The sequence below is a fragment of the Hemiscyllium ocellatum genome, chromosome 7, assembly GCF_020745735.1.
Source record: "Hemiscyllium ocellatum isolate sHemOce1 chromosome 7, sHemOce1.pat.X.cur, whole genome shotgun sequence".
NCBI classification, from domain to species: Eukaryota; Metazoa; Chordata; class Chondrichthyes; order Orectolobiformes; family Hemiscylliidae; genus Hemiscyllium; species Hemiscyllium ocellatum.
The window spans coordinates 4217378-4272207 of record NC_083407.1 but is presented as its reverse complement, the minus strand read 5'-3'; the positions used below and the strand labels follow the sequence as shown (position 1 = coordinate 4272207).

Below are 54830 nucleotides of genomic sequence, written 5' to 3'. Positions count from 1 at the left end.
CAACATGGAAACAGTCTCTTTGATCCAACCAATCTATGCCAACCATAATCTGGATTAGAGTAGTGCTGGAAAAGCACAGCAGTTCAGGCAGCATCCAAGGAGCAGGAAAATCGACGTTTCCTCTGATGAAGGGCTTTTGCCCGAAACGTCGATTTTCCTGCTCCTCGGATGCTGCCTGACCTGCTGTGCTTTTCCAGCAGCATTCTAATCCAGATTATGGTTTCCAGCATCTGCATCATTGTTTTTACCATGCCAACCATAATCCTAAACTAAACTGGTCCCACCTGCCCACACTTGGCCCCTATCCCTCTGAACGTTTCTGATTCATATATGTTAAATGCTATAAAAATATGCCCTCTAATCTTGAAAAGGCACCTCTGTTCATCTTATCAATATCACTCATGACTTTATAAACCGCTCTTAGGTCACCCCTCAACCTCCTACACTCCTGTGAAAAACATCCCAGTCTATCTAGCTCATCTTTATAACTCAAACCTTCCATTCCTGGCAACATCCTGTTCAATCTCCTATGAACACCCTCCACTTAATGATATCCTCTCTATAACAGGGTGACCAGAACGGGACACAGTACTCTGGAAGAGACCTCACCAATGTCATATACAATCTCAACATAATGTCCTAACTTCTTTACTCTAAGGCCTGAGCAATGAAGGCAAGTGTGCTAATGCCTGCTTAACCACCCGATCTATATTTGATGCAAACTTCAAAGCATTATGTACCTGAACTCCATGGTCTCTCTGTTCTACAACATTGTCCAAGGCTCTGCATGTAATTGTATAACGCCTACCTTTGTTTGTTTAACCAAAATGCAATACCTCAGGTTTATCGAAATTAAACTCCATTTGCCACTCTTCAGCCTATTGACTCAATTACCAAGATTTCTTTGCAATTTTAGATAACCTTCTTCACTGTCCAAGATACCTCCAATTTTGATGTCATCCACATGCCTTCTATATGTCATGTAAATCATTTATATAAATGACAAACGAAAGTAGACCCAGCACTGATCCCTATGAAACACAACTGGTCACAGGCCTTCAGTGTGAATAACAACCTTTCACCATCACTTTCTGCCTCCTGCCATTAAGCCAATTTTATATCCAATTGGCAAGCCCAGTCTGAATCCCATGTGATCTGACTTTACTAGTTAGTCTACCATGTAGAACCTTGTCAAAGGCTTTACTATAATTCAAGTAAACAAAATCTACCACTCTGCCGTCACCCATCTTCTTGTTTACTTTTTCAAAAAACTCAAACAAGCTTGTGAGACACAATTTTCCTCACACAAAACCATGCTGACTATCCCTAGTCATTCCTTGCCTCTCCAAATGCATATAAATCAATATCTTTCAAAATCACTTCCAACAACTTACCCACCACCAAAGTCAGACTCGTGGGTCTATAGTTCCCAAACCCCTCCTTTCATCCTTTTTTAAACAAAAGCATAACATTAGCCACTCTCCAGTCATTTGGTACCTCACCTGTATTTACAGATGATACGAATATTTCTGAAAGGGCCTACCAATTTTCTGCCTAACTTCCCACAATGCCTTGGGATGCACTAGATTAGGTCCTGGAGACTTATCCACCTATATCCACGGGATATAGATAGGTTGCAGAGCTGGGCAGAAAGGTGGCAGATGGAATTCAATGTAGCTAAGTGTGAAGTCATTCACTTTGGTAGGAGTAACAAGAGATGGATTACTGGGCTAATGGTAGGCTACTTGGTAGTGTGGATGAGCAGAGGGATCTTGGTGTCCATGTACACAGATCTCTGAAAGTTGCCACCCAGGTAAATAGTGCTGTGAGGAAGGCATATGGTGTACTGGGCTTTATTGGTAGAGGAATTGAGTTCCAGAGTCCTGAGGTCATGTTGCAGTTGTATAAGACTCTGGTGCGGCCTCATCTGGAGTATTGTGTGCAGTTTTGGTCGCCATACTATAGGAAGGATGTGGAGGCATTAGAACGAGTGCAGAGGAGGTTTACCAGGATGTTGCCTGGCATGGTAGGAAGATCGTATGAGGAAAGGCTGAGGCACTTGGGCCTGTTCTCATTGGAGAAAAGAAGGTTTAGGGGAGATTTGATAGAGGTGTATAAGATGATTAGGGGTTTAGATAGGGTAGACACTGAGAACCTTTTACCGCTAATGGAGTCAGGTGTTACTAGGGGACACAGCTTTAAATTAAGGGGTGGTAGGTATAGGACAGATGTTAGGGGTAGATTCTTTACGCAGCGGGTTGTGAGTTCATGGAATGCCCTGCCAGTAGCAGTGGTGAACTCTCCCTCTTTATGGTCATTTAAGCGGGCATTGGATAAGCATATGGAAGTTATTGGGCTAGTGTAGGTTAGGTAGGATTTGGTCGGCGCAACATCGAGGGCCGAAGGGCCTGTACTGCGCTGTATTTTTCTATGTTTCTATGTTTATATATTTTCATAAGACCTCCAGCACTTCCTCTTCTGAAATGCAAACTGTTATCAAAATATCAATATTTATTTCCTGGAGTTCTTGCGCCTCCATTTCTTTCTCCACAGTAAAAATTGACGTGAGATATGCATTCAATATCTCTCCTATCTCCTGAGGTTTAACACAAAGATGACTACTTTGATCTTTAAAGGGCCCTGCTCTCTCTCAATTTGGAGATGCCGGTGTTGGACTGGGGTGTACAAAGTTAAAAATCACACAACACCAGGTTATAGTCCAACAGGTTTAATTGGAAGCACACTAGCTTTCGGAGCGTCGCTCTTTCATCAGGTGAAAGAGCGACGCTCCGAAAGCTAGTGTACTTCCAGTTAAACCTGTTGGACTATAACCTGGTGTTGTGTGATTTTTAACTCTCTCAATTTGGTCTCTTGAGCTTAATGTACTTGTAGAATTTCTTTGGATTATTCTTAACCTTATTTGCCAAGGCTATCTCATATCCTCTCTTTGACTTCCTGATCTTCCTTTTAAGAATTACCCCACACTTTCTACACTGTTCAAGAGATTCATTTGAACCCAGTAGTCTATATCTAATAGACAATTCTTTCTTTATTCTTGACGAGAACCTCAATATTCATTCATTGTTCCTTAATCCTACCAACAACCTAAATGCATCAATTTTAAATTTACATGTCAATAAAGGTAATGGCCTAGTGGTATTATTGCTGCACTGTTAATCCAAAGACCGGGATAATGTTCTGGGGATCCAGGTTTACTGCTTTTGTTTAGATTTTTTTCATTGCCTTATCAATATACATCTTTTGTTTTCTCTTTTGTGCAATAAACTTGTGTTTTGTTGTTAAAGAATATCTGTAGTCTCATGCAGAAATGTTTCATTAACTAACCAACATGGTATAAATGTCTATACAACTCTACCAGGTAAAACTCAAAGTCACTAACACTCCCTCTTTACAAATAGAGGCTGATAGCCAAGTTCGGTACCCATGAGGATGGCCTCAACAGGGACCTTGGATTCATGTCACAGGACAGGTGACCCCATTGCACTATACACACACCCAGACACTCCTACACACACACACACACACACACACACACACACACACACACACACACACACACACACTCAGGCAGTCACTCTCTCATACATTCACACATACACTCCCACACTCACACATGCACCCTCTCACAGATTTATACCCCTTTACACTCATACTCTCTTACAGACACCCATAATCCCCGCTTCTCCCCCCCAAACACACACCCACATGTACACATACACATATAAGTTTGTGGGGTAAATCTGTATTTGCAGAAATTTTACTTTGCTCAAAAACTGCACGAATCCATGTAAGATTCTGTAAATCCATTTTTTAGATTAGAATCAGTCTGACCGTTGTGGCACAGGCAGCCTCACACAGGGAAGCTCACACCTTCAATACATTATCTGGGCCAACATTACACCAATTGTTAAAGTTCACTTGAGAATGTAACTTTTAAAATGTTTTGCGATTTACATATGAAAGAACTGAAACCAACATGGTCATTCTGAAAGACGAGAGACTTAACAAACAATCCAGGTCTTTTTCAATATATAATTTCAAATACATTACACCGCAAGGTTTTGCTGTAAATTCTGTGTCTTACAATCTTATACTTGACAACCACCTGATAAAGGAGCAGTGCCCTGAAAGCTAGTGCTTCCAAATAATGCTGTTGGACTATAACCTGGTTTTGTGTGATTTTTAACTTTACAGACACAAAAAAAAAATGGATGTTATAGGTGGAGTAAAAGGCAGCGAAGACACTGTCCACAGGATTTGCTGGGCTTATCTCTCTGTGGGGAGCAATGTGATAGCGGGCTGAGCCCCAGAAAGAGTTCTGTCTGGAAGGAGAGCAAAGTGAGCCCAGGCCAGCTGGGGGGACAGAGACCAGCCCTGTGGAAGCAGCAAGGCTGCATGTTCTGAAGCCCATCTGGACTTTTTAAACTCTGTATTCCATGCTTGTCTATTTTTCCACTATTTCAATTCTTTAACAACACTTTAAGCATCATTACCTAGGTACAGTGTACCCGAGATATCACCACAAGGCGACATTACAATTTTTCACTGCACTCATTTGGGTCCAGAATGCAATAAAGGCTGTTCGATTCGATTGAATTAACATTTCACAAGATGCCGTGGTGGGATTTCAGCTTCTGACAACAGAACATTAGTGTGGGACTCTGGATTACGGGCAGGTGATTTGTTATATTACTCTTCCACCACACTTACAAAACTGGCATCTACCTGACAATGTGGAAAATTGGGAGAAAATGGTTCCTGATGAAGGGCTTATGCCCAAAACGTCAATTCTCCTGCTCCTCGGATGCTGCCTGACCTGCTGTGCTTTTCCAGCACCACACTCTCGAATGTGGAACATTGCCCAGGAATGTCCCATAGAGAAAAAGCAGGACAGATCCCACCCAGCCAATTCCTGCCCCATCAGTCTCCTCTCGATCATCAGTAAAGTGATGGAAGGGGTCAGTAACAGAGTTATCAAGCAGCACCTGCTCAGCAATAACCTGCTCAGTGACGCCCAGTTTGGGTTCCCCCAGGGTCACTCAGCTCCTGACCCCATTACAGCCTTGGGTCAAACATGGACAATAGAGCTGAATTCCAGAGGGGAAGGGACAATGACAGTCCTTGACTTCAAAGATGTATTCGACCGAGTGTGGCATCACGGAGCCCTGGTTAAACTGAAATCAATGGGTATCAGGGGGCAAACTCCCTGCTGGTTGGAGTCATACCTGGCACATAGGAAGATGGTTGTGGTTGTTGGAGGTCAGTCGTCTCAACTCCAGGTCATCTCTGCAGGAGTTCCTCAGGTGAGTGTCCTAGGCCCAACCATCTTCAGCTGCTTCATCAATGACCTTCCCTCCATCAGAAGGTCAGAAGGGGAATGTTCGCCAATGATTGGAAAATGTTCAGCACCATTCACCATTTCTCAGGTACTGAAACAGCCCATGTCCAAATGCAATAAGATCTGAACAATATCCAGGCTTGGGCTGACAAGTGGCAAATAACATTCGCACCACACAAATGCTAGGCAATGACATCTCCAAAAAGTGATAATCTAATCATTGTCCCTTGACATTCAATGGTGTTCCCATCAATGAAATGCCCAGTTTCAACATCCATGGGGTTATGATTGACTAGAAACACAACTGACCTCATTACATAAACACTGTGGCTACGAATGCAGGTCAGAGACTCGGAATACTACAAGGGGTAACTCATCTCCTGACTATCCACTTTCTCCACTCCTGCACAAGTCAGGAGTGTAACGGGATACTCCCCACTTGCCTGGATGAGTGCAGCTCCAATAACACTCAAGAAGTATGTCATAATCCCGGATAAAGCAGCCCACTTGATAGGCATCACATCTTGAGTATCTATTCCCTTCACCACTGACGCCTGGTAGCAGCAGCATCTTACGCACTGCAGAAATTCACCAAAGTTCCTCAGAAAGTGCATTCCAAACTCACAACCATTTACATCTGGAAGGATATGGGAGCAGGTACATGGGAACACCATCACCTGCAAGCTCGCCTCCAAGCCCACTCACCATCCTGACTTAAACATATATTGCTATTCCTTCATTGTTGCTGGGTCAAAATCCTGGAATTCCCTCCCTTAAGGGCATTGTGGGTCTCGCTACAGTACATGGACTGCAGCGGGTCAAGGTAGCTCACCACTACCTTATCAAGGGTAACTAAGGATGGGCAATAAAAATGCTGTCCCAGCCACTGATGCCCATGTCTCTTGGCTGAATGTATTTTAAAAAAAACACATTCATACAGCACATCCTTGACCCACTTATAATTTTTGTTTTAAAAAATCATTCTGCCAATCAATCTTTATTGCCCATTCCGAATTTCCCCAGTATCAGTCAATCACACTTCTGCAGGAGTGGAGCCATGTGTAGGCCAGTACAAGTAGAATCATAGATTCCCTACAGTGTGGAAACAGGCCCTTCAGCCCGACAAGTCCACACTGACCCTCCGAAGAGTACCTCACCCAGACTCATTCCCATTCCCCTACTACTCTGCATTTATCCTAGACTAATGCACCTAACCTCCACAGTCCTAAACACTATGAGTAATTTAGCATGGCCAGTTCATCTGGTTGTTATGGGGGACTTTAACTTCCCAGATATTGACTGGGAAAGCTATAGCTTGAGTTTGTTAGATGGGTCGGTGTTTGTCCAATGTCTGCAGGAGGGTTTCCTGACACAATATGTAGACAGGCCAACAAGAGGTGAGGCCATACTGGATTTGGTTCTGGGTAACGAACCAGGCCAGGTGTTAGAATTGGAGGTAGGTCAGCACTTTGGGGACAGTGACCACAATTCGGTGACTTTTACTCTAGTGATGGAGAGGGATAAGTGTGCTCTGCAGTGCAGGAGTTATATAGCTGGGGGCAGGGAAATTATGATGACTTAGGATGTGTGGATTGGGAAAATAGGCTTCAAGGGAAGGACACAAATGATATGTGGAGCTTGTTCAAGGAGCAGCTATTGGGTGTCCTTGATAAGTATGTACCTGTCAGGCAGGGAGGAAAGGGTCTTATGAGGGAGCCGTGGTTTAATAAGGAATTGGAATCCCTTGTTAAAGGGAAGAGGGTGGCCTATGTAAAGATGAGGCGTGAAGGTTCAGTTGGGGCGATTGAGAGTTATAAGGAAGGATCTAAAGAGAGAGCTAAGAGCAGCGAGAAGGGGACATGAAAAGTCCTTGGTTGGTAGGATTAGGGAAAACCCTAAGGCTTTCTATAGGTATGTCAGGAATAAAAGGATGACGAGGGTAGATATCGGTCCAGTCAAGGATAGTAGTGGGAAGTTGTGCGTGGAGGCGGAGGAGATTGGAGAGACACTAAATCAATACTTTTCGTCAGTATTCACTCAGGAACAGGACATTGTTGCTGATGTGAATATTGAGTCACAAGTGATTAGAATGGATGGCTTTGAGGTATGTAGGGAAGAGGTCCAGGGAATACTGGAAAGGGTGAAAATAGATAAGTCCCCGGGGCCTGATGGCATTTATCCTAGGATCCTCTGGGAAGCTAGGGAGGAGATAGCAGAGCCATTGGCCCTGATTTTTATGTCGTCATTGTCTATAGGCATAGTGCCAGAAGACTGGAGGATAGCGAATGTGGTCCCCTTGTTCAAGAAGGGGAGTAGGGACAGCCCTAGTAACTATAGGCCAGTGAGTCTCACTTCTGTTGTGGGCAAAGTCTTAGAGAGAATTGTAAGGGATAAGATTTATGAACATCTGGATAGGAATAATGTGATCAAGGATAGTCAGCATGGTTTTGTGAAGGGCAGGTCATGCCTCACAAACCTTATTGAATTCTTTGAGAAGGTGACCAAGGAAGTGGACGAGGGTAAAGCAGTAGATGTGGTATATATGGATTTTAGTAAGGCGTTCGATCAGGTACCCCATGGTAGGCTAATGCAAAAACTACGGAGGTATGGCATTGAGGGGGGGTTGGAGGTTTGGATTAGGAATTGGCTGGCTGGAAGGAGACAGAGGGTAGTAGTTGATGGTAATGGTTCATCTTGGAGTGCAGTTACTAGCGGTGCTCCGCAAGGATCTGTTTTGGTACCATTGCTGTTTGTCATTTTTATAAATGACCTGGAGGAGGTGCTTGAAGGCTGGGTGAGCAAGTTTGCGGATGATACGAAAGTTGGTGGAGTGGTGGACAGCGAAGAAGGATGTGGCAGGTTACAGCGGGATATAGATAAGTTGCAGAGCTGGGCAGAAAGGTGGCAAATGGAGTTCAATGTAGCTAAGTGTGAAGTGATTCACTTTGGTAGGAGTAACAAGAAGATGGATTACTGGGCTAATGGTAGGCTATTTGGTAGTGTGGATGAGCAGAGGAATCTTGGTGTCCATGTACACAGATCTCTGAAAGTTGCCACCCAGGTAAATAGAGCTGTGAGGAAGGCATATGGTGTACTGGTATTGATAGAGGAATTGAGTTCCGGAGTCCTGAGGTCATGTTGCAGTTGTATAAGACTCTGGTGCGGCCGCATCTGGAGTATTGTGTGCAATTGTGGTCGCCATACTATAGGAAGGATGTGGAGGCACTGGAATGGGTGCAGAGGAGGTTTACCAGGATGTTGCCTGGCATGGTAGGAAGATTGTATGAGGAAAGGCTGAGGCACTTGGGGCTGTTCTCATTGGAGAAAAGAAGGTTTAGGGGAGATTTGATAGAGGTGTACAAGATGATTAGGGGTTTAGATAGGGTTGACAGTGAGAGCCTTTTTCCGCGTATGGAGTCAGTTGTTACTAGGGGACACAGCTTTAAATTAAGGGGGGGTTGGTATAGGACAGATGTTAGGGGTAGATTCTTTACTCAGAAGGGTTGTGAGTTCATGGAATGCCCTGCCAGTATCAGTGGTGGACTCTCCCTCTTTATGGTCATTCGAGCGGGCATTGGATAAGCATATAGAGGTTATTGGGCTAGTGTAGGTTAGGTAGGCTTCGGTCGGTGCAACATCGAGGGCCGAAGGGCCTGTACTGCGCTGTATTTTTCTATGTTCTACGTTCTATGTTCTCAGCGTGGACCTGCTCTCCCGACCTCAGTATGGATTCGATCTACCTGAATCAGTGTGAACTCGAGCTCCTGGCCTCAGTGTGGACTTGAACTTCCGGCCTCAACGTGGTCTCAAACTCCAAGCCTCAATGTGGACTCGGTCTTCCGGTCTCAGTGTGGACTCAGACCCCTGGCCTCAGTGTGGACTCAATCTCCTGGCCTCAGTGTGGATTCGATCTCCAGGCCTCAGTGTGGACTTGATCTACCGACCTAGCATGGGCTCGATCTGCTGGCCTCAATGTGGACACGGTCTCCCGGTCTCAGTGTGGACTCGGACGCCTGGCCTCAGTGTGGACTCGAACTCACGGTCTCGGCTTAGATTCGAACCCCCGGCATCAGTGTGCATTCACACTCCTGGCCTCAGTGTGGTCTCAAAATCCCAGCTTCACTGTGGACTCGGACTCCTGTCCTCAGCATGGACTCGGTCCCGCAGCCTCAATGTGGACTCAACTCCTGGCCTCAATGGGGACTTGGGCTCCTGGTCTCATTGTGGACCCAAACTCCTGGCCTCAGAGTGGACTCGGACGCCTGGCCTCAGTGTGGATTTGATCTCCTGGCCTCAGCGTGGACTCAGACTCTCGGACTCAATGTGGACTCAAATCCCCAGCTTCAGTATGGACTTGAGCTACCGGCGTCAGTGTGGACTCAGACTCCCGGCCTCAGCATGGACTCAAACTCCCGGCCTCGGTATGGACTCGGGCTCCCTGGCTCAGCAAGCACTCGAATACCCGGTGTCAACATGAACAAGATCTCCTGGCCTCAGTGTGTACTCGGATGCCTGGCCTCAGCATGGACTTGATCTCCCGGCCTCAGTGTGGACTCGAACTCCCAGCCTCAGTGTGGACTCGGACTCCTGGCCTCAGTGTGGACTCGAACTCCCAGCCTCAGCGTGGACTAGGACTCCCGGCCTCAGTATGCACTCGAGCTCCTGGACTCAGTGTGGACTCGAACTCCCAGCCTCAGTGTGGACTCGGACTCCTGGCCTCAGTGTGGACTCGGACTCCTGGCCTCAGTGTGGACTCGAACTCACGGCCTTGGCTTGGATTCAAAACCTCGGCATCAGTGTGGATTCACACTCCTGGCCTCAGTGTGGACTCAAACTCCCAGCTTCACCGTGGACTTGAACTCCCGGCCTTAATGTGGACTTGGGCTCCTGGTTTCAATGTGGACCCAAACTCCTAGCCTCAGTGTGGACCCGAACACCTGGCCTCAGTATGGACTCAAACACCTGGCCTCAGCGTGGACTCAGACTCCTGGCCTCAGTATGGACTCAAACTCCAGGCCTTAGTGTGGACGGACACAAACATCTTGGATCAGCGTGGACCTGAACTCTCGGCCTCAGTGTGGACTCGAACTTCTGGCCTCGATGTGGGGTCAGACTCCTGGCCTCAGCATGGACTCAGATCCCCGACCTTAGCATGGACTCAAACACCCGGCCTCAGCGTGGACCCGACCTCCTGGCCTCAGCATGGACTTGAACTCCCGGCCTCGGTGTTGACTTGATCTCCCGGCCTTAGTGTGGACACAAAGTCCTGGGCTCAGTGTGGACTAGGACTCCCGACCTCAGTGTGGACTAGAACTCCTGGCCTCAGTACTGACATGAGCTCCTGGCCTCAGCATGGACTCAAACACCCGGCCTCAGCGTAGACCCGACCTCCTGACCTCAGCGTGGACTCGGACTCCCGGCCTCAGTATGGACTCAAACTCCAGGCCTTAGTGTGGACACAAACACCTTGGCTCAGCGTGGACCTGGACTCCCGGCCTCAGTGTGGACTCGAATTTCTGGCCCTCTTGTGGGGTCAGACTCCCGGCCTCAGCGTGGACCCGACCTCCTGGCCTCAGCGTGGACTCGAACTCCCGGCCTCAGTGTTGACTTGATCTCCCGGCCTTAGTGTGGGACTTGAACTCCTGGCCTCAGTGTGGACTCAAAATCCTGGCCTCAGTGTGGACTAAGATTCTCGTCCTCAGTGTTTGAGTCCACACTGACACCAACAGTCTGAGTTCACGCTGAGGCCAGGTGATCGGGTCCACACTGAGGCCGGGAGTTCAAGTCCACGCTGAGACCGGGTGTTCGAGTCCTTGCTGAGGCCGAAAGTCAGAGTCCACGCTGAGGCCAGGAGGTCGGGTCCACGCTGAGGCTGGGTGTTTTTGGATCCATGCTGAGGCCGGGGAGCTGAGTCCACACTGAAGCCGGGAGTCTGACCCCACAACAAGGCCAGAAGTTCGAGTCCACACTGAGGCTGGGAGTTCAGGTCCACGCTGAGCCAAGGTGTTTGTGTCCACACTAAGGCCTGGAGTTTGAGTCCATACTGAGGCCGGTAGTCCGAGTCGACAGTCAAGTTGAGAGTTTGAGACCACACTGATGACGGGAGTCTAGTCCACACTGAGGCCGTAAGATCGAGTCCACACTGAGGCTGGGAATCCTATCCACACTGAGGCCAGGATTTTGAGTCCACACTGAGGCCAGGAGTTCAAGTCCCACACTAAGGCCGGGAGATCAAGTCAAAACTGAGGCCGGGAGTTTGAGACTACGCTGAGTCCAGAAGGTCGGGTCCACGCTAAGGCCAGAAGTTTCAGTCCATGCTGAGGCCAGGAGCTCATGTTTATACTGAGGCTGGGAGTTTGAGTCCAGGCTGAGGCCAGGTGATGGGGTCCACGCTGAGGCCAGGTGTTCAAGTCCACACTGAGACCGAGAGTCCGAGTCCCCGCTGAGGCCAGGACGTCGGGTCCACGCTGAGGCCGGGAGATTGAGTCCATGCTGTGTCCAGGATTCCTTGTCCACACTGAGGCCAGGATTTTGAGTCCACACTGAGGCCAGGAGTTCAAGTCCCACATTAAGGCCGGGAGTCTGACCCCACATCGAGGCCAGAAGTTCGAGTCCACACTGAGGCCGGGAGTTCAGGTCCACGCTGAGCCAAGGTGTTTGTGTCTGCACTAAGGCCTGGAGTTTGAGTCGATACTATGGCCAGGAGTCCGAATCCACAGTCAAGCTGGGAGTCGGAGACCACACTGATGCCGGGAGTCCTAATCCACACTGAGACCGGAAGATCAAGTGGACTCGAGCACCCGGCCTCAGCTTGGACTCAAACTCCTGGCCTTAGTGTGGACTCGGACTCCCGGCCTTAGTGTGGACTCGGAATCCTGGCCTCAGCAAGGACTCGAACACCCAGCCTCAGCGTGAACCCGATCTACTGGCCTTAGTGTGGACTCGGTCTCCTGGCCTCAGTGCAGACTCGAACCCCTGGCCTTAGCTTGGACTCAAACTCCCGGCCTCAGTGTGGACTCGATCTCCCGGCCTCAACGTGGACTCAAACTCCCAGCCTCAATGTCGACTCGGTCTCCTGGCCTCAGTGTGGACTCGGACTCTTGGCCTCAGCAAGGACTCGAACACCCAGCCTCAGTGTGGACCCGATCTCCTGGCCTCAGCGTGAACTCAGACTCCCAGCCTCAGTGTGGACTCGAACTTACGGCCTCAGTGTGGACTACGACTCCCGGCATCAGTGTGGACTCGAACCCCCGGCCTCAGCATGAACTCAGACTCTTGGCCTCAGCGTGGACTCAACCGTACAGCCTCAGTGTGGACGAGGACTCCCGGCCTCAGTGTGGACTCGATCTCCCGGCCTTAGTGTGGCACTCGAAGCCCTGGCCTCAGCATGAACTCAGACTCTCTGCCTCAGTGTGGACTCGATATACTGGCCTCAGTGTGGACTTGATCTCCTGGCCTCAGTGTGGACTCGATCTCCCGGCCTTAGTGTGGCACTCGAAGCCCTGGCCTCAGCATGAACTCAGACTCTCTGCCTCAGTGTGGACTCTATATACTGGCCTCAGCGTGGACTTGATCTCCCGGCCTTAGTGTGGGACTCGAACTCCCGGCCTCAGTGTGGACTTGATCTCCTGGCCCTAGTGTGGGACTCGAACTCCCGGCCTCAGCATGGACTCAAACTGCCCTCAGTGGGGACTAGGACTTCCGGCTTCAGCGTGGACTCGAACCCCCGGCCTCAGCGTGAACTCACACTCCCAGCCTCAGTGTGGACTTGAACTTACGGCCTCAGTGTGGACTCGGACTCCCGACATCAGTGTGGTCTCAAACTCCCAGCTTGACTATGGACTCAGACTCCTGGCCTCAGTATGGACTCAAACTCCAGGCCTTAGTGTGGACACAAACATCTTGACTCAGCGAGGACCTGAACACCCGTTCTCAGTGTGGTCTCGAACTTCTAGCCTCGATGTGGGGTCAGACTCCTGGCCTCAGTGTGGACTCGAACTTCTGGCCTCGATGTGGGGTCAGACTCCCGGCCTTAGTGTGGACTAGGACGCCTGGCCTCAGCGTGGACTCAGACTCCCGGCCTCAATGTGGACTCGAACCCCCGTCCTCAGTGTGGACTCGATCTCCCAGTCTCAGCTTGGACTCGGACTCCCGGCCCCAGTATGGACTTGAGTGCCCGGCCACAGCATGGACTCAAACTCCTGGCCTCAGCATGGACCCGGACTCTCGGCCTCAGTGTGGACTCGAACAACTGGCCTCAGCGTGGACTCGAACTCCCGGCCTCAGTGTTGACTTGATCTCCTGGACTTAGTGTGGGACTCGAACTCCTGGCCTCATTGTGGACTCAAAATCCTGTCCTCAGTGTGGACTCGAACCCCCGGCCTCAGTGTGGACTAGGACTCCTGGCATCAGTGTGGTCTCAAACTCCAGGCCTTAGTGTGGATACAAACCCCTTGGCTCAGCGAGGACCTGAATTCCTGGCCTCAGTGTGGACTCACACTTCTGGCCTCGATGTGGGGTCAGACTTCCGGCCTCAGTGTGGACTCAGACCCCCGGCCACAGCATGGACCCACACACCCAGCGTTAGCTTGGACTAAGACTCCTGGTCTCAGCATGGACTCAAACCCGGCCTCAGCGTGGACCTGACCTCCTGGCCTCAGCGTGGACTTGAACTCTTGGCCTCAGTTTTGACTTGATCTCCCGGCCTTAGTGTGGGACTCGAACTCCTGGCCTCAGTGTGGACTAGGATTCCCGGCCACAGCGTGGACTCGAACCCCCGGCCTCAGTGTGGACCCGATCATCACCCGGCCTCAGTGTTGTCTTGATCTCCCGGCCTCAGTGTGGACTCAAACTCCCAGCCTCAGCGTGGACTCAAACTCCCGATCTCAGTGTGGACTTGATCTCCCGGCCTTAGTGTGGGACCCGAACTCGCAGCCTCGGTGTGGACTCAAACGCCCAGCCTCAATATGGACATGAGCTCCTGGCCTCAGCATAGACTCAAACCCCCGGCCTCAGCGTGGACTCGAACTCCCAGGCTCAGTGTTGACTTGATCTCCCGGCCTTAGTGTGGGACTCGAACCCGCGGCCTCAGCGTGAACTCAGATTCCCAGTCTCAGCGTTGACTCAAACTTACGGCCTCAATGTGGACTCAAAATCCAGGCCTTAGTGTGGACACAAACACCTTGGCTCAGCGTGGACTTGAACTCCCGGCCTCAGTGTGGACTCAAACACCCGGCCTCAGTGTGGACTCAGACTCCTGGCCTCAGCATGGATTGAAACACCCGGCCTCAGCATTGACTCGATCTCCCGGCCTCGGTGTGTACCCGATCTCCCAGACTCAGTGTGGACTCGGACTCCTGGCCTCAGCAAGGACTCGAACTCCCGACCTCAGCGTGGACTCGATCTCCTGGCCTCAATTTGGACGCAAACTCCTGGCTTCAATGTGGACTCGGACGCCTGGCCTTGGTGTGGACTCGAACTCATGGCCTCAGCTTGGATTCGAACCCCCAGCATCAGTGTGGATTCACACTCCTGGCCTCTGTGTGGTCTCAAACTCCCAGCTTGACTGTGGACTCAGACTCCCGGTCTCAGCATGGACTCGGTCCCGCAGCCTCAATGTGGACTCGAAACCTAGGCCTCAATGGGGACTTGGGCTCCTGGTCTCAATGTGGACCCAAACTCCTGACTTCAGTGTGGACTCCAACACCCGGCCTCAGTGTGGACCCCAACACCCGGCCTCAGTGTGGACTCAAAGCCCCAGCCTCAGTGTGGTCTCAAACTCCCGGCCTCAGTGTGGACTCAAAATCCCGGCCTCAGTGTGGACTCAAAGTCCCGGCCTCAGTGTGGATTTGAACTTCCGGCTTCAGCGTGGACTCAAATTCCCAGCCTCAGTGTGGACTCGATCTCCTGGTCTCAGTTTGGACTCGGTCTCTCGGCCTCAGTGTGGACTGGAACTCCCGGCCTCAGCTTGGATTTGAACCCCCAGCATCAGTGTGGATTCACACTCCTGGCCTCAGTGTGGATTCAAACTCCCAGCTTCACCGTGGACTCGGACTTCCGGCCTGAGCATGGACTCGGACCTGCAGCCTCAACGTGGGCTCGAAACCTGGACTCAATGGGGACTTGGGCTCCTGGTCTCAATGTGGACCCGAACACCTGGCCTCAGTATGGACTCAAACTCCAGGCCTTGGTGTGGACACAAACAGATAAAAACAATGACGCAGATGCTGGAAACCAGATTCCAGATTAGTGGTGCTGGAAGAGCACAGCAGTTCAGGCAGCATCCAACGAGCAGCGAAATCAACGTTTTGGGCAAAAGCCCTTCATCAGGAATAAATGCAGAGAGCCTGAAGCGTGGAGAGATAAGCTAGAGGAGGGTGGGGGTGGGGAGAGAGTAGCATAGAGTACAATGGGTGAGTGGGGGAGGAGATGAAGGTGATAGGTCAGGGAGGAGAGGGTGGAGTGGATAGGTGGAAAAGGAGATAGGCAGGTAGAACAAATCCGGACAAGTCATGGGGACAGTGCTGAGCTGGAAGTTTGGAACTAGGGTGAGGTGGGGGAAGGGGAAATGAGGAAACTGTTAAAGTCCACATTGATGCCCTGGGGTTGAAGTGTTCCGAAGCAGAAGATGAGGCGGTTCTTCCTCCAGGCGTCTGGTGGTGAGGGAGCAGCGGTGAAGGAGGCCCAGGACCTCCATGTCCTCGGCAGAGTGGGAGGGGGAGTTGAAATGTTGGGCCACGGGGCGGTGTGGTTGATTGGTGCGGGTGTCCCAGAGATGTTCCCTAAAGCGATCTGCTAGGAGGCGCCCAGTCTCCCCAATGTAGAGGAGACCGCATCGGGAGCAACGGATACGATAAATGATATTAGTGGATGTGCAGGTAAAACTTTGGTGGATATGGAAGGCTCCTTTAGGGCCTTGGATGGAGGTGAGAGAGGAGGTGTGAGCACAGGTTTTACAGTTCCTGCGGTGGCAGGGGAAAGTGCCAGGAGGGGAGGGTGGGTCATAGGGGGGCGTGGACCTGACCAGGTAGTCACGGAGGGAACGGTCTTTGCGGAAGGTGGAAAGGGGTGGGGAGGGGAATATAACCCTGGTGGTGGGGTCTGTTTGGAGGTGGCGGAAATGTCGGCGGATGATTTGGTTTATGCGAAGGTTGTTAGGGTGGAAGGTGAGCACCAGGGGTGTTCTGTCCTTGTTACGGTTGGAGGGGTGTGGTCTGAGGGCGGAGGTGCGGGATGTGGACGAGATGTGTTGGAGGGCATCTTTAACCATGTGGGAAGGGAAATTGCGGTCTCTAAAGAAGGAGGCCATCTGATGTGTTCTATGGTGGAACTGGTCCTCCTGGGAGCAGATACAGCGGAGGCGGAGGAATTGGGAATACGGGATGGCATTTTTGCAAGAAAGTCTGGTTGAAGATTTGTAGCTCGGGTGTCCATTGTTGTGGTTCTGTTCGCCGAGCTGGAAGTTTTTGCTGCAAACGTTTCGTTCCCTGGCTAGGGAACATCATCAGTGCTATTGGAGCCTCCTGTGAAGCGCTGCTTTGATGTTTCTTCCGGTATTTATAGTGGTTTGTTCTTGCCGCTTCCAGGTGTCAGTTTCAGCTGTAGTAGTTTGTATGTGGGGTCCAGGTTGATGTGTCTCATACACTCAGACAACCAGGAACATGAATTTGACTGGGAAAACACTACCATCATAGGACAAGCCAGACAGAGAACAGCCAGGGAATTCCTAGAGGCATGGCATTCATCCACAAACTCCATTAACAGACACATAGACTTGGACCCCATATACAAACCACTACAGCTGAAACTGACACCCGGAAACGGCAAGAAGATCCATCAACAGACACATCAACCTGGACCCCACATACAAACTACTACAGCTGAAACTGACACCCGGAAGCGGCAAGAACAAACCACTATAAATACCGGAAGAAACATCAAAGCAGCGCTTCACAGGAGGCTCCAATAGCACTGATGATGTTCCCTAGCCAGGGAACGAAACGTTTGCAGCAAAAACTTCCAGCTCGGCGAACAGAACCACAACAATTTTTGCAAGAGATAGGGTGGGAAGAGGTGTAATCCAGGTAGCTGTGGGAGTCGGTGGGTTTGTAAAAAATGTCAGTGTCAAGTCAGTCATCATTAATGGAGATGGAGAGGTCCAGGAAGGGGAGGGAGGCGTCAGAGATGGTCCAGGTAAATTTAAGGTCAGGGTGGAATGTGTTGGTGAAGTTGATGAATTGCTCAACCTCCTCGCGGGAGCACGACACAAACCCCTTGGCTCAGCTTGGACCTGAACTCCTGGCCTCAGTGTGGACTCGAACTTCTGGCCTCGATGTGGGGTCAGACTCCCGGCCTCAGTGTGGACTCGGAAGTACGGCCTCAGTGCGGACTCAATCTCCCTGCCTCAGTGTGGACTTGAACTTCCGGCCTCAGCCTGGACCCGATCTACCGACCTCCGTGTGGACTCGATCTCCCTGCCTCAGTGTGGACTCGATCTCTCGGCCTCAATTTGGACGCAAACTCCTGGCCTCAATGAGGACTCGGTCTCCCGATCTCACTGTGGACTTGGACACCTGGCCTCGGTGTGGACTCGAACTCATGGCCTCGGCTTGGATTTGAACCCCCGGCATCAGTATGGATTCATAATCCTGGCCTCAGTGTGGTCTCAAACTCCCAGCTTGACTGTGGACTCAGACTCCCGGTCTCAGCATGGACTCGGACCTGCAGCCTCAATGTGGACTCGAAACCCCGGCCTCAATGGGGACTTGGGCTCCTGGTCTCAATGTGGACCCAAACTCCTGACTTCAGTGTGGACCCCAACACCCGGCCTCAGTGTGGACTCAAAGCCCCAGCCTCAGCATGGTCTCAAAGCCCCGGCCTCAGTGTGGACTCGATCTCCTGGCCTCAGTGTGGACTCAAAATCCCGGCCTCAGTATGGACTCAAAATCCCGGCCTTAGTGGGACTTGATCTCCCAGCCTCAGTATGGACTCAAACATCCAGCCTCACTGTGGACCCGATCTCCCGGCCTCAGTGTGGACTCAAACTCCAGGCCTTAGCATGGACACAAACACCTTGGCTCAGCGTGGACTTGAACTCCCGGCCTCAGTGTGGACTCAAACAACTGGCCTCAGTGTGGACTCAGACTCCTGGCCTCAATGTGGACTCAGTCTCCCGGTCTCAGTGTGGACTCAGACTCCTGGCCTCAGTGTGGACTCGTGTTCCTGGCCTCAGCAAGGATTCGATCATCTGGCCTCAACGTGGACCCGATCTCCCGGCCTTAGAGTGGGACTCGAACTTCTGGCCTCGATGTGGGGTCAGACTCCCGGCCTCAGTGTGGAGTCGGAAGTACAGCCTCAGTGCGGACTCGATCTCCCAGTCTCAGTGTGGACTCGAGCTCCCGGCCCCAGTGTGGACCCGATCTCCCGGCCTCAACGTGGACTCAGACTCTCGGCTTCAGTATGGACTTGAGCTCCCAGCCTCAGTGTGGACTCGGACTCCCGGCCTCAGTGTGGACTCAGACTCCCGGCCTCAGTGTGGACTCAGACTCCCAGCCTCAGTGTGGACTTGAACTCCCGGTCTCAGCGTGGACTTGACTCCTGGCTTCAGTGTGGACCTGAACTCCTGGTCCCAGCATGGATTCAAACTCCTGGTTTTGAGGTGAAGCCTGACGAGATTGAGGTTGAAAGGAATGCTATTCGGATCTCTTATTTCTCTATTTTTCTAATTTATTGCTGGACTTTTTATTTGTTTATTTCTCTCATTTTTCCTCTGAGAATTTGCACTTAAGAATCTGTACCGAGGCAACTTGGGGCCTCAGATGGAACCATAAGTAGCAACTTGTAAACCTTTCATTGTACTCACATGAGAATGTGACAATAATGCTAATTCTAATTCTGATTGATGCTTTCCAATAAATTGGCCTTCTTCCATGATTCTTTCTATATCGCTCTGCAAGACAGTTGTTATTTTCTTAAAAGTGTCATGGTATGTGGGTCTCATTGCCAGCATTTGGTGCCCATCCCAAATTGTCCTTAAACTGAGTGGCCTCCTATGCCATTCCAGTGCTGTGGGTTTGGAGTTACATGTAGGCCAAACCAGGTAAGGAATTTAGATTTCCCCATTCCTAAAGGGCATTCATGAACCCGGTCTTTGTCAGAGGCGAAGGAGATTCTGGGGCTCCTGAGTCAGAGGTCATCCTCTCTGGCAGTTTTTCTTTTTTTTTTCTCATTTCTTTTCTCTCTTCTATTTTCCTCACTTACCTTTTGAGCTCAGTGTCATCGGTAGCAGACCTCCCTGACCTCAAGAAAGCCCAGCGCAGACCTGGAGTAGGCTCTGCTCGGGCAAGAGTAGGCCCAGCCTGGACTTCAAGCATGTGGAAAACTGGAGCTGTGCAGGCAATGGCGGTTAAGGAGTGTGGCAGCAGCTGGGCCCAGCGTGAGCCCAGTTGGTGTCAGTGGCTGATGGTGATGGTGATGGTGAAAGATTATGGCAGCAGTGGTCAGAGGCAGTCAGTGACAGTTGGGGCTGAAGCCCTGCAAGCAGCGGTGATGCCTGGCATGCTTGGGTGGGTCTTAGCCCAATGCGGGTGAAAGAATGCCCAGTGTGGGGAGAGCAATGGCAAAGAACAGTCTTGAGTTCTGTGTGCAGCAGTACAATCAATCTTTATTCGAGCTCTTTATCACACATAAGGGTGAGGCCACAGATTGCTCCGAATCTGTCCTTCACATGGGGCCCCATCGCCCTATTAATCTCAGGTCGGAAGAGAAGACAATGCTGCATGGATATCCCCTGTCACTTCAACATTTTTATACTTTTCATGTTACAGTTATTACATGCAACACTGTCATTTTGCTTCCCCCTTAATCTATGCATCCAATCCTGTGAGACACCTGATCAATGATGGGCACACTTATCAATAGCCCTAGGTTCCCCATGACCTCGAGATGTTTACTGGACATCGTATCATCAGGCTTTTGGTTCTTACAGTGTACCCGATGAATTATATTCTCAGACTTGCATGTCTCTAAGGACTGCTTGAATTCTGTTATTCACTGTTATTCCAGTTAAATTCTATTATTCATCTTATATTTCCCACTCTCCTAATCACAGGAGAGACAAAAAGAGGTTAGTTCTTACTAATTGCTATAAGATTCATAATAATAGCTCTAATCTCATGTTAGTTATATATAAAGTTTTATTGTTACACCTACTGTTAGCATTCTTTAGCTAATGAGTTGTGAACAGTTTCTTTCTCTTATACTTATCTTTCATGTAAGGGCCTTTTAAAATCAGTGTTTACTACCTTCATTTCTAGAAATATTAAAGGATATTAATTTTTATTAAATGTTGTAAAAGTTGTACCATCAGTTCCAATAAAGCTATAAGGTTAGACCTAATCAATCATAGAACAGTACATCAAAGTACAGGCCCTACAGCCCTCAATGTTGGCCTTTTACCCTACTCTAAGATCAAGCTAACCTATACACCCTTCAATTTATTATCATCCATGTTCCTATCCAAGAGTCACTTAAATGTTCCTAATATATCTGACTTTACTCCCACTGCTGGCAGTGCATTCCACATACCCACCGCTCTCTGTGTAAAGAACCCACCTCTGACATCTCCCCTAAACCTTCCTCCAATTACCTTAAAATTATGCCCCCGCGTGATAGACATTTCAGATCTGGGAAAAATTCTCTCTATACTCTCATCATCTTGTCCACCTCTAACAAGTCACCTCTCACCCTCTTCGCTCTAATGAGAAAAGTCCAAGCTCCCTCGACCTTTATTCATAAGACAAGACCTTCAGTCCAGGCAGCATCCTGGTAAATCTCCTCTGCACCCTCTCTAAAGCTTCCACATCCTTACTAATATAAGATGGTCAGAACTGAACACAACATTCCAAGTGTGGTCTAACCGGGGCTTTATAGAGCTGCCGCAGAACCTCGTGGTTCTGAAGCTCAATAGCTCTGCTGATGGAAGCTAACACACCAAACATATTCTTTACGACCCAATCAACTTAGTTGGCAACTTTGAGGGATCTATAGATATGGATGCCAAGATCCCTCTGTTCCTCCACACTGTCAAGAATCCTGCCTTTATCCCTGTAATCTGCATCCCGATTCACCTTCCAAAATGAATCACTTCACACTTTTCCAGGTTGAACTCCATCTGCCACTTCTCTGCCCAGCTCTGCATCTTGTCAATGTCCTGTTGCAACCTACAACAGCCCTCCTCACTACTCACTAACGTACCAACCTTCATGTCATCAACAAACTTACTAACCCACCCTTCCAATTCCTCATCCAAGTCATTTATAAAAACCACAGACAGCAGAGGTCCCAGAACAGATCCCTGCGGAACACCACTGATCACCAAGCTCCTGGATGAATACTTTTCGCCTACTACCACCCTCTGTCTTCTATGGGCCAGCCAGTTCTGCATTTAGACAGCCAAATTTCCTGCCTCCTTACTTTCTGAATGAGCCTATCATGGGGAACCTCATCAAACACCTTGCTAAAATCCATGTACACCACATCCACCGCACTCCCTTCATCAATATATTTTGTCACATCCTCAACGAATTCAATAAGGCTTGTGAGGCATGACCTGCCGCTCTCACAGCCATGCTAATGATCTCTAATCAAACAATGCTTTTTCAAGTAATCACAAATCCTGCCTCTCAGAATTTTTCCAATAATTTGCCCAACACTACAGAAGACTGACTAGTCTATAATTCCTAGGGTTATCCTGATTGTCTTTCTTGAGCAAGAGAATAACATTTGCCATCCTCCAATCATCTGGCCGTACTCCAGTGGACGGTGAGGAGGCAAAGATTATTGCCAAGGGCACAGCAATCTCTTCTCTTATCTATCCTTACGTGTTTCACAATTTCCAACCCATCCTCCTTCTTAACACAACCTGCTCGAGCGTATCAGTTTGTTTCGCGCTGTCCTCACAAATGTCGAGGTCCCTCTGTCTAGTGAATACTGAAGCAAAGTATGCATTAAGGACCTCCCCATCTCCTCCAACTCCAGGCACAAGTCTCCTCCACTATCCCTGATCAGCCCTACCCTCACTCTGGCTATCCCCTTGTTCCTCACATAACTGTGGAACTCCTTGAGGTTTTCCTTAATCCTACATGCTTAGGCTTTTTTATGCCCTCTTCTAGCTCTCCTGAATCCATTCTTCAGTTCCTTCCTGGCTACCTTGTAACTCTCTAGATCCCTGAATGATCCTTTTTCCCTCAACCTTAAGTTTTTCCCTTATTCCTCTTAACTAAATGTTCCACATCTCTTGTTATCCAAGGTTCCTTCATCCTACCATCCCTTCCTTGCCTCATTGGGACAAACCCATCCAGCATTCGCAGCAAGTGCTCCCTAAACAGCCTCCACATTTCTGGCATGCATTTCCCTGTGACTTTCTGGTCCCAATTTATGATCCACAGTTCCTGCCTAATAGCATTGTAATTCCCCCTCCACAAGTTAAATACTTTTCCATATGATCTGCTCTTATCCCTCTCCATGACTCCATGACTGTGGACGGCATAGGAGCTCAGTGGTAAGCACTGCTGCTTCACAGCGCCAGGGACCCAAGCTCAATTCCTGCCTCGGGTGACTGTGTGGAGTTTACACATTCTCCCCGTGTCTGCGTGGGTTTCCTCCAGTTGCTCCAGTTTCCTCCCACAATCCAAAGATGTACAGGTTAGGTGAATTGGCCATGCTAAATTGCCCATAGTGTTAGGTGCATTAGTCTGGGGAAAATGTAGGGTGGAGGAAAAGATCTGGTTGGGTTACTCTTCGGAGGGCTGGTGTGCTGAAGAGCCTATTTCCACACAGTAGGGAGTCTAATCTAATAGCCTATATTACTCTCACCGAAATGTTCTGGCACCGAGACATCTGACCTGATTTGTTGCCAACACCAAATCCAATATGGCCTCCCCTCTAGTCAGCCTATCTACATATTGAGTCAGGAACCCTTTCTGGACACACCTGACAAAATCTGCTCCATCCAAACTATTTGCACTAAGGTGGTTCCAATCAATATTAGGGAAGTTGAAGCCATTCATGACAACAACCCTGGTACTTCTACACCTTTCCAAAATATACCTCTCAATCTGCTCCCCCATATCTCTGTTGCTATTGTGGGGTCAACAGGAAACTCCCAACTGTTCCTTTCCTGTTTCTGACGTCTACCCATACTAACTCAGTAGACAAGCTCTGCTCGCTGACCTCCCTAAGGTTAGAATACTGTTACTCATAAGTCTTCTCATTTGTCTCTGTCGTGGGACCATACTTTTTTAAAAAATTAATGCTTGCTGCAAACCTCAGGCTGCCTGTCCTCACAGATCTCTTATCAAACTGTCTCCTACCACAACTGCGGCTTTTCTTTTACAGAATGTTCTGCATATTAACTTATATGATTCTTTGTTCAAAGTAGACCCTGTTACCTTGGGATAACTGCTTTGCAAAATTCCTTTTGTGCTACCTTATGACCTCATTTTAAGACTCAATCAGGCAAGCTAATTCTGTGACTTCAGCCATATTATGCCACCTCTGACCAGGGGCTCTTCAACAGAGAAGCCCAGTTTGGAGCATCTGCAAGTCCATGGCTTGAGAAAGGATGACTATGTTTGACATTTTAACTTTATTTCCTTATTTTTCTACTTTTAGACTAGATTCCCTACTTGATGGAAACAAGCCCTTCAACCCAACAAGTTCACACCATCCCTCCTGAGCTGAAAAATATGCTGCTGGAAAAGCGCAGCAGGTCAGGCAGCATCCAAGGAGCAGGAGAATCGATGTTTAGGGCATAAGCCCTTCTTCAGGAATCAGAATGGCTTATGCCCGAAACGTCAATTCTCCTGCTCCTTGGATGCTGCCTGACCTGCTGCGATTTTCAGCTCTGATCTCCAGCATCTGCAGTCCTCACTTTCTCCACATCATCCCTCCAAAGAGCAACCAACCAGGCCCATTCACCGACCCTATATTTACCCCTGACTAATGCATCTCACACGATAGTTAAGTTAGCACGGCCAATTCACCTGACCTGACCTGCACATCTTTGGATTGTGGGAGGAAGCCCACGCACACAAGGGGAGAATGTGCAAACTCCACACAGACAGTTGCCCTCAGCTGGAATCAAACCCAGGTCCCTGTTACTGTGAGGCAGCAGTGCTAACCACTGAGCCACTGTACTGCCCTTACTTTATGGTAAGAAGACTGGAGTGCTGAACTTTTTAACTTATTTCTTTATTTCTCTCTTCCTGTAACTAAGATTTTGTACCTGGGTATTTTGTACCACGTGTAGTGACATTGTCCACTTTTACATGAGTACATGTGACAATAAAATGTAAATCTAAATTCGGTGTGTTCACAAAGACTCTTGCCAATTTTTACAGATGCACCATAGAAACCATCCTATCTGGATGCATCACAGCTTGGTACGGCAACTGCTCTGCCCAAGATGACAAAATATTACAGAGTTGTGAACGCAGCCCGGTTCATCTTGCAAACCAATCTTCCTTTCATTGACTCAGCAGCATAAGCACAATACTGTTATTTCTCCACAGAGGCTGTGGTGGGGAAACATGTGTTGAGTTGCAGACTGAGAATTTGATGTGTTACTGTTATTCTGAGGGGAACCAGACAGCCATCGTGTCATTTGGCTGAGTTAGAATCGCCTTTATTTAGTGTTGCTCAGAAGCTATGTGCTTTTTGAATTAATAATGAGCACACTACTGACATTTAGAGTTCATGTTATCTGTGACTAACACCAGTCTGTGATAATACAACAGCAGTTAAAGATAAACATTTAGAGCTTCAGGAACATTTCAGTAATGGGTGTGAAAGCAGTAACAAAGCTTATCAAGAACATATGGAATTAAGTAATTTAAAAGATAAAATATATTTAATGTGATATGAGGAGAAACATTGGAGAAGCTGAGTTGTAAAGTGTGTAAATTCTGCAGCAAAGGAACTTTTGGAGATCCTTTGGAGAGCAAAGGAACTTTTGGATATTGGCTACAGGTACGTAACATTTAGCTTATAATAAGCTGTAAGTGTTTAACTCAGTCTGTGAGAACTAGTTTTTTGTCTATAGGAAGTACAGCATTACAAAAACATATTTTGCTGTTGAAGTGTCTTTAAAAAAGGGAATGAGTGAGGCAAAAACTATCGGTCAATTAGCCCAATGTTCACTGTCAGAAAAGAATTGGAATCAATTATGAAGAAAGTCAGAGCAGCACACTTGGAAAACCATAATCTGGTCAAACAGAGTCAGCACGGCCTCATGAAAGGGAATCGTGTCTGACAAATTTATCTGGAATTTTCGAGGAAGTCTCAACCAAAGTGGATAGAGAGGAGCCAATAGATGTGCTGCAGTTGGACTTCCAGAAGGCATTCAACAAGGTACCTTGCAAAAAGTTAAATCATATGATAAGAGCCCATGGTTTTGCAGGCAGTATATTGGCACGACAGAGAATTGGCTAATAAGCAAGAAACAGTGAGCGGGGATTAGGAGTACCTTTTCAGTTGGTGATCCATAACCAATGATGTTACATATAAGTGTTTACAAAAAATATTAATGACTAAGAATCATAGAATTCCTACAGTGTGGAAACAGGCCATTTGGCCTAACAAGTCCACACCGACCCTCCGAAGTGTACCCCACCCAGTCCTACTCCCCTACCCTACTATTCTATATTTTCCCAACTAATGCCCTTAACCTATACATCCCGGAACACTCTGGGCAATTTAGCCTGGCCAATTCACCTAAGGGGCAGCACAGTGGCTTGGTGCTTCGCACTCCTGCCTCACAGTGCCAGGGACCTGCGTTCGATTCCAGCCTCAGGCAACTGTCTGTGTTGACTTTGCATGTTTTCCTTGTATCGACGTGGGTTACCTCCGGGTGCTCCAGTTTCCTCCCACAGTCCAAGATGCGCAGGTTAGGTGAATTGGCCATGCTAAATTGCCGATACTGTTCAGGGATACATAGATTAGGTGCATTAATCAGGGGTAAATATAGAGTAATAGGCTAGGGGAATAAGTTTGAGTGGGATACTCTTCAGAGGGTCAGTGTGGAGTTGTTGGGCCGAAGGGCCTGTTTCTACACTGTAGGGATTCAATGGATTCTAACCTGCACATCTTTGGACTGTGGGAGGAAACCAGAGCAGCCACGGGGAGAATGTACAAACTCCACACTGACAGTCACTCGAGGCTGGAATCAAACTTGGGTCCTTGGTGCTATGAGGCAGCAGTGCTAACCACTGAGCCACTGAGCTGGAGGGAGGAAGTGAATGTACTGTGGCTAAATTTGAGACGCCACTTAAATTGGTGGAAAGGTAGATTTTGAGAGAGATACAAATAGTTTATAGAGGACAGGTTAAATAAGTGGGCAAAAAGTTGGCATATGGAGTATATTGCGGGAAAATGCAAAGTTGTTCATTTTGGAAGGGAGAACAAATGAACAGAATATTATTTAAATGGAGAAAAACTGCAGAAAGCTGCAAAGCAAAGTACTTGAGCATGAAACACAGAAAGCTAGCACATAGATGCAGCAGGTAATCAGGAAGGCTAATTGAATACTGGAGGAGAAAGTAGGGCTCATGCCCGAAACGTCGATTCTCCTGCTCCTTGGATACTGCCTGACCTGCTGCGCTTTTCCAGCAACACATTTTCAGCTCTGATTGAATACTGGCCCTTATATCAAGGGGGTTGGAGTATAAGAATGAGAAAGACTTACTGCAACTATACAAGATACTGGTGAGACATCATCTGGGGACCACAACTGAGAAAGTTTGGCCCCCTTCCCTAGAGTTATAGAGTACAGGAAAAACTCTTCGGCCCATCGAGTCTGCACCAACATAACTACTACAAAAGCCATGCTAATCCCAATTTCCTGCACTTGTCCTGTGTTCTACGTTCTATATTGTCCTATATCGTTGAACGTTATGATATTTCAAGTGCTCATCCAAATATTTTTAAAAGTTTTTAGGGTTTCTGGCGTCCACTACTTTCCCAGGTAGTGCATTTCAGATTCCTGCCACCTGCTGTGTGAAAATCACGCAGGTCCAAAATGTAGTCCAAAATTGCCTTTGAATCTCTTGTCCCTTACCCTAAAACTATGCCCTCTCATGATTGACCCCTCGGCCAAGGGGAACAGTTGCTCTCTCTGTTCACCCTGTCCGTATCCCTCATAATCTTATACATCTCAATCACGTTGTCCCCTCAGTTTTCCTTGCTCTGAAGAAAATAATCCAAGCCTATTTAGTCTCTCCCGATAGCTCAATTTCTCCATCCCAGGCAACATTCTCATGAACGTCCTCTGTATCCCATCTAGGGTTATCAAGTTCTTCCTGGTTTGAGGTGACCAGACCTGCACACAATACTCCAGCTGTGGTCTGAGCAATATTTTGTAAAATCCAACATTACCTCCTTGCTCTTATACTCGATGCCATGACTGATGAAAGCATATTCTTTCTTAACTGCCTTATTCACATGCTCTGCCCAACTTCAGGGATCTGTGAATAATTACCTCAAGATCCTTATGTTCCTATAAGCATTACCCAGTGCCCTGCTATTCATTTAATACTCCCTCAACATGTTTCTTCTTCCAAAGTGCACCACATCACACTTATCAGGGTTAAATACCATTTGCCATAGTATGTGTATAACTAACAATGAGGGTTCAAGTCCTGATCCTTATGGCACCACTGCTGGACACCCGCTTCCAGTCACTCAAATAGTCTTCTACCACTATCCCTTGTGTCCTATTATTAAGCCAGTTTCTGATCCATCTCGCCAAGTTTCCCTCAATTCTATGTTCGTTAACCTTCTCAATCAGTCTCCCCTGGGCGCCCTTGCCAAACGTTTTGCTAAAATCCATATAAACTACATCAACTCAACTTCCCTCATCCACACACTTGGTCACATTTTCAAAACATTCTCACAAATTTGTACGGCATGACCTCCCTCTGACAAAGCCATGCTGACTATCCCTAATTGACCCAGCCCTTTCCAACAGGGTATTAATTGGCTCCTTCAGAATTTTCTCAAGTAGTTTCCCAATCACTGACAAGCGACTCACTGGTCTATAATTTCCTGTTTCATCTCAACACCTTTCGTCACGAGTGTCGAATCAGCCGTGATCCTATTTAATGGCCGAGCAGGCCTGAGGAGCCAAACGGCCTACTCCTGTTCCTATTTCTTATGGTTTTAATATGGTGAACAATGTGAAAGCTTTCTCTGTGGACAAAGCTGAAAGGATTAGTGTAAAAAATGAGGTCTGCAGATGCTGGAGATCACAGCTGAAAATGTGTTGCTGGTTAAAGCACAGCAGGTTAGGCAGCATCTCAGGAATAGGGAATTCGACGTTTCGAGCATAAGCTCGATTCCTGATGAAGGGCTTATGCTCGAAACGTCGAATTCCCTATTCCTGAGATGCTGCCTAACCTGCTGTGCTTTAACCAGCAACACATTTTCAGCTGAAAGGATTAGTGTGCTACTTTGCCATCTTTGACAAATGTTTGACCAGATCATGGTGGCAGAGGAGAAATCTCGTTCTTTAGAAGGGTTTGAAATTCTTAAGCTGGATGTATGACATAAACTGCTGGTACTTAAATTTGGTGTAGCATCAGGAGTAGATGAGATCCAGGGATATTCAAGGCAGTAAGCTGGAAATTGCAAGGGCACTGGTAATTATCTTTCAGTTTTCCCTTGATCAGAGTTGCTACTGAGAGACTAGAGATGGCAAACATTATGTGTCTGTTTAAAAAAAAAGTTTTAAAGATTGGCCCAGGAACCAAAAGCCAGTGGTGGGATAATTACTCGGGATAATATTAATCAACATCCAGAAAAAATGTTGATTGATTTGGAAGATGGCATGGAATTGTTATGGGGCAATCGTGTCCAACTGACTTGTTGGATTTTTTGAAGGGGTAAAAAGAAGTACTGATGAATGGAAAGTCATTGATGGGGTGTACGTACCTCCCACAAAGTGTTTGAGACAGTTCCATACAACAGACTTGTGAGAAAGCTGGAATAAAAGGGATTATAGGAATGTGGATCCAAAATTGGCTGAGGGATAGCCAATAAAGAATATTAGTTAATGGGTATTTTTTGGAGGAAAATTTGTACTGAACTTTGCATCTCTGTTCTGGTTATGAAAGTGGATAACCTCATATTTTAAAATATTATATCCCATCTGCCACATCCTTGCCCAATCACTAAGCCTATCTAAATCTTTCTGAAAATGTTTTAGGTTTACACACAACATACATTATTGCTGAGTTTTGTATCATCTGCACATTTGGAAATATTACAACAGATCCCCAACTGCAAATCAATGATGCATGTTGTGAACAGGTACTGATCTTTGTGGTACCCCATTAATCACAGTCTAGTAATGCAGGAATGACCTATTTATTCCAAAGTTTTGTTTTCTGACCATTTGTACATCCTTAATGCATGACAGTACATCATTTCCTATCCCTTTAATGTGCTTTAAATTTTCTAATCAGCCTCCTATGGGGGTATTCATCAAAACATAGAACATTACAGCACAGTACAGGCCCTTCGGCCCTCAATGTTGCGGTGACCTGTGGAACCAATCTGAAGCCCATCCATCCTACACGATTCCATTACCATCCACATGTTTATCCAATGACCATTTAAATGCCCTTAACATTGGCAATTCCACGACAGTTGCAGACAGGGCATTCCACCCCCTTACTACATTCTGAGTAAAGAACCTACCTCTGACATCTGTCCTATATCTATCACCTCTCAATTTAAAACTATGTCCCCTTGTGCTAGCTGTCACTATCCGAGGAAAAAGACTGTCACTGTCCACTCTATGTAATCCTCAGATCATCTTGCATGCATTTACTAAGTTCCTGCTTAACCATCTCTCTAACAAAAACATCCTCAAGTCCCTTAGCCTTTCCTCATAAGACCTTCCCTCCATACTAGGCGACATCCTAGTGAATCGCCTCTGAACCCTTTCGAGTGCTTCCACGTCCTTCCTATAATGTGACCAGAACTATACGCAATACTACAAGTGCTGCCGCACCAGAGATTTGTACAGTTGCAACATGACCTGAGGGCTCCAAAACTTAATCTCTCTACCAATAAAAGCTAACACACCATATGCCTTCTTAGCAACCCCATTCCTGGCAACTTTCAGGGATCTATGCACATGGACATCGAGATCTCTCTGCTCATCTACACTACCAAGAATCTTACCATTAGCCCAGTACTCTGCACACCTGTTAATCCTTCCAAAATGAATCACCTCACACTTTCCCACATGAAACTCTCAGCCCAGCTCTGCAGTTGGTCTATGTTCCTCTGTGACCGACAACATCCTTCTGCACTGTCCACAACTCCAGTGACTTTAGTGTCAGTGGCAAATTTACCAATACATCCTTTGATACCCTCATTCAGATCATTTATAAAAATGACAAACAGCAGTGGCCCAAAAACAGATCCTTGCAGTACACCACTTGCAGGATGAACATTTCCCATCAACCACCACACTTTGTCTTCTTTCAGCTGGCCAATTTCTGTTCCAAACTGCTAAATTACCCTCAATCCCATGCCTCCATATTTTCGGCAATAGCCTACCATGGGGAACCTTATCAAATGCCTTACTGAAATCCATATACACCATATCAACTGCTTTAACCTCATCCACCTGTTTGGTCACCTCTCAAAGACCTCAATAAGGTTTGTGAGGCACGACCTACCCTTCACAAAACTGTGTTGACTATCCCTAATCAAATTATTCCTTTCTAGATGATTATAAATTCTATCTTCTAAACTTTTTCAACACTTTACTCACAACAGAAATAAGGCTCACTGGCCTATAATTACCAGGGTTGCTCTACTCCCCTTCTAGAACAAAGGGACGACATTTGCACCATTCCTGTAGACAATGATGACATAAAGATCAAAGTTAAAAGTTGTGCATTCTCCTCCCAATCCTTCCAGAGAATCCTCAGATAAATCCCATCTGGCCCAGGGGACTTATCTATTTACACAGTTTCCAGAATTGCTAACATGTCCTCCTTATGAACCTTAATCCTGTTTCGTCTAATAGGCTGTATCTCAGTATTCTCCTCAACAACGTTGTTTTTTTTCTTGTGTGAATACTAATGGAAAATATTCATTTAGTGTCATTCCTATCTCTTTGGATTTCACGCACAACTTCCCACTACTGTCCTTGATGGCCCTAATCTTCCTCTACTTATTCTTTTACTCCTGACATACCTACAGAAAGTTTGAGGGTTTTCCTTGATCCTACCTGCCAAAGATTTCTCATGTCCCCTCCTGGCTCTTCTTAGCTCTCTGTTTAGGTTCTTTCTGGCTAACTTGTAACCCTCAAGCACCCTAACTGAGCCTTCACGTTTTATCTTAACAGAAGCTTTCTTCTCCTTCTTGACAAGAGATTCAACTTCTTTAGTAAACCACAGTTCCCTTGCTCAGCCACTTTCTCCCTACTTATCAAGGACACGCAGTAGCTATTTCTTGAACAAGTTCCACATTTCAATTCTGTCTATTTCCTGCAGTTTCCTTCCCCACCCTATGCATCCTAAATCTTACCTAATCGCAATGCCTTTCCCATAGCTATAACTCTTGCCCTGCAGTATATTTATCCCTTTCCAATAAGAAAGTAAATGTAACCAAATTGTGGTCACTATCACCAAAGTGCTCACTTACCTCCAAATCTAACACGTGGCTGGGTTCATTACCCAGTACCAAATCTAACGTGGCCTCGCCCCTTGTTGGCCTGTCTACATACTGTGTCAGGAAACCCTCCTGCACACATTGGACAATAACTGACCCATCTAAAGTACTCAAACAATAGTAGTTCCAGTCAATATTTGGAAAGTTAATGTCCCCCTTAACAACTACCCTGTTACTTTCACTCCTATTCAGAATCATCTTTGCAATCCTTTTTTCTTCATCGCTGGAAATATTTGGAGTCTGATAGAAAACTCCAACAGGGTGACCTCTCTGAACCTCAGCCCATATTACCTCAGTAGACAAATCCTCAAATGCCCTTTCTGCCACCATCCTTGACTAACAATGCCACGCTTTCCCTCTTTTACCACCTCCCCCGATCTTACTGAAACATCGAAACCCCGGAACCTGCAGCAATCATTCCTGCCCCTTCTCCATCCATGTCTCTGAAATGGCCACAACATCGAAGTGCCAGGTACCAACCCATGCTGCAAGTTCACTCACTTTATTCTGAATCACCTGGTGTTGAACTAGACACACTTCAAACCACCTTCTTGCCTGCCAGTACACTCCTGCGACCTTGCAACCTTATTCATTACCTCACTACTCTCAACCTCCTATACATTGAAGCTACAATTCAGGTTCCCATCCCCCTGCTGAATTAGTTTAAACACTCCTGAGGCCTTCTAAAAATCTAAATATATTACATCCAACAGTTCTCCTTTTTAATTTTGTCAGTAACATTTTCAATAGTCACAAACAAGTTAATTAAAAATGGCCTTTTCACAAATCCCTGCTGATTTTGTCCAATCTGATAATTATCATCCAAGTGTCCAATTATTCCATCCTTTATAATAGATTCTGGCATTTTCCAATCTACTCATCTCAGACCAACAGGGCTGCCATTCCCCATTAATTCTCTCGCTCCCTTCTTAAATATTGAGGTGGTATTTGCCATCTTTCAATCCACAGGAATTATTCCAGAATCTTTAGAAATTAGGAAGATAATCACCAATACATTGATTATCTGTGCAGCCACCTCTGGGATGCAGATGTCAGGTCCTGGGGATTTACCAGCTTTCAGTCCCATTAATTTCTCCAGTATAATCTTTTAATACTAAATGTCTGCAACTCCTCATTCTTTTTAGTCAGATCCAGGTATAAAATATTTATCCTTGGTGGTGAGTCTAGAAGTCGGGAAATAGCTTAAATTAAGGGATGAAATAAGGAGAAATTTCTTTACTTGGGGTGGTGAAACATTGGGAATTCATGGCAGTGTGAAAGAAGGCGCTACATTTGTCATAAATTGATTATGAAAACAAATTGTCAAGAAATATATAAAGCAAATGGTAAGACTTTCTACATGTATATAAAACGAAAACGTAAAAAGGTGGGTGGGACCTTTTAAGGAGACAACTAGGGAATTAATGATGACATATAATTAAAAACAATATATCGCTTCAGTCCTCAGGGTAAAGGACACTATAAACATCCCAAAGATCACAGATAAGCAAAATGCGAATGGGAGACAAGATCTTGACAGTCTCTATCACTAGGGATAAAGTATTTGATAAGTTAATGGAACTGAAGGAAGACAAATCGCCTAATGGCCTGCACCTGAGGTTTTAGAGGAAGTGGCTGTCAAGATTGTGGAAGTATTTGTCTGAATATTCCAGAACTTAATGGATTCCAGGAGAATTCCAGCAAATTTGAAAACCCGCTAATGTGACGTCCTTTCATCATAGTGTAGAACACAGAACAGTACAGGACAGGAATAGGCTATTCAGCCCATCATGTCTGTGCTGATCCTGATGCCATTCTAAACTAATCCCATCTGCCTGTACTTGTTCCCTATCTCTGTATTCCCTGCTTGTTCAAGTGTCTGTCTATATGCCTCTTAAACATTGCTAATGTTTCTGCTTCTACTGTCTGCTCTGGCAGTGCCTTCCAAGCATCTACCACCCACTGTGCAAAAAACATGCCTGCCACACCTCCTTGAAATGTTTCCCCTCTCACCTTAAACTTAATACATTGAGATAAGATCATAAGAAATAGGAATAGGAGGAAAAGTAGGCCATTTGGCTGCTTGAGCCTACTCTGCCATTTAATAGGATCACAGATGGTCATTCACTTGCCTGCCCTGTCCCCATGACCCTTGATTCCCTGAATGTCTCAGCTTTAAATATCCGCAAGGAATCTGCCACCACAGCTTTCTGCGGCAATGATGGAGTGACTCTTATCAAAGATAAAGAAGCCATCAAGCAACATTGGGGGGAGCATTTCAGAGACATTCTGCATCAGAACTCTGTAATTGATCCAAGTGTCCTTCAACACATCCCACAGCCTGCTACCTGCCATGAGCTCAGTGTTATGAAGATGTGGGTGTACGGTTATGAGAGTGAAGGACTTGGAAAGTACACCGAGTGCTGGAGAACTTACAAAGTAACATTGGATTCAGAACAAACATCACTCGCTGAGTTGCTATGAGATAAAAATGCAAATTTGAATTCGGCCAATCAGTTTAAATTATACCCCCAAAAAAAATCAAACTCCAATCCAGTTTGAATTGAGTATATTGACAATCTTAAAAGCCAATGACATAGACTTGGCAAGGTGGCTGCGATTCTGTAGAACTGCTGTGGACAGCTCTGCCTAACAGTCAAGGCATACCGGTGATTTTTGCCATCCCTGGCCAATTTATATGGTGGAATTATTATTTTAAAACCTTACAGAACACATATTTGTTAATATTTGGGAGTGGGATGCCAAAGGGAAAAGGAGCGAGCAAACAGCAGCAGGGAGGCCACTCCCCTGCAGCACCTACCCCACCAGAGACTGCAGCAGCAGCAGCCTCTCCGGCCCTCACCCGGGGAACTGACAGACTCACAGGAATTGGCTGCGGCGATGGAGGGACTCACCTTGAAAGTTGGGGCTGCGATTGAGGACATCCGTGGGGAGATTCGTGCCCAGGTCTAACCAATCACATCCATGCTGCAGAAGCATGAGCAGGAGATCCAGGGCCTTGGGGTGAGGCTGGAGGAGGTGGAGGGTCGAACCAAGGCCTCGGGAGCTGCAATGGAGTCCTCATCCAGTCGGATCCAGGAGCTGGAGCGAGAGGTGTGGACATCGCAAAACCATATCGACGACCTCGAAAATCAAGGTCAGAGGATAAATCTCCGAATTGTCGGGCTCCTCTTTGAAAACTGGCTGCCAAAGTTTTTAGGCCTTCACATCGAGTCCAGCAGGCTTCAGATTGAAAAGGCTTATCAGGTTACAGTGCACAGGTCAGGGCCGATGCAGCATCCCCACACAGTCTTAGTGCACTTCCACTCATATAAGGTCAAGCAAAAAGTCATAGAAGCTTCCAGATCCCTGGGAAAAGATCCGCAGGCACTGCTGTACAAGGGGTCAAAAATCATGTTTTTCCAGGATTACTCTGTAGCTTTCATTCGAAAGAGGAATTCCTTCGATGAAGTTAAAAAGAGGCCGAGGAACCTGGACATCCAGTACTCCATGAGATACCCCGCAGTGCTTCGTTTCAGCCACGAGGACTCTGTTTATACATTTGACTCAGTGGATAAGGCTAAAAACTTTGTGGACACTTTAAAATAGATGGATTGGCCTGAAGAATACGGTTAATGTTTGTTCTCTTTTCTATCTTTCCCCATGTTTTCTCTTCCTTTTTTAAATTCCTTTCTTTCTCCCTAATAATTTCCTTTTTGGAAACGGGGGAAAAGACCTTGGAATAAGTTGTTCCTTGTTTTTAATAACTGGATTTTCTGATGGCAAGTTTTGTGGATGTTCTTTGTTGTTTCTCACCCTTTATTTTGTTTGTTCTGTTTCTCTTTTACTCACAAGTAGGGGATGACATGAAGCCAGGGATGGGTGGAGTGCTCAGCCTGACTTGGTCTTTTTTCTGTTGATTTAAGGATCATCTCTTTGTTTTTTTTTCTGGCCTAAGGCTGGGGCACAGTCCAGGTTTGAAGGAGCTGTGAAGGAGGGGATGGGTAGGGTGAGTGCCCCCTATGGGCAGGGGGAAGAGTCTTCCATTCAAGGTTTTATAGTTGGTTTTCTTTGTAGTTTTTGGTAGTAATAGTTGTTTATAGTTATGATAGAGTAGTTTTTGTATATATAGTTTTTCGATTCTATGAGTCTTTATTTACTTATGCTGAGTGCTTTGTAACAGAGGTTCTCCCTCCGAGGGGTTTAAGGTATATAGAGTTTTTCGATTCTATGAGTCTTTATTTACTTATGCTGAGTGCTTTGTAACAGAGGTTCTCCCTCCGAGGGGTCTGAAAGGGATATGGCTAAGTGTGTTATTAAATGGTGCACCTGGATCATGAAGGGAAGTCATTTGCCTGTTAAAAGGAAAAAGTGCTTTCTAGCCTTAAGAGGGAAAGGGTTGATATCGCTTTGTTGCAGGAAACCCAGGGGGTTATGACCGGGTATTCTTTTTATCCTTTACTACTAAAAGTAGGGAAGTGGCAGTACTTATTAGAGCAGGTGAAAGATGAGCAGGGATGGTTTGTGATATTTAAAGCCTTGATACATGGGGAGGAATATGCTTTTGGAACACGACACATTATTATGGGGGGGGGGATTTTAATTGTCTTTTGGATCCAACAGTGGACAGGACGCCTTGTGGGCCTCCAACTATTTCTTCGCAGGCCAAGCAGGTGGTTGACTTATGCGAGGAGTTGGGGCTGGTGGATATTTGGAGATGTCTTCACCCTACCGCAAGGACTTCATCTTTTTTTCAAACCTACATAAATGTCACATGAAGATTGACCACTTTCTGGCTCCCTCAGCCCTTCTGGATTTGATTATGGGTTGTAAAATTGGGAATATAGCTATCTCTGATCACGGGGCAGTATATTTGGAGGTTCAGGCCAAGAGTGAAGAGCTAGGTTTGCAGCACTGGTGTTTGCACCCTTTTCTCCTTAAGGATTCCAAATTTGTGGAATACTTTTTGAAGGATTTTCAGGAATTCTTGACTATCAACTCAGGCACGATTAGTAGTCCATCTAGGCTATGGGGGACTGCTAAGGCCTTTGCTAGGGATTAGCTATTTCCTATTCGGCTAGCCAGAAACGACAGAAGGGGGAACAGCAGCGTCTACTTGAGACACAGTTGAAAGCCACCAAGGCGGCACATTTGGCATAGCCTTCAGTGACTAAGCTACAGCGGATCATGGCCCTCCAGGCTGCCTTGAATTCAATACTAACAGAAAATGCAAAGAAAGAACTTGCTTTTGCAAGACAAAGGCTGTTCGAATATGGGGATGGGCCAGGGAAGTATTTAGAGCTGAAAATGTGTTGCTGGAAAAGCGCAGCAGGTCAGGCAGCATCCAAGGAACAGGAGATTTGACGTTTCGGGCATATGCCGGAAACGTCGACTCTCCTGTTCCTTGGATGCTGCCTGACCTGCTGCGCTTTTCCAGCAACACATTTTCAGCTCTGATCTCCAGCATCTGCAGACCTCACTTTCTCTAGGGAAGTATTTAGCTGACCTGACTAGGAAAAAGCGTGCTCCCCAATCCATTACTGCAATCAGAGACAGCGCTGGGGTCCTTACATACAATGCTAAAAAGATTAATGAGGCTTTTTGAAACTTTTACTCTGGAATAGGCCTTGGAACAGGCCTGTCTCCTTAATGCCCCCTTGACAGTTCAGGAAATAGAGGAGGCAGCTAGGCAACTTCAGAGTGGGAAAGCACCTGGCCCTGATGGTCTTCCGGGTGAGTTTTATAAGGAGTTTATAGGGATTCTGCCAGGGCCGATGTTAGAGATGTACAATCATGAATGCCTACCACCATCTTTGAGAGAAGCTAATATTTCCTTAATTCTTAAGAAGGGGAAGGTTCCTGAGGATTGTGCCTCGTACAGGCCCATTTCTATATTAAATTAAAATTTGAAGATTCTGTCCAAGATCCTGGCGCTGAGATTGGAAAGGGTATTGCCCCATATTATTAAAGAGGACCAGACAGGATTTATAAGGGGCTGTATGTCCTCTAATATTATTAGAAGGTTGCTGAATATGGTCCAAGTTTGTCAGCAACGATTGATTCAGGGGTTGGTGATTTCTTTAGATGCAGAGAAAGCATTTGACCGAGTGGAATGGCCGTATCTTTTTTATGTCTTAGAACAGCTGAAAATGTGTTGCTGGTTAAAGCACAACAGGTCAGGCAGCATCCAAGGAATAGGAAATTCGACGTTTCGGGCATAAGCCCTTCATTGGGCTTATGCCCGAAACGTCGAATTTCCTGTCCCTTGGATGCTGCCTAACCTGCTGTGCTTTAACCAGCAACACATTTTCAGCTGTGATCTCCAGCATCTGCAGACCTCATTTTTTACCCTATGTCTTAGAACAGTTTGGGTTGGGCGGGTCTTTGTCAGGTGGGTGGAGGTTTTATATTGCCACCCTCTGGCCATGGTCATCACCAATGGGGTGAAGTGTGGGAATTTTAGGATTGGTAGGGGTAGTCGGCGAGGCTGCCCCCTCTCACCGTTGTTGTTTACGTTGGTGATAGAGCCACTGGCAGAGGCCATTCGTCAGAACATCCACATAACTGCTCCGGAAATGGGATCGAGGGCACACACGATTACACTGTAGGTGGATGATGTCCTTCTGTTTGTATCGAACCCGATCACCTCCGTACCCCATCTGATACAATGTATTGATTCATTTGGGGCTATTTCAGGAAATAAGATTAACTTTACAAAATTGGAGGCTATGCCTTTGGGGAACCTTAAGGATGTGCCAGAAGTTGAAGGTGGCTCTAAATTCTCTTTTAAGTGGTCACGGGCAGGATTCTGGTACCTAGGCATTTTTATTACCCCCAATTTTGATCTGTTATTTCGGACTAACTTTGCTCACTTGTTCGACAATATTAGATAAAATCTCCAGAGATGGGAGGCTCTTTCAATTTCATGGCTGGGCCGAATATCTCTCATTAAGATGAATGTTCTTCCTCATTTGCTTTATCCCATGCATATGCTCCCTATAATGTTTCCCAGATCAACGCTGCGGAAGCTTATGGGTTGGGTTGGTTCCTTTGTCTGGCATCGTGGGCGGCCCCTCATCAAACTTACTAAATTACAGTTGCCTCAAAGAGGGGGAGGAGTTGATTTCCCAGACATCAGAAGGTATCAGTTGAGTTCCCTGCTGTCCTTTGTCTGCGATTGGGTAGGTAATAAGCTCAATATGGCTGGATATTGAAGCCCCCTAAACAAAGTGCCCTCTTATTAACCTGTTGTTCATGGATAAGATGAGGACAGTTATGGACCACTGCCGGAACCCCATTGTCATTAGTACAGTCAGGGCTTGGAGGGTGATGCGTCAGAGTGAGGGTTGTTTATCCAAGACTTTGCCACTTACACCTATAGTTGGCATGCCAGGGTTCCGACCAGGGATGATGGACTCAGGGTTCAAACTATGGGCAGTGAGAGGAGTTTCTAGTTTGGGAGTCTTCTTTGAGGGGGAGGTTATGATGTCTTTTGAGCAACTGAGCCACAAATATGGGTTACCCAGCAGAGATCTTTCTATTTTTTTCAGGTTAGGGATTTCATCCAGAAGAAGATTATGCTTCTCACTAAGCCCTATAAACCCGATACAGAGAGGTTGTTACTACGTTCCATAAGCACCTTGCGGTTAGTGCCCTCTATCACCTGCTGGGTGGCAGGGCCTGGCAGGACATTAACTGGTTATGTGAGGTCTGGGAGCAAGACCTAGGAGTGGAGATCTCTTCTGAAACATGGGAGAACATATGGGAGAATACTTGAAAGATCTCAATCTGTAAATAGGACATGTGCTACACAGTTAGAAATTCTGCACAGGGCTCATCTGGCACCAGACCGTCTGCCGAAGTTTAAAAAAGGGGCATCTTCAGTGTGCCCCAAATGTAAAATAAGTGTCGGTACTCTTACCCATTGCTTCTGGACATGCCACAGGCTCTGTGTTTATTGGAGTGCTGTGGTGGAAGAGATAGGGAGGGTATTGACGACTGAAGTCCAAACAGACCCGACATCTTAGGTCTACCGAATTTACCACTTTTAAACGGGCATGGGAAGAAACTGTTTAATATTCTTGCATACTGTGCACGGAAGAATATTCTGATGAATTGGGTATCTGAGAACCCGCCGGGATTGCTGGGATGGGAGAAACTAATGGTGGATCAAATTCCCTTGGACATTTTTACAAATGTGGTGCACCACACAACAGACCATTTTCATAAGATGTGGCAGCCCTACTTGAGTTATTTGGATATTGTTTTATCAGTTATCTTAACTAGGGCTTTTGTTTAACCAGGATGTTAGATTTGTCAAGCCCTGGGCCCTGGAAGGGGTCTCCTGAGTTAATACGGGTATATATACAATGCTTCCATTCCTTTGTTTGGGAGCTTTGCGCCGAGCGTAGCAGTTCTGTATTTTGTGGGTTTTTTTTTTGCTTTCCTTTTTTTTGGTGTTGTTTTGCACAGTGTTAGGGTTTGTTTTGTATTATAGGGTAGGTTAATAGTTAGTAGACAGTGGTTGTATTGTACTTTGTGTTTTTTTCTTTTTATTATACTGATATTTGTTATTGATTGTATTTTTCAATAATTTTATATGTTTGTAAAGTTAAACAAAATTTGCTAATAAATATATTTACAAAAAAAAAGCCAATGACACAACCTGATGCTTTGGAGGTATAAGACTGGGGGAAATTGAACAGTTGAGAGGAGAACTGCCAACCCAGCATGTAAACAGACTGCTTGAAAATAGCTCTCTTAAAAGTACCTTTTTGATCAGTAATCTGTGATGCAGAAATTCCTAAGAAGAAGAAAGGAAGACATAGGAAGATCCGAATTGAAGCATGAAAGCTGCCTGGTTTTGAGATGAGTAATGTGGTTTTGCAAATCTGAATTAGGAGATTAATCGGACTAGTATTATAGAAGGGAAGGTAAAAGATAAGTTAGAGGAAGAAATCATAAATACTAGTTAGTTAATTATTCTCTGTTATACTTTAAGAAACAAAGTTGTTAATGTTTACTTTAAATAGTCCTTGGCCACTCAATGTTTTACAAATTACTGCACGGGATAAATCTTTTCTGTGTTGCTGGTTTTAAATTAAGCAGCAAGGTTTACCCCACATTGTAACAGTTTGGGGCCTCGGGTCCGTGATTTGAACTGGTCTGGACAGATTTGAATAGATTCGGGGATACAAAATTTCCCAGCATTTAAACATTTGCAGGTTAGCGTCCTAGATGTTTAGATAAACTTAGGTGAGACAATTTGTTTGATTTTGGTGACTTGTGGTTGATTAAGTTAAATGTGAGAGAAATGGTTCTTAAAATTGCTAAAGAAGTTCGAGGATTTGAAGATGATTCTCAGATTTGCCAAGAAAGTTTATAAGGAAAGAAAAACGCCAATACTTTTAGAATTAGCAAAGAAGTGAGATTTGAGTTTAACCAAGGACAAAAGTAAAGCTGAAATGTTAAGGGAATTACCCAAACACTTAGGTGTGTCAGAGAAGCAGACAAGTGCAGTAGAGGTAGAAAAACTTAAATTACAATTGAGGAAACAATTATAAGATAAGATAAACAAAGAGAGAGAGAGAGAGAGGAAGGAGAGAGGGAGAGAGAAAGAGAGGAAAGAGAGAGAAAGAAGGATTTTGGGTGAGCAAAGAGAAAGAGAAGAAAGTGAGAGAGAAAGAGAGAGAGATTCTGAACTTGAGAAGTTATGACTTAGCCAGCAAAGTCAAATTAAAAAGATGAAGATTAAAGAGAAGGTAGTGATATATATAAATATGTCAAAACTCTGCCACATTTTGATGAGAAAGATGTTGAAGCCTTCTTTATTTCATTTGAAAAATTGGTTAGGCAGCTGGAGTGGATGGAGAATTTATGGGTAATGCTAGTTCAGTCTAAACTGGTCGGCAGAGCTAGTGAGGTATTTGCCGCACTGTCAGATGAGGGGTCAAGAGAGTCTGACAAGGTTGAACAAGCTATTTTAAGTGCTTATGAATTGGTACCAAAAACATATAGACAGTGATTCAGAAAGACAAAGAAGGAACCAGGTCAGACTGATGATGAGTTTGAAAGATTTAATCATAGTCATTTTGATCGATGAGTGCATGCTTTGAAAATAGATCGTACCTCTGAGACTCTAAGATTATTCTACTGGAGGAGTTGAAACACTCACTTCCAGAGAAGGTAAGAATTCATATGGAGGAACAGAAAATTCAGGAAATAAGTAGGGCAGCAGAATTAGCAGATGAGTACATGTTGGTGCATAAGACAAGCTTCTGGCCAGAGTTTCATCCTGTGAGGGATAGAAGTTGGGAGAAGGGGAGATCCTACTCTACGAAACCAAGAGCCGAGAGCACTGGTAAGAATTTACCACAGGATAAAAAAGAAGCCCAAGAGGATGGAAAGGAGGTGAAAGGCCTCAGGTGTTTTCACTGTGGTAAAGTGGGACACGAAAAGACACAGTGCTGGTAGTTCAAGAAAGGTGCTGAGGGAAAAGATGTGGTAAAGAAGCTAAGCCAGTGGCATTAGTGAAGGTAGTAAAGGAGACCCCAAGAAGAGCTGAGGAGCTGCAGGTGAGTGCACAGCGAGGCAGGGGCTGGGTATGGAGCTAGTACCTGATTTCTACAAAGAATTTGTCTCTGTGGGTAAAGTTTACTCAGAAAGACAGGGGACAAGAACAAGAAGTTATAGTTTGAGAGATACAGGATCTAACTAATCACAGCTAGTAAGCGAATATGCATGCGTTCTGATCCGTTACCCGAGAGTGTAGTAATTCGTGGGATAGATGAACAGAAATTTAGCATTCCCCTGTGTAAGATCAAGTTGGAATGCCAACTTCAGACTGGGGAAGTTACAGTGGGAGTGATTGACAAAGTGTCAGTTTCAGGAATTCAGTTTGTTCTTGGGAATGATTTGGCAGGATCCAAGTGGGAGTGATATCCCTGGAGTAGCCCAAGGAAAACCAAGAAACTGAGGAGTTAAAACAGAAACATCCTGATATTTTCCCAGACTGTGTGGTAACCAGATCCCACTATCATAAGTCACAGCACAAAGCGAAAACTAAAGAGAAAGATGTAGGAGTTGCGGGTCAGTTAGCGGACACCCTGTTTGATGTAATGGTGCAGAAAAAACCTGAACAGATAGAAGTTCAGACAGAAATGTTTAGTCCTGAAAGGCTAAGAGACTTGCAACAGCAAGACAAAATGATAAAAGATATATATGTGGATGTGTACTCTGAAAAGGAGGCAGAGAATATTCCGGAGGGTTATGATCTGAAAGGTGGAGGCCACAGCAGGTTAGTGCAGAGGAGAAATGGGCTGAAGTGGACCTGATTGTGTTGCCGATAGCAGACAGACAGGAGGTGTTACAGGTAGCACATGAACTACCTGTAGGAGGTCACCTAAGGGTATGAAAGACTCAGGCTAAGGTACAAAAACATTTTTATTGCTCTGGAATGCTGAAGGATGTGGTTAACTTTTGTCATACGTGTCATATATGCCAAATGGTAGGTTACCCACAAGCAGGAATAAACCCAGCCCCTTTGCTGCCAATTCCCACATTTGAAGAATCTTTCACATGGGTTATAATTGATTGTGTAGGTCCCCTACCGAGAATTAAAAGTGGGAACCAGTACTTGTTCACCATAATGGATGTGTCTCCCAGATTTCCGGAGGCAATTCCATTACGGAATATCAAGGCAAAAAGGTTAGTAGAGGAGTTAGTAGCTTTCTTCACGTGGTATGGGCTACCCAGAGAGATTCAGTCAGACCAAGGTTATATTTTACTGCTAGGCTGTTTAAGGAGGTCATGGATAGTTTAGGTATGAAGCACTTTAATCCCAGTGCATATGATTCTGAATCCCAGGGAGCTTTAGAAAGATGGCATCAGACCTTGAATACCATGTTGAGAGCGTACTGTCAGGGTTACCTGAATGATTGGGATAAAGGTATCCCATTCATATTGTTTACCATTAGGGATGCCCCAAATGAATCTACTCAGTTTACTCCCTTTGAGTTAACATTCAGTCATGAAGTGAGAGGCCCTTTGAAATTAATTAAAGAAAAATTGGCAGGACCAAAGTCGGAGACCTCACGCTTAGATTATGTAATGGAGGTGAGGGGGAGACTAAATCGAGTAGGTGAGTTAGCTAAACAGCAGCTAAAGAGGGCACAGTGTAGAATGAAGCAGGGGGCAGATAAAAGCTCTGAGACTTGGACATTTTCCCAAGGGAATGATGTGTTGGTAACGTTACCAGTGATAGGAGATCCCATCAAAGCCAGGTTTAGTGCTCCCTATCAAATTGAGAAAAAGTTGAGGCAGGTAAACTATTTAGTAAAGATAGAAAAAAAAAGGTATTGGGTATGTCATGTGAACATGTTGAAGCTGTATTATACTAGAGAGAGAGAGCTGGAGAAACAAGTGTTAGTTACTGCCCCGCAGAGTGAAGAATCAAATCCAGATGATATGGATTTTGATGTGCCTCAAAATAGATTTAAAAATGAAGAAGTCATTGAGGAGTGGGATAGATTAGTAAACTATCTGTCTCAGGAGAATAGAACAGAGTTGAAAGATTTATTATGGTAGTACAAGGACATATGTAAGTATCAGATGGGGAGGAGTAATGCTATTGTACATGAAGTAGACATACGGAATACTGCTCCAATAAACAACATTCCTATTGGCTTAATCCTTCCAAAGCCAGACAGGTCCAGATGGAGGTGGAGGCCATGATTGATGAGAACATCATCGAACCGAGCCAGAACGAGAGGAATTTGTCAATCGTCTTAGTTTCCAAACCGATGGGACTCAACAATTCTGTGTGGATTATCAGCAGATCAACGCTGTTACAAAATCGGACTCATATCCAATTTCTAGATTAGAGGACCGTATCGAGAAAGTCAGACAAGTCAGTTACATCACCAAGTTGGACTTAATGCATGGTTACTGGCAGTTACCTTTATCAGAGTTGGCGAAAGTAATTTCTGCGTTTGTAACCCCAAATGGGCTATATCCAGTTAAAGTGATGCCCTTTGGAATGAAGACACACCCGTCACATTCCAAAGACTCATGAACAGAGATGTGGCTAGGTTAACAAACCGTGCACTCTATTTAGACAATGTAATGATCTTTAGTAAGTCCTGGAAACATCACATGGTACAGTTAGCAGAGCTCTTTGAGCGACTATGAGAAGCAAAACAGGTGTTAAACATAAATAAAACAGAATTCGCTAAAGCATAGGTGATGTTGTTGGGAGACACAATATTGGCCATGGAAAGTTGACCCCATGGAAAGCAAAGACAAAGGCCAGCGAGGAATTTCCATGACCAACCTCGAAGAAAGAGGAGCTTCGATTCTTTGGACTGAGCGGATTCTATCGAAAGTTTGTTCTAACCGATTGGTGAAGAAGAACACAAAGTTTCGGTTGACAGAGCCATCCCAGGAGAAAGTGAGGACTGCAGATGCTGGAGATCAGAGCTGAAAATGTGTTGCTGGAAAAGCGCCACATTTTCAGAACCATCCCAGGAGGCATTCGACCATTTGAAATCAATATTCACCACAGGACATAGAACAATACAGCGCAGAACATGACCTTCGGCCCTCAATGTTGCACTGACCTATGAACTCATCTAAGCTCATCTCCCTACACTATACCATCATCATCCATGTGCTTATCCAAGGATTATTTAAATCTCCCTAATGTGGTTGAGTTAACTACATTGGCAGGCAGGGCATTCCACACCCTTACCACTCTCTGAGTAAAGAACCTGCCTCTGACATCTGTCTTAAATCTATCACCCCTCAATTTGTAGTGATGGCCCCTTGTACAAGGTGACATCATCATCCTAGGAAAAAGACTTTCACTGTCTACCCTATCTAATGCTCTGATCATCTTGTATGTCTCTGTCAAATCCCCTCTTAGCCTTCTTCTTTTCAATGAGAACTGACTCAAGTCTCTGAGCCTTTCCTCATAAGACCTTCCCTCTAGACCAGGCAACATCCTGGTAAATCTCCTCTACACCTTTTCCAATGTTTCCACATCATTCCTGTAATGGGATGACCAGAACTGTACACAATATTCCAAGTGTGGCCGCACTAGCGCTTTGTATAGTTTCAGCATGACATTACAGCTCTGGAACTCAATCCCTCGACCAATAAAACCTTAACAGCACTATTAACCTGGGTGGCAACTTTTAGGGATCTATGTACATGGACTCCAAGATTCCTCTGCACATCCACACTATCAAGAATCTTTCTATTGACCCAGTTTCTGCCTTCCTTTTATTCTTCCCAAAGTGAATCACCTCACATTTAGATGCATTGAACTCCATTTGCCACCTCTCAGCCCAATTCTGCAGTTTAACCTGAAACATTCTTCCACACTGTCCACCACTCCACGAACTTTAGTGTCGTCTGCAAATTTACTAATCCATCCACCTGTGCCTGTGTCTAAGTTATTCATAAAAATGACAAATAGCAGTGGTCCCAAAACAGATCCTTGTGGTACATCACTAGTAACCGGACTCCAGGCTGAATATTTTCCATCAACCACCACTCGCTCCTTCTTTCAGAAAGCCAATTTCTAATCCAAACTGCTATATTACCCTCAATCTCATGCCTCTGCATTTTCTACAACAGCCTACCATGTGGAACCTTATTAAAGGTCTTACTGAAGTTCATGTACATCACATCAACTGCCCTACCCTCATCCACATGCTTGGTCACCTTCTCAAATAACTCAGTGAGGTTTGTGAGACACGATCCACCTTGACAAAACCATGTTGACTATTTCCAATCAAATTGTTGCCTGCTACTTGATTATAAATCCCATCTTATAATTCTTTCCAAAACTTTTTCCTACAACAGACATAAGGCTCACTGGTCTATAATTACCTGGGTTATCATTACTGCCCTTCTTAAACAAGGGCACAATGTTTGCAATCCTCCAGTCCTCTGGTACTAAACCTGTAGACAATGACGACTCAAAGATCAAAGCCAGAGCCTCCGTTATCTCCTCCCTAGTTTCCCAAAGAATCCTCGGATAAATCCCATCGGACCCAGGGGACTTGCCTATTTTCACCCCTTCTAGAATTGATAACACCTCTCCCTTACTAACCTTGATCATTTCTAGTCTAATATCTCGTATCTCATTCTTCTCCTCTTCAATATTACCCTTTTCCTGGGTGAAAACCATTGAGAAATATTTGTTTAGCACCAAGCGGGTTTTAGCTACACCAAAGTTTTCAAAACCTTTTAAAGTCGCCATCGATGCTAGTGACATTGGAGTTAGAGCTGTACTCCTGCAGGAAGATGAGGATGGGATTGAACTGCCAGTTGTTTACTTTTCGAAGAAGATCAACATCCACCAGAGGAAATACTCCATAATCGAAAAGGAACTATTACGTTTGGTACTAGCCTTACAGCATTTTAATGTCACTAACAATGTGTCGGAGACAATTGTGTACGCAGATCACAACCCGCTTACATTCTTAAAGACAAGAATATGAGATTATTTCTTTGAAGTCTTATGTTACAGCCTTTTAATTTAAATATCGTACATGTTGCAGGTCAAAAAAATGTTATCGCAGATGTGTTATCGCGGATTTGACTGATAAGAGTTTAGATGAGAATTGTTTTTATTTAGTGATATATGTACAGGTATATGGAAAAGTTAAGGTGAACTTATATTAAAGTTATCTGTATGTTAGAACAAAGAACAAAGAAAATTTACAGCCCAGGAACAGGCCCTTTGGCTCTCCAATCTGAGCAAATCCAAATCTACTGTCTAAACCTGTCACCCAATTCCTAAACATCTGTATCTCTCTGCTCCCCACCTAGTCATGCATCCATCCAGACACATCTTAACTTAATCTACCGTGCCTGCCTCTACCACCTCTGCTGGCAACGCGTTCCAGACACCCCCCACCCTCTGTGTGAAGTACTTGCCACGTGTATCCCCCTTAAACTTTCCACCTCTCACCTTGAAAGCGTGAGCCCTCCTTATTGAATCCTTCACCCTGGGAAAAAGCTTGTCTCTACCCACCCTGTCTATACCCTTTATGATTTTTTAAAACTCAATCAGGTCCCTCCTCAATCTCCCTTTTTCTAATGAAAACAAACCTAACAAATTTGCACAATGTTACTTTGTAAATTCTCCAGCACTCGGTGTACTTGCCATGTCCTTCATTCTCTGAAAGGTACACCCACATTTTCATAATATCAGTAATACCCCAACCTTACACAAGGTAAAGAAGGCCACCCTCAGACTGAAGAACAACAAAGCTGGAGTTGACGGTCTCTCCACTGAGACATTGAAGGGTGGAGGCAAAGAGCTCCCACATCAGATACACACCCTTGTCTGCTTTATCTGGAAGAAGGACAGCATCTTGGGATCCAAGATCACACAGTCATGAGCATTTTCAAAAAAAAAGGAATAAGCCAATTGTGGTAACTACAGGGAATCTTCCTGCTGGCGACATTTGGAAATGTCGTTGCAAGATCCTCCTCATCTGTCTCCTTCGTGTGGCTGAGGATCTTTTCCTGGAATTGCAGTGCGACCTTCAGCCATGGAGGGGCACAACAGACATGATTTTCACCCTGCAACAGCTGCAGGAGAAATGCAGAGAAAAGAATATACCCATGCACATGGCCTTCTTTGACACTGTCATTCGGGAAAGATTATATTAGAATTAGAATTAGATTTTATTGTCATGTACATTCCAGTACAGGGATATAGGAGTACCCTGAAAACTATACAAAGTCAGCATTCCCAGTGCTGTCTTAGATACAAAGGTTGGGAGTGTGGTGCTGGAAAAGCACAGCAGGTCTGGTAGCATCCGAAGAGCAGGAGAATCAAAGTTTCGGCCTTACCTGCTGTGCTTTTCCAGCACTACACACTTGAGTCTGCTATCCAGCATCTGCAGACCTCACTTTCTCCTGAGATTCAATATCTTAGGTATAAAATAGAAAAGAAAGAAATAAGTTAGAAGTTCAACATTATAATTCTCCTTAAGAGTTTGGCTATGGCCTGAATCCAGGCCTTTTCTCTGACACAGAGACCAATAGCAGCAGGAGGTAGTCAGCCAGCATCAATTCACCTCACCGCAACGCTCGTCACCATCTTGCCGCGACCAATCACGCCTTTGCCATGAGTTTGCACTGGGCCACTGTCAGCAATGCAGCCACTGCTGAAGCTGCCTGGTCCTGCTGCGGGCACTGGGCCCAAACTTGTCCCCCTCCTCCATCACCAGGAACCCATTCTCGCCTCCCTCCTCCAATATCAGGAACCCACCCTTGCCCCTCTCCTCCACCACCAGGAACCCATCCTCGCCTCCCTCCTTCACCACCCAGAACCCACCCTCGGCCCTCTCCTCCACCACCAGGAACCCACCCTCGCATCCCCTCCTTCACCACCCAGAACCCATCCTTGCCTCTATCCTCCACCACCAGGAACCCACCCTCGCACCCCCTCCTCCACCACCTGGAACCCATTCTCGCCTCTCTCCTCCACCATCAGGAACCCATCCTTGCCTCCCGCCTTCACCACCCAGACCCATCCTCGCCTCTCTCCTCTACCACCTGGAACCCATCCTCACCTCCCTCTTTCACCACCCAGAACCCATCCTCACCTCTCTTCTCCATCACCAGGAACCCATCCTCACCTCCCTCCTCCACCACCAGGAACCCACCCTCCCCTCCCTCCTCCAGCACCAGGAACCCATCCTCACCTCTCTCCTCCACCACCAGGAACCCATCCTCACCTCTCTCCTCCACCACCTGGAACCCATCCTCGCCTCTCTCCTCCACCACCAGGAACCCATCCTCACCTCTCTCCTCCACCACCTGGAACCCATCCTCACCTCTCTCCTCCACCACCTGGAACCCACCCTCACCTCCCTCCTCCAGCACCAGGAACCCATCCTCACCTCCCTCCTCCACCATCCAGAACCCATCTTCGCCCTCTCCTCCACAGCAGTCACTGGGGCATAAACATGACTCCCTTTGCCACCTCTGGGGAGAGACCTGCATCAGACTCTCTGGACACTTTGAACCTGCCCAGAGAAGATATGTCAGAATAAAGTGGAAAAAAAAAGCAGAGAATAAAGAAAAATAAGTAAAAGTGGATGGAGCAACCAAACTCAGTGCATGAGCATGAATACTGTACTGCTACTCTGCCCCCATCTCCCAGTGTGCCCACATACTCAACTTATCACCCCAACGTCTTCTTGCATTGTCCTCACAACCCTGATTTCCATGTAAGCTTCTGTCAATATATACATCTATCTAAAATCAAGGCTTCAGAAAAACTGATAGGTTAAAGACTAAAACCACTTACACATTTGGCTGAAACCCTCATGCATTAGTTTAGAAGTCAAACTCTAAGATAAATGATGTTGATATTTATAAACCACACACCTTACATTACACAGCACTGATCTCTCAGTAATGCCATGTCCAATCCAAGAAATCTCTCTTTACTCCAATTATTATTTTTTCAGACTATTTACAAAATTTGTCATTAGTTCTGTCATATTCTCTGACATCATAGATGCATGAATTTTATAATAAACCTCCTCTTAAATTCCAAATAATAGAAATCCTTTATCTATCCTATCAGACATTATTTCAAAACAGCTCTGTTATCAAAGTCCATGTTCAGTAACCCGATATTCCTTTATGAGTGCTTAATTCCTGATCTATTTTTGTTTTCTTTCAATGATGATATAGACTTTTTTGATTTGTTTGAAAACTGCACTGGTGGCAGGTACTCTTACATTCACCCTGACATAAGTCCTTGTACCCTTATGGTTAGTGACTTTTGAATCATTACAGCTCTGGCTGTTATCTATATCTGGTGTGCCAGGGAACACGATCATAATGATTATCATCCTTTATTATCGACATTTAATATTACCCATTGACTTAAATGTAATAAACCTACTCTGTTTTGCAAGATGGAGTCTATCTTCTGCAAAAAGAATGTATGTTGGTATCTTAACTCATTTGATTGGAGACAAAAAAAACTGCAGATGCTGGAATCCAGGATAGGCAGGCAGGAGGCTGGGAGAACTCAGCAAGCCAGGCAGCATCAGGAGGTGGAGAAGTCGATGTTGTGGGTGTAACCCTTCTTCAGGATTGGGGGTGGGTGTAGGGGGAGCTGCAGATAAAGGGGTTGATAGGGGCAGGGTGGTGAAGTGGGGATAGATGTAGACAGGTAGAGGGTAAGACCTAGTTGGTCAATAGAAGGAATGAATCCGGTTGGTGGCTGGGAGGAGTGGAAGGGAAGGGGGGAGGGCTGGGAAGGGAGTCAGGGGACAGGGAGAGAGGTTGTTTAAAATTGGAGAACTCAATGTTGAATCCTCCAGGCTGTAGGCTGCCCAGGCGGAAGATGAGGAGGTGTCCCTCCAATTTGCACAGTGGTTTGTTTTGGCAATGGAGGAGGCCAAAGATGGTCATGTCAGAAGGATGGTGGGAAGGGGAATTAAAATGGGTGGTGACTGGGAGGTCCGATCAGCCCCTATGGGCCCGGCTGTAATGCTCGGTGAACCATTCCCTAAGTTAACGTTCGGTCTCCCTGATATAGAGAAGTCCACATTGGGAGCACCTGATGCAGTAAACTAGGTTGGAAGACAGGTGAACCTCTGTCTCACCTGGAAGGAATTTTTGGGGCTCTGGATGGAGGTGAGGGGGGTGTCTTTAGTATTCTGTGTGTGTGTGCCTAGTTGCAAAGTTTAAAAAAAAACCACAAGTTGGCTTTATTCTGAGTCTTTAGTTACAGCTACTGTTTGCTTTCATGAAGAGACTTGAGACAAATCGAACAACCTGTTTGACAATTATGCTGAACCTGCTGAAGTTGACGATGGTCTAAACATATTTTCCTATACTTCCACAGGAAACAAATCAAACAACATAACACTGGCTATTATCGATAGATTGTTCTCACTCTGTGATATTCTATCTTTCAGAAAATGGACAACCTGAAGTTTGATATTGGCGATTTTGACTTTGGTGATATATTTGAAGATTATACAATTTCCTATGATTACATTATTGACCCAGACACGTCACCCTGTACTTCTGTCGTGAACGAGTCAATCAACACGATTCTGGCTGTTATCTATAGTCTAGTGTGCTTCCTCGCTGTGACAGGGAATATTATCGTAATGACTGTCCTACTTTATAATCGACGGACCATCTCATCCACAGACATCTACCTGCTTCATCTGGCAGTGGCTGACCTGCTCTTTGCCGTGACCTTGCCTTTTTGGGCAGTGGATGCTGTATCCGGCTGGGTGTTTGGTGATGCCATGTGTAAAATTATCAGCATGTTACAGGAAGTTAACTTCTACAGTGGCTTTTTGTTTCTGGCTTGTATCAGTATTGATCACTATTTGGCAACTATCTACTCCAAACAGACGTACAGATGCAACAGACCATTTCTGGCCTGTATTGCTGTTTGGTTGCTGGCCATTCTTCTGTCTTTACCAGTTCGACACAAGGGAGAATATACTCTACCTAATTCCAACAGAAAGGTTTGTTATTTACTCGATGGTAAATTGACAGAAACATGGAAAATGAATATCAGGTTTTTGCATCATTTTATCAACTTTCTCATCGCACTTGTTGTCATAATTTTCTGTTTCGCTGTGACAATCCTGAAACTGTATCAAACAAAGAGACGCCAGAAACACAAAGTCATGGACGTCATCACAGTGGTGGTGCTGGCCTTTGTAATTTGTTGGCTACCGTACAACATTACTATGTTCATTGACATACTGATGAAGACCAAATTTATTGATGAAACCTGTGAGAAGCGTAATCATATTGATAGGGCTCTGGTTGGAAATCAAAGTTTAGGATTTCTGCACAGCTGTGTTAATCCATTTATATATGTATTCCTCTGGGTGAAATTCAGAAAGAACCTTATCAATCTCTTAGCTATGAAGTGAACTGTATAATTCATTGAAGAGTCAGTCTTCTGCTTGTCCACTTCAACTAATCAGTAAACTGACAACTGAGCTATTTAAAAATTAAATGTTTGAATAAAAGTGCTGTGTTGGGTTTTGAGTATGAATAAAGTAAACAAGTTGTTTCTTGGCTGGTTTGTTGTAATCCAATTCTCAATGGTCAGAAATAAGGTTTGAGGTTTTCCAACATAAATGGTTTGCGACCATTATCGTTCCAATCTCCTCTGCACCATCTGCTTAATCTTCCGATTAATTACTTTCTACTTGTGATTATTCAGTGTCGGACTGTTCTCAAGGATCTGCTTTCTCTCCACAGATTTTGCCAGACCTTCTGTGTTTTTCCAGCAATTCTGTTTGTGCCAACAATGACCACTTGTTTCACAGTTTCTATCCTGAATTACAGAAACCTACAGTGTTGAAGAAAGCCATTCAGCCTTTTGCGGCCGAGTCACTTGACTGAGAGCTACCCAATTAGTCCAGCCCCACTGCTCTTTAACTATAGCCATGCAAATGTTTCTCTATGAAGTATTTATTCAATTCATCTTTGAGATGTACTGTTAAGTAGGCTTCTACTTCCCTGCAGGTACATAAAGCGGCTGAGTAAAAATATTCTCATCTTCTCTTTCATCCTTTTGTTAGTTAGCCTAAATCTGTCTCCTCCAGTTGACTGACCTTCTTGCAGTAGAAACAGTTTTTCCCTATTTAAGATATCGAAATCTCTCAAAAAGTTGAACACCTCTGTTAACATATGTTGGTGCATGTCACCGTGCTACATTAATGTCAAATTTACAGCATGTGCAAGATTCCACACCAAACATACTACAGGTGCTTCAACCAAATGGTCATGTGTGAAAATTGAAGAGGTGTCCTACTTACTTGAGTGAAGGGGAATTATGTTTAATCAGAAGGTACAGATACACTTAGTCAAGTGCATCACTGATCTCAGTCCAGGGGGCTCACCACGGTCAGTTCTACAAGTCAAGTCAAACCGGTCCAGTGGTATAGGTGAGGATATGGGCCTCTGAGAGGTAGGCTAAAATGGCTTCTGCAAATTCTGCATTACTAAATTAAAATTGCTCTGAACCAGTCAGAAACAAGAAACCGCAAACTGTTGTAATTGCAATAAAAAAACAGAAATAACGATGGAGGTAGAACAAAATAGTTCCCTATATGGAAATTCTACTGTTAGTCCTTAAAGCCATTTAAATAACTATCCATATTTGCAAGCAACCAATATCATTGGTTCAATTAACTACCCATGAAGTAATTCATCGGATCTAACAATGCCATCATGCTCTTTTTTGATGATGATAAATGTATTTAAGTCTTATGCAAACTCTGTAAGATTTTTGGAATTTTTTGATTGCCAAGAAGTTTTCCTACTTCTGGGCAAATCAGAGTCTACCAACCCAGCGCTGCAACATACAATAACCAATTGTTTGCTTGTTGGACCAAGACTCTTTTACAGGAGGGATAACTGACCGATCGTGGAACTGAGTGACTCAACTCGGTACGGACAGGCCATCAGCAGGGGAGTAAGTGCCCTGAGACCGCCACGGTTAGGTGAAGAGGACTTGGCCACCCAGACGTGAGTATTTCCTCCTCCGTTTGGTTTTCCTCTCACTTGTCTGGGGGTGGGCTCTACCCTTCGCTGACTTTGGATCTGATCCAACCCGACAGAAATTTACATTGTAAGAAGTTTTGACGTTGAATACTGGTTTTAGAATTATACATGATCAATTGGTCAAAAAGGAAATGAT

The 54830-nt window shown here is 45.6% G+C and overlaps 1 protein-coding gene across 1 annotated transcript; it reads left to right on the top strand.

Annotated features, from left to right (window-relative positions):
* The first annotated feature begins 25267 nt into the window (after positions 1 to 25267).
* On the top strand, positions 25268 to 53156 carry LOC132817366 (C-X-C chemokine receptor type 2-like). Its single transcript, XM_060827778.1, has 2 exons — positions 25268 to 25387; positions 52069 to 53156. Exon 2 carries the CDS (start codon positions 52072 to 52074, stop codon positions 53050 to 53052), a length of 981 nt encoding a protein of 326 aa, XP_060683761.1. The 5' UTR covers positions 25268 to 25387; positions 52069 to 52071; the 3' UTR covers positions 53053 to 53156.
* The last annotated feature ends 1674 nt before the right edge of the window (positions 53157 to 54830 follow it).

Coding starts and splice junctions, on each gene's coding strand:
- LOC132817366 (XM_060827778.1), top strand. CDS start 52,072: ATGGACAACCTGAAGTTTGATATTGGCGATTTTGACTTTGGTGATATA.